The 72,089-nt window shown below is 41.1% G+C and overlaps 3 protein-coding genes across 3 annotated transcripts in view; all 3 read left to right on the plus strand.

Moving 5' to 3' along the window:
• Positions 1-5,797: 5,797 nt before the first annotated feature.
• LOC306903119 (leukemia inhibitory factor receptor-like) lies at positions 5,798-28,244 on the plus strand (the record flags this gene model as incomplete). Its single annotated transcript, XM_079472067.1, has 19 exons — positions 5,798-6,217; positions 6,585-6,786; positions 18,711-18,850; positions 18,937-19,075; positions 20,333-20,596; positions 20,916-21,045; positions 21,354-21,514; positions 22,427-22,560; positions 22,773-22,923; positions 23,354-23,430; positions 23,506-23,710; positions 23,804-23,980; positions 24,458-24,505; positions 24,818-24,976; positions 25,118-25,270; positions 26,366-26,447; positions 26,575-26,647; positions 26,741-27,037; positions 28,215-28,244. 19 exons carry the CDS (start codon positions 5,798-5,800, stop codon positions 28,242-28,244), a joined length of 3,042 nt encoding a protein of 1,013 aa, XP_079328193.1.
• Positions 28,245-29,497: 1,253 nt separating this feature from the next.
• LOC306903129 (2-hydroxyacyl-CoA lyase 2-like) lies at positions 29,498-37,727 on the plus strand (the record flags this gene model as incomplete). The annotated part of the gene is made up of 15 exons (XM_079472078.1): positions 29,498-29,536; positions 30,567-30,768; positions 30,855-30,982; positions 32,874-33,012; positions 33,178-33,289; positions 33,401-33,500; positions 33,718-33,815; positions 34,759-34,895; positions 35,016-35,150; positions 35,898-36,012; positions 36,137-36,306; positions 36,403-36,473; positions 36,619-36,690; positions 36,989-37,094; positions 37,549-37,727. 15 exons carry the CDS (start codon positions 29,498-29,500, stop codon positions 37,725-37,727), a joined length of 1,803 nt encoding a protein of 600 aa, XP_079328204.1.
• Positions 37,728-68,329: 30,602 nt separating this feature from the next.
• The window catches only part of LOC306903137 (2-hydroxyacyl-CoA lyase 2-like), a gene marked incomplete at both ends in the record, with an annotated part of 14,183 nt that continues 10,423 nt past the window's right edge, over positions 68,330-72,089 (plus strand). Inside the window, 8 exons of the mRNA XM_079472089.1 lie at positions 68,330-68,453; positions 68,547-68,723; positions 69,201-69,248; positions 69,561-69,719; positions 69,861-70,013; positions 71,109-71,190; positions 71,318-71,390; positions 71,484-71,780. Coding sequence (XP_079328215.1) covers positions 68,330-68,453; positions 68,547-68,723; positions 69,201-69,248; positions 69,561-69,719; positions 69,861-70,013; positions 71,109-71,190; positions 71,318-71,390; positions 71,484-71,780 — 1,113 coding nt within the window. The remainder of the gene's footprint in view (positions 68,454-68,546; positions 68,724-69,200; positions 69,249-69,560; positions 69,720-69,860; positions 70,014-71,108; positions 71,191-71,317; positions 71,391-71,483; positions 71,781-72,089) is intronic.

The raw sequence follows: 72,089 nt of genomic DNA on the forward strand, positions 1-72,089 counted from the left end.
TTTCATAATGAGAAAACTCCGTTTTTAAATTAGTTATAAATCATGTTTTTCATTATTGTTGTGTTTTTATTGTGTTTTATTGTGTAGTTGGCTGAATTTATTTAGTTATTATGGCTTAACAAACCAACTGCAGTTTGATTGATATTCATTGGAATGCACAATAATAAAAAAAATTTTTACATTTGTGAATGAAAGTTATGAATGAAACTCTTCATATATTAAACATATTTAGTTACATTTTTGTATTTTTAATTTTATGCATACGGTTCTCTCATATATGTTTCCTGTAAATCTGCTTCGCAACAATATAATAAACAAATATATCAAATTGAAAATGTCTTTAAACACAGTTTGGATGTATGTTATCACTCCCGGACACAGATGGCTGACAAACACATATATTTGTTTTAATTTAACTCATTGGATTGAACTTGTACAGTGTGATTTCTTTACAACAGTTATTCACTAAATGGCTAAATTAAGCCCCTATGTTACAGAACAAATAACTATAGATCACATTTATGGGCTTTAAAATAAAAGTTCTCCATCAACACCATGGAAATAACAAAAATGACCCATCAGGCAATGCAAAGCGGTTCTCAAGTTTAAAGTGTTTCAAAAGCCATGTTGTATCTCAACAAATCCCTTTCTCAATGTTCAGGATCAAGCTATTGTACCATCGAACATGTGACGTAGTTACAAAAAAGTGAAACCGTGTATTCTGTAAAAAAGGAGAGTGTGATGGCTAAGGCCACACGTGTTTAGGTCAATTGACCAACGGTTCCTTTATATATTATTTCTTTAGGAGAAATTGGGTTTTTGTCTTTAATATTTGGTTTCCGTGTGTTTATACAATTTTATTTTTTTTCTGTTAATATACACCCATAAGTATTGTGAAGGTTGCATGTTGTCTGTATGCGCGCATTGAACACCTGCTAGTGGGACAACATTTCAGTACTAGAGTGCACGCTAGTGTTTGAATAAATGACTACACAGATACGGCGTTAATATTCTTTATTTATATATTTATTTAATAGTTTAAACAATTATGTATCTTACCCGTGGTCCCGCCTGGTTCTGTGGCTGCAGCATGGAACAAAGGTTGTCTATTAAAGGGCGCGGCATTTCCTGATCACCATTATATCCTGGGTCAGGCATTATGGGAAATGTAGTTGGTACTACCCTATGGGGGGATTGTTCATTTAAACTTCTCTGTTAGAGGTCATTCTTGTGTTTATTGTAACTATTTGCTTTGTTGCATGTGATTCCATGTATGTGGGGTTTGGTTTGTGTATATTATATATTTGTATTGAGTTTATTTACTGAACTGAGAACCTGTAATTAGTAAATGGTTTAGCCCATGTGTTCAAATAGGGTTGAATTTCCTGTGGGGAGTTAGTTCTGGTGAGGGCTCCTGTGAGAAACATCTGAGCCCAGAGCCCATGCAGATGGTTCTACTGTTATAGTTTGTCTTTCCAATTTAATTTTGTTCTGTTTTTGTATACACCTGTGAATAGTGTGTTAGTTGGCGGTGAATAAAAGCCAATGTTTGAACTTTATATGAATGCCTCCTGAAATTTTGTGGCAGAACCCTCACAAGAGAGAAAAAACAGATAGCTCACTTTTTTAGGACTTACACTCATTTTATGGAAGCAGGTCTGCATGAAAACATAGACATAAAAATGATGACACTTATTCATTCTGACAATTTAATGCTGTTCCAAAATCCGCTGCTTTTCCTTTACTTGATCCATGAAATCTTCATGGACTTCACGATTCATGGAATCAAATGTTGCTTCAAAACATACAAAAGAAAACGTTACACAACATACACAATGCGAATGATCCTTAATGAATTCCAATGACAGTCCTGTTTCACGTTAATAGTTCCAGATGTTGAATGTTAAACTGTATATTACACTGCCAATATTTCTTTACCTTCCTGTACTTCATTCATCCACTCGTGTGCCATCATCTCCTGCAGATCTATTCTGCGCATTGGATTTTTCTCCAGGCACTTGGTGAGGAAATGACGGCACTCTGTGAAAGAATTAACAAAAGATCATTAGTTATGAGTCTCATGTTCTCTTCATGTGGCACATTAATGTTGTCATGTATGTTTCTCACCTCTGGATAAACTGGAGTCCAGGTCTAGTGTCTTGGTCTTTTTCCCCTTCTTGGTTTTATAGGGCTCGTGCCCATGCATCATTTCATAGGCCAGTTTGCCAAGACTCCAAACTGATAATGTTTCTGCATCGAGTCTCTTGCCCTCCATGTGGCCGAGCTCGATGTCTCGACCTGTTAACATAGTTAAGAGATTTTCACAGTTTAGCCCGACAGCCAACAGTGAGATATCAGTCTCTTGTTGGATTAGAGAATATCTATTGGATATGTCATGGCACCCAACCCACAGTCAATTCCAACAGTGTTATTGTTGCAGCACTAAGCTTGGATGTGATGTACATAATGTTCAAAACTTTGTGAACGGATCACAGCACACAAGTGCTCACACTTACCCTTGAATCCGCTGATTTCTTCGAGGGAGGGGAGGAATTCCTTACGGCCAAAGAGGTTTAATTTGAGCAGCTTTGTCCTCTTGTCTATATAGAAAGTCCTGGGCCCGACTTGCTGGTGAAAAACGCCGTGGTCCAGGGTGTGTTTTACACCTTCAACTGCCTGCTTTAATAAGACGCGTGCTTCCGCTTCAGGCAGAAATCCCCCGCTGTTCTTTATGTGTTTCTCCAAGCTTGTGGATGGATTTTCATACACCAGGATGATTTTCCCTTTCTCCTCGAACCAGCGATGCAACGGTTGAACGTGCGGGCTTCTCTCTCGTCCTGACACCATCACATTAATAACCACTTCTTCATCTAATAACCTGTAGAAGCCAGGCTAGAGAAAATGTTAAACAAACAAATGGTTAGCTGTCTAAGGACAATCTTTCATTTCTATGTAGTGTTTGTATTAAGATACAGTGGGGTCCAAAAGTCTGACAAAACGAATACAAATATTTTTAATTTACGAGATATTTTGATCTGAATGTGTTACTAATAAACACTCGTACTTTATAATTAAGACAAGCATTACTATGCATTTTCACAAACAAAAAGCTTCACTTTCATGTTCAGGTTTTCCTTCGATTTTCAGTGTGACATTTGGACCGCACTGTAAATTACATTATTTTGAATCTTGTACAATCTTTTCAACTTACACATCTAACGTTGTAATCGTCACTGGGGGATAAAACATTGACGAAGACCTGCAAAGAGAAAAGGTATCAAGCATTTGTAAAATGATCAAATTTGCGCTCACACCGCACACATGACATCTATATAAACATTCATAGCAGTGCTCTGCATTAGCACCTTCAACAAAGGTAAGAAATTCTTAATAAAACTGCAAAAATATGTTTTAAGTCGTATTTCAATATTAATCAAAACTCTAATGTTTTATTCGGTGTACACGGCTAGGAAAATGACACTTACTTCTTGGCCATCAGACCTCCGATGAGTCACATGAGCTCCATTTTTCACCTTCCCACGTGTAACATACATGGAATCGAATGGAGCTGAAAAACACAAAATAAAAAGGTTAATATACACAATGCTAGTTGTCCAAAATGAATCCCATACATATGATGACAATGTATCATTAAAAGTGGACTCACCTTTAGTTGGCCCAGTCAAATCGAACTCGGGCATGACAGGCAGTGGGTCATACACCCGAGGCTCCTCTCCAAAGCCCACAGCTTCTTTAAAGGCAAACCACTTATTTCTGAAGCAGAAAAATAGTTCTCTGGTCGATGGATACTCATCTGAAAGAGAGAGAAAAACACCTTATGACTAAACATCAAAATAAAGGATGACAATCATTTACAGCTTTAGTTTACAACGTTGAATTCAACAAACAAGCTTAATGTTGACAAGTAAACAGTTGATTATAATGCATTGAGTCATTATTTGATTACAGATGAGCTTGACTCAAATGAACATATATATTTGGAAAAAACATGTTCAAAACTCTTGTTTTAAGAGCATAAACAACACATGGAAAAACTTAATGCGGCTGATTCACACATGAAGGGATTCAAAGCAAATAAAGCTTCTGCATGTTTGTGTTTTTGCTTTACAAACAATAAACAAGTTAAAACGGACTTAAGAGCTGTAACACAGGCCACGCCCATTACATTTGTTTGGGATAGAACTGTGGCGATGGCGATAACTGCATTTCTTAACAAAATATCTCAACACGACAGATTTAAGCAGTTTTGCTTTCACACGTTAAAATGTCAGTTTTACTCTCAATGTAACCGACATAAAGTTAGCATACAACGCTAATGTGAAATGCGCGGCAGTTAACGTTACACTTGATATTTTTATAAAATTGGCGAACTCCTCGATTACACGAGCCAAACAGTCTTCAAATGTTTGCAAAAGTTTCATGTAAGTTCAATAAATAGTACTGAACCGTTTAAAACGCGGTGCATCACAATGTTCGCCATTTGTCACCAGTAGAGATCTCGTCTCGAGCGCTGCTAAGAACTGAAGAGTCGAAGCTCAACGCGTCTATATAAAACGGTCAGTTCTGGTCCTTGATTCTGATTGGTTGAGCGGAGATCAAAGCCGTTATAAAATACCCCGATATATAACGGCTGACCGCATTACCTAGAATTACTGCGCCACTCTTGTTACGTACAGCGAAATAATTGTCAAAACGTCCGATTTTGTTAAGAGATTGACATGACAGACAAATTAGACCAATAACAAAGACAACACGCTGAAATTAATGAAAGAGAAATTGAAGACATCAAAAAGTCTAGAAATGAGGTGAATACTCATAAACAGACTATGTGCTCCGGGACCCGTTTCAATAAGGAGGTTCAAGCAACACTGAGTTAAAATATGAACTCTGAGTTGATTTACTCAGATAATCGCTACTCTGAGTTTTCTGTTTCAGAACAGCTGGTTTCAATCAGTTCAATCCACTCTGAGTAAATTTACTCTGGGTTACGCGTGTTCACCGCGGCTTTAAAAAGCCATCATTAATTGAGCGAAGATAACACGATTCACCATGGCAACGCCACGTGACAAAAAGCGCTCAGTTTATTTCTCGCCAATAGAATAGGAGGCACTGTATATATATATTCTACATATATACCTACGATTTTTGTCGTGTAGGTGCAATCCTTCTGCAATAAAAAGAACATGGCAGCAGCTGAAAATGAAATATAAAAACATCATTCAGTCCGGTGAGTTTAAATGCTCTTGCTAGTAGGATGCCTGACTGGGAAATGTTTGATATATTTAATAAACTGGCCTTGAAAGTTATGAGGACATGAGAACCGAGCACTGTGGCTGTAGAGGACAGAAAACTGGCATCTCTGTTGGTCGGGGAGTGAGGCTTACACACTGCACAGCTCTTCACTAGCTGGCCTCCGTTACACATAGCTGGAGCAGAGGCAAGCATGGCCAGTTTTAGAGTCTAGTGACAGACGCAATAGGGACTGCGGTCTTTAGGCTCCTTGTTAGAGCGCTCGTCTCTCATTCTGACCGACGGCAGTTCGAAGTCCGCGCAGAACGGGGCGAGTGGGACCTTTTAAATGTGCACCCAATCACAATGAGAAATCCTAAAGGGTATTTGCATTATTATCTAATTCCAGAGGTGGCAGCAAGACCACATTTATTTGATCAGCCTAATTCAGATAGACGTTCACCATTCACCTGCAATCCTATGAAACTCCTCTTTGATGGCTCTCAAAGGAAACTTAACACAAATGTATAAAAAGTGCTTGAGAGCGATGCACACGTTTCTTACTGTGAGTAAGCAGTCGACGGATTGTGAGAACCTTCGTGGAATAACTACAGACATTAGCAAACGACTGAGTTTGATTGAGCTACCCAGTGCCAGCAAGGGGAATGCAGCCACAACCATGGACAGTGAGGAGGCCCAGCTCCATGGACCAAGTCATAGGGAGCCTGCACCCGGACCCTCTGTGTTGCCCGTCTTATCTGAGGAGATGGCTGGAGAGGGGATTGAGGTGGCGATGTCCCCAGCATGGAGCCGTGTATTAAAGTATGGTAAGCGCAAGCAATGTCACAGGAAACGATCTGCTGCTGCAGTACACAATAAGATTATAAATCCTGCTAGAGAGAAGAAGACCTATGGAATAGTTGGAACAGGTGCAGTGGAGAATATACATGCAGTGACAACTAAGCGGGTGAGTGTGTTTGTGACAAAGCTTGCTCCTGACTTAGACTCTGAGACTCTGGCTAGTTATTTAAAAGAACAACTCTCCAGAGATGTGACTTGTCAGAAGATTGGAACTGAGTATACTCGCTACAGCTCTTTTAAAGTTATAGCTGAATGCAAGGAAATAGCAGAGATGTATGCGCCGCAGCTGTGGCCAGAAGGGACTTATGTAAGACGCTTCTATGAGCATCGCAAGCCTAGGGCTGCGGTAGGGGCAGGTGTTAAAGCATCACTTGACATAGAAATGAGTGCGCCTGAGACAAGGGCGTCCCATGCATGTTAGACAATGATAAACTGCTATGAGAGTTGTGTCTTATAACTCCTGTGGTCTTCAGCTTGGACAGGATTCTGGAGCAAGAGCCCAACGCACTGTTATTGACAAGCTTTTTGAGAATGCTGATGTGGTGTGTTTGCGGGAGACTGTTTTAGCTATTCAAGATCTGGATAAACTAAATGTTGTGCATAATGATTTCCATGGGGCAGGGGAATCTACGACAGATTTAAACACCAGAATTCTGCGTGGCAGGATCCCTGGAGGTGTGGCCATATTCTGGCACAAGAAACTGGACCCGTTGGTCACTGTGATCAGGTTGGATGTTGACTGGCTCATAGGAATTAAGGTGGTTTATAATAAGAATGTTTTTATAATATTAAATGTATACACTCCATATGAATGTCACAATAATGAAAATGAGTACTTGAATAAGCTTGCCTGTATAGGGTCTTATATTAGGGAAAGTGAATATACATCAATTTTTGTCTTGGGAGACCTGAATGCAGATATATCAGATACCACTTCACTTTTTGGTCAACACTTGATACAATTCTGCAAAGATCACAAGGTTATCTTGTCCACAAAAATATTATTGCCAGCTGATAGCTACACACATGTGAGTGAAGCTTGGCATACTACATCCTGGTTGGACCATTGTATATCAACAGCTGATGCGCATGATTGTATAGAGGAGGCTGAGATCCTATATGGTTTGGACATAGCTGACCATATTCCTGTCTCTATGTTCATAAATGTTAAGGGTTTACCTGAGCTTGTTTGTAGTGGCAGTCATAAACAAGGTGAAATACTGGACTGGACCAGGCTCACAGAAGACGACTTGCAATATTACAAGTTACTGACTGATGTGCACTTGAGAAATATTGAGTTACCCGTTGATGCAATTATGTGTGTGGATAGCAGCTGTAAGAATGCAAGTCACAATAATGACCTATGTGCAATGTATGATAAAATTGTGAACTGTTTAGTTAATGGAAGTAAACCACTAAGTAGTGAGAAGGTTAAACAACATATTGTAAGACCAGGGTGGAATGACTATATCCATGATGCTCATATGGAGGCAAGAGATGCATTTAAAAGATGGGTCTTAGCTGGCAAACCTAGGCATGGCCCAATATGTGAGCATAAGGTACGGTCTAATGCTAGGTTTAAATATGATGTGCGTTTTATAAAAAGAAATGAGCTGGCTATGAGGGCTAACTCTGTGGCGAGAAAGTTACAAACTGATAATGTTTACGAGTTCTGGAAGGAGGTGAAAGTGGTTAACAATAGCAAAATGCCACTGCCCTCTAGTATTGATGGCATTACTGAACCGGAAAACATTGCAGAGCTATGGAGGAGACACTCATTCATTCATTCATTTTCTACCGCTTTATCCGGGGCCGGGTCGCGGGGGCAGCAGTCTAAGCAGAGATGCCCAGACATCCCTCACCCTAGACACTTCCTCCAGCTCTTCCGGGGGGACACCGAGGCGTTCCCAGGCCAGCCGGGAGACATAGTCCCACCAGCGTGTCCTAGGTCTTCCCCGGGGTCTCCTCCCGGTCGGACGGGCCCAGAGCACCTTCCGGGGAAGGCGTCCAGTAGGCATCCGTAACAGATGCCCAAGCCACCTCAGCTGACCCCTCTCGATGTGGAGGAGCAGCGGCTCTACTCCGAGCTCCTCCCGGGTGACCGAGCTTCTCACCCTATCTCTAAGGGATCGCCCAGCCACCCTGCGGAGGAAGCTCATTTCAGCCGCCTGTATCCGGGATCTTGTCCTTTCGGTCATGACCCAAAGCTCATGACCATAGGTGAGAGTAGGAACGTAGATTGACAGGTAAATTGAGAGCTTCGCCTTTCGGCTCAGCTCTTTCTTCACCACGACGGACCGGTACATCGACCGCATTACTGCAGAAGCTGCACCGATCCGTCTGTCAATCTCCCGTTCCATCCTTCCCTCACTCGTGAACAAGACCCCGAGATACTTAAACTCCTCCACTTGAGGAAGGAACTCTCCACCAACCTGAAGTGGGCAAGCCACCCTTTTCCGACTGAGGACCATGGCCTCGGATTTGGAGGTACTGATTTTCATTCCAGCCGCTTCACACTCTGCTGTAAACCGTCCCAGTGCATGCTGTAGGTCCTGGTTTGAAGGGGCCAACACGACAACATCATCCGCAAATAGCAGAGACGAGATCGTGTGGTCCCCAAACCTGACACCCTCCGGCCCCCGGCTGCGCCTAGAAATTCTGTCCATAAAAATTACGAACAGAACCGGTGACAAAGGGCAGCCCTGCCGGAGTCCGACATGCACTGGGAACAAGTCCGACTCACTGCCGGCAATGCGAACCAAGCTCCTGCTTCGGCCGTACAGGGACCTGACAGCCCTTAGTAAAGGACCACAGACCCCATACTCCCGAAGCACCCTCCACAGGATGCCACGAGGGACACAGTCGAATGCCTTCTCCAAATCCACAAAACACATGTGGATTGGTTGTGCAAACTCCCATGAACCCTCCAGCACCCTGTAGAGGGTGTAGAGCTGGTCCAGCGTTCCACGGCCTGGACGAAAACCACACTGTTCCTCCTGAATCCGAGGTTCTACTATCGGCCGTATTCTCCTCTCCAGTACCCTGGCATAGACTTTCCCGGGAAGGCTGAGAAGTGTGATCCCCCTGTAGTTGGAACACACCCTCCGGTCCCCCTTCTTAAAAAGAGGGACCACCACCCCGGTCTGCCATCCCAAAGGCACTGTCCCCGACCGCCACGCGATGCTGCAGAGGCGTGTCAGCCAAGACAGCCCCACAACATCCAGAGACTTGAGGTACTCAGGGCGAATCTCATCCACCCCCGGTGCCTTGCCACTGAGGAGTTTCTTGACTACCTCAGTGACTTCGGCTTGGGTGATGGACGAGTCCTCCTCTGAGCCCTCAACCTCTGCTTCCTCAATGGAGGACGTGACGGTGGGATTGAGGAGATCCTCGAAGTACTCCTTCCACCGTCCGACGACATCCCCAGTTGAGGTCAACAGCCTCCCACCTCCACTGTAAACAGCGTTGGTAGGGCACTGTTTCCCTCTCCTGAGGCGCCGGACGGTTTGCCAGAATCTCTTCGAGGCCAGTCGATAGTCCTTCTCCATGGCCTCACCAAACTCCTCCCAGGCCCGAGTTTTTGCCTCCACAACCACCCGGGCAGCAGTCCGCTTGGCCTGCCGGTACCTGTCAGCTGCCTCAGGAGTCCCACAAGCCAACCAGGCCCGATAAGACTCCTTCTTCAGCTTGACGGTCTCCCTTACTTCCGGTGTCCACCACCGGGTTCGGGGATTCCCGCCTCGACAGGCACCGGAGACCTTACGGCCACAGCTCCGAGTGGCCGCTTCGACAATGGAGGCGGAGAACATGGTCCACTCGGACTCAATGTCTCCAGCCTCCCTCGGGATCTGGTTGAAGCTCTGTCGGAGGTGGGAGTTAAAGATCTCTCTGACAGGAGACTCGGCCAGGCGTTCCCAGCAGACCCTTACAGTACGTTTGGGTCTGCCGAGTCTGTCCAGCTTCCTCTCCTGCCATCGGATCCAACTCACCACCAGGTGGTGATCAGTTGACAGCTCCGCCCCTCTCTTAACCCGAGTGTCCAAAACATATGGTCGCAGGTCAGATGAAACGACCACAAAGTCGATCATTGACCTGCGGCCTAGGGTGTCCTGGTGCCACGTGCACTGATGGACACCCTTATGCTTGAACATGGTGTTCGTTATAGACAAACTGTGGCTAGCACAGAAGTCCAATAACTGAACACCGCTCGGGTTCAGATCAGGGGGGCCGTTCCTCCCAATCACGCCCCTCCAGGTGTCACTGTCGTTGCCGACATGGGCGTTGAAGTCCCCCAGTAGGACGACGGAGTCCCCAGTCGGAGTACTTTCCAGCACCCCTCCCAGAGACTCCAAGAAGGTCGGGTACTCTGCACTGCCGTTCGGCCCGTAGGCACAAACAACAGTGAGAGACCTAACCCCGACCCGTAGGCGCAGGGAAACGACCCTCTCGTTCACCGGGGTAAACTCCAACACATGGCGGGAGAGCTGGGGGGCTATAAGCAGACCCACACCAGCCCGCCGCCTCTCCCCATGGGCAACTCCAGAGTGATGAAGTGTCCATCCTCTCTCGAGGAGTGTGGTTCCAGAGCCCAAGCCATGCGTAGAGGTGATCCCGACTATCTCTAGTCGGAACCTATCAACCTCACGCACCATCTCAGGCTCCTTCCCCGCCAGCGAGGTGACGTTCCACGTCCCTAGAGCTAGCTTCCGTGTCCAGGGATCGGGCTGTCGAGGCACTCTCCTCCGACTGCCGCCCGATCCACTACGCACCGACCCCCTATGGTCCCTCCCGCACGTGGTGAGCCCACGGGAAGGCGGCCCCACGTCGCTCCTTCGGGCTGAGCCCGGCCGGACCCCGTGGGGAAAGGCCCGGCCACCAGACGCTCGCATACGAGCACCGACCCCGGGCCTGGCTCCAGGGTGGTGCCCCGGTTGCGCCATACCGGGCGACGTCACGGTCCTTGTAATTTTAAACATCATAAAGGGTTTTTGAACCACTCTTAGTCTGACCCGTCGCCTAGGACCTGTTTGCCTTGGGAGACCCTACCAGGGGCATATAGCCCCCGACAACATAGCCCCTAGGGTCACTCGGGTACGCAAACCCCTCCACCACGTTAAGGTGGCGGTTCAAGGAAGAGGAGACACTATGAGAACATTTTTAATTGTGTGAATAGTGATGTGTTTGACATGGGAGAGATACCTTACATTGATGATGTAGTCATCAGGGCGGAGGAAGTATGTCATGCTATTGACAAACTTCTGTTATACTTGCTCTATGCTTTTCTGGGTTAATGAAGCATAGAATACTTCCTGGATCCATGTTATCTGTCTTGCTAGTGCCTGTAGTTAAAAATAAGACTGGTAAATTAACTAGTATAGATAACTATAGACCTATTGCACTTGCAAGTGTACTATCCAAGGTACTAGAAGGGATTCTTATGGATAGGGTTGCAGAATACATAGTGTCAACAGATAATCAGTTTGGTTTTAAGAGCAAGCATGGAACCGATCTGTGTATTTATGCACTGAAAGAAATTGTCCATAGGTATAGATCACGCAATAGCACAGTCTTCATGTGTTTCCTGGATCCGTCAAAGGCTTTTGATCGTATCAATCATGGGAAACTGTTCGGTAAACTATATGAGCGTGGTGTCCCCTATTACTTAATCAGGATACTGCAGTACTGGTACTCCAACCAAACTATGCAAGTCAGGTGGGGGATGAGTTTGTCAAGCCCGTTCTATGTTTCCAATGGAGTGCGGCAGGGCGGAATTCTATCCCCGCTGCTATTCAACTTGTACATGGATGATTTATCTATGGAGCTTAAGGCCTGTAGAACTGGCTGCTTGGTGGGGGATAGTCTCACTAATCATATGCTTTATGCTGATGATTTGGTGGTACTGTCTCCCTCCAGTGCGGGCCTGCAACAACTTCTTAGAATATGCTCTCAATATGGACTAATGTTTGATATAAAATTTAACTCTATGAAGAGTGTAGTGCTGATCGTCAGAACAAAGGAGGATATGAAGTGTGTCTATCCCTCTTTCTCATTGGCAGATGAACCATTAGAGGTTGTAAAGAAAGTTAAATATCTGGGACATGTGATGAGAGATGACCTCTGTGATGATGATGATGTGCAGCGTCAGTGTGGAAAACTGTATGGACAGGCAAATATGCTGGCACGCAAATTCCACATGTGCACTCCTGATGTTAAAATCGCACTCTTTAAAGCCTATTGCACTCCATTTTATACTGCCCACCTGTGGTGTAATTTTAGTGAGTCGAAGATGAAGAAACTTAACGTGGCTTATAATGATGCACTGAGAATTGTGCTGACAGTCCCTAGGTGGAATAGTGCCAGCGAAATGTTTGTGTCTAACAATGTGCCCACTTTCAATGCGGTTTTAAGAAATCTTATGTATAGATTCATGTGCAGACTGACAGGGTCTAAGAATACGATCATTGTATCCTTAGTGGATGTCTCTAAGAGTGATACAAGGTATACATATTGCTTTTGGAATTATTGGACCCGAAGCCTGTATATGTTTTTATAAATGATACCCCATCGGTCTCACTCCCATGTGTTGTTGTATTGTTTTGTAGTGTATATATATATATATATATATATATATATATCCGTACTGTGTTGTCTCTATGGACCTTAGTGTCTTGAATAAAGTTGATTGATTGCTGCTCTGCATACAGTTGCCTTGCTAACGTGTTCTGCATCCCCCGCGTTGTATAGAAAGCTTCCTTTAGCAAAGAAACGTAAGGCCATACAGATAATCTGCTCAGATGTGAGTGAGGTTAGTGATGTAAGGATGAAGCAGAGTGTGGATATATTTAATGGACTGTAAAGAAAAACTGTATCGCTCAAACCAAGAATCCTCCGGATATGATAAAACATCCAAACGGGGCTTCACCATATATTCTCTCCCGACGTAAATTTAACTCTCTCTGAATGAACGGACATGCCATTTTAATGTCTGTGTTACGAACTTGTGCGCGATTATGGCGTTCCATTAGGTCCAAAATTATGACTAACCAGTCTCACTGAACGTGACGTCTGCGTCTGCCGAACATGACGTCTGCGTCTGTTGCTTGACTCGTTGGTCTGCCGAACGTGACGTTTGCGTCTCATTGAACGCTCTCTTAAAATGTGTTGTTAGATACAAATACATTTCTCTGTTCACCGTTCAGTTTTAGGGCGGACATAATGACTCTATATGAATATATTTATTTCATATATTGCAACCTCTTCACCATGGTCATGACTAGATTAATAGCTGTCAAAGGTTATCAGGGACAAGATTGTAGACTGACACAAAGCTGCTTTGGCTACAGACAGAAGCTTAATGAGAAGGAGACAACTGTTTGTGTGATTATTTGGAAATAGAAGAAATAAAAAATAACTATCAATTGCCCTTGGTCTGAAGAATCCTGCAATGTTTCCCCAATGGGGTTAAAGATGATCATGAGACAGGTTAAAGATCATTCCAGAACTAAACGGAAGAAACTTGTTCATGTCTGACACATCTGAAGTTTGCCTTTAACATCAAAATGATCCAGAAAGGGTTTAGGAGAAAGTGCTGTGGTCAAATGGGGCCAAAATTAACTCTCTGATTTTGGAGGGAGAGAAATGCTGACTATGACCTCAAGAACACGGTCTCTTCAGTCAAGAACATTATGTTTTGGGGCTTTTTCTCTGATTTGGGAACAGTAGGACTTCACCAGATTGAGGAGGTGAGGGATGGTTCCATTAACTGTTAAATCTTGTACGAGAAACTCCTCCCCTCAACTAGAACACTCAAGACGGCCTTCAACATGACAGAGACCTAAAACATATGGCTGAGACCACCAAGGAGTGGCTCAAAGAGAAGCACAATAAAATACAAATCAATTTCTAAACCAGTTCTACATTCTTCCACCCATGCACCTTTCATGCAGTTTAATTAGTACTAAACAAATAAGTACTAATTCAAGTAATTAGCTAAAATAATAATATGATATTTGGCTGAGATACAACTATCAAAATCAGAGGGTGCCAAAAAACTACTTATTTATGTAATAATAAATTCAGTACTGTGACAAATGTTAGGTTGAAAATACGTAATGATTATAGTTTCTAAGTGTGGTTTAAAATGAGAGCTTTGAATTGTTCAATGACTTGCACCACCAGTTTAGTCATTTTATCAGATGGCAGAAGCAGCCTTTGCATTTGTTTTGCATTCAATTATGGTTGAAAACAATGTAGAACACAGTAGATTTGAAGATGTTCTGGACTTTAAAATCCCTGAATAAGAATATTGTGTTATATTTATTTCTGTTTTAGCAGATTTGGAGGAAATCTGCTGCTTCAGTTTTTTATTTACCCTGCCAGAATTTTCTTGGCATCACAAATAAGTAAAAAATAAAACACAAATACAATAATATGACATTGTCCAGTAAATTAGTAAAACCTTGCAAATACACACACCCACACCCACATTATTATTATTATTGTTTAACATTAAAAATATATGGCTTGGCAAACCATTTAAGGTTGCATTTATGCCACCTACTGGAAATAAAGTGAAACACAGATCAAATAAATCCAAGCGTTTATTTATTTATAAAGCACAAAAAGCACTAATAAACTGTACACAGCAGTGGTCACCACATTTTAACGTGGTGTGTATGCTATAGTGAATTATATCGGAAACGCGGCAGCAATAATCGATCCCAATATATAATGATACAACATGGTTTTGGACTTAAATGTATTTCACGAACACTTAACACAAAGCATTACAAACTGCATAAACGAAGATTGACAGCTGGTCCTTACCAGTGTGTAACACAATTACAGTTTTTCTCGATTGTTTACACACAAATATTGGTACTTGAGACACAATGACCACAACATGTAACTCATTCACCAACCCCCTGAACCAATTCTGCTAAACTACAAGCACAGTTCCTGCTTTACACTCACATTGCAGATCTAAAACACACTGTTTTCAAAACACTACACGTAATTCTCTGCATTTGGCACAATTTTCGGGCAGAAAAATCTCTTGTTTTCACAAGGAACACACTGCCATTCAAATATCCACACTGACTCATCACATGTGTAAACACCTGTCACAAACACCTATACCCCTTCTCCAAGCTATGGAAGACACATGTGGAGATAAAGCAGCTGATGCTTTTCATGGCTGGACTGAAAAACATTTTCTTGTGATGTGGATGAGGTGCTGTGGTCAGACCCAAACCGAAGAGAAGATGCAGCATAGTTTTTTTACTGTAACTGTATACAGTCAATTCTTCTGTTGTTTTGTATGTACACCACTGTATGTGCAACTTTGCGTTGGTTGGGATGTACACTGTACATTGTTTTTGTTGGAAAAATTAAATATATTTGATATCGTGTATTTGTGTATATACAAAAAATATTTGACAACACACTTATATATGTACTGTCTGTATAAGTGTAACACTGAACCAAATAAAGATCAAAGTCATTATGATGAATGGAGAAGTGTTTTCCATTCATCATAGTGTTTTACATAGATCACATCAGTGTTCAACTGGTTCTTATAAATGTCTATTCATATGATGGTTTGTGTGTGTCATTTGAAAACAAAATACCATTTTGAGAAGAAAGAACATTGTTTTGAATGTGAAGTTTCATTTTGCAGGAGAATTGAGGGGTTTTGCCCATTGTGTTTGTTTTTTTGGATTTGTGTGTAGAGTTCTGAGAGTATGAGGCATGCTTTCAGAAAATGTGTGCAAACAATTGAGAAAAACTGTAACAGAATGTCAAGTAAACAACAGATTATCGTTAGTTTCTAGGACAGACGCAGACGTCATGTTCATTGAGAGGAATGAGTGAAGTGAAAGTTAACAAAGTAGTATGGCGTTCCATTCGCGCTGGTTAGTCTCCACGTAAGACTATTTATTGCATTGAATTCAAGATGCAGACGAGACGTTGACGTGACGTAGACACATGGTTAGGAGACATGTAATGTGTTCTGACACAAAGAACAAGAGAACCAAAGTCTAACACACACAATCATATAGATACACATGACAAACCTTACCTTAAAATAATATATCTTAAAATATACCAGAGCCATTGATTTATTACAAGATGCACACATGAAATGTTTTTGTAAAACAGTCTAGATTGAACGAAGGCTATTCCCAATATGAGATAAATTTTGGGGGGAACTGTGTCCAGTGTTTTGTCCATTAGGGGCTTCTAAAAAAAAAGATAAAACGGTCAGTTCTGGTCCTTTATTCTGATTGGCTGAGCAGAGTGTTATGAGCTGTTATAAAATATCCAGATTAATAAGTGCTGGCTGCATTACATAGCCTAAATATCACTTATTTACTTTATTTCATGAAACCTTGCTAAGCATATGGAATAACCGCTTCTTTGCAATAAGCCCTAAGAAGCAGTGGGTTACAAGTGTATTTATAACAGCTAAGAGTGTTTTAGGCCCTCCCAACGCCCCAATGCTATTATAAAATACACTGTAACCCACTGCTTCTTAAGGCTTATTGCTTTAGTATCTCTTCTATCCAGAGCAACAGGTCTGTTGTGTTTGGTGCTCTTATGAAGTTTGATGGCAGGAGCATCTCATGCCAAGAGCTTCCAGTCCTCATCCGTCATCTCCCAGAGCTTCTCATTCAGAACGATCAATACGTCAATGTTGTTCTTCCTCTCTCTTTATCTAAATCACCGTAAAAATGACAACATCAACTTCAGGCTCTTCGTCTTCATTATTACTGAACTTAATTGAATTCCTCCAGCCGTCCATCACTAAGAAGTTCAAAGAGCGGAATAAAAGAAAACAGGTGGAAGATGTGAGGCTTTAGTTAACTGGAGAGAATCGCTGGTTTGGTACTAAATAAGTTTAATGATAAATATGATCATCATTAACAGGTATTGTGTTATTCATAGCAACCCCTACAATAACCGCCTGCACCTGCAGAGTGTTGCTAAGGCGTTGCTAAGGTGTTCTGGGAGGATGTTATCTGACCCGGGTCATACTAAAGTCTCTGCAATCGGCTAAGTATCTGTAATGTCTCTTATAATGGCCACTTTCAGTTTAACCAGACACTAAACACACTTTCAGCTCGCTGTAGCTACTGGGCATGCGCAAAGGCTCGTAAAGCCCACCTTGCTCCATTCACACCACTTTGGTTATTCTGACCTATTTATCGCGTGATCATCGGCCGGTACAAAGCAAAGACCGCATCGATGATCTGTCCAAACAACCGAAGGCTTCACAAACCTCTCTCCTCCTCAACAAGCCTCGTGATTCGGTTCATTTGCTGACATCTAGTGAGTTTTCACGGAATCACACGAGTGTTTTGGTTCCACTGATCGTCCTTGTTCCCCTCGAAGTCATTATTTACTCACCGTCATGTCGTCCAAACCCCAAAGTCTGCGCTTTTACAACGTCTTAAAGATCAACATCCATTTGTCATTGAAGAATCGTAAAAGTAGTTCACGTCATGTTACTTTTGACGTTAAGCGATGAAGCTCAAATTGGTCGCGCATGCGCATATTCAAACATGGCGCCGAAAATCACGTGACCGACGCCATTGACGTTTCTTCCGACATCAAAATAAAGGTTAAAGAAAATAAAGCGTTTAAAGTTAAGTTAAAAAATTCAATACAGACAAACAAAAATAATAATAACAATTTATAATGTTTGTATCACCAGTATCGAGTACATAACAGAAGAATGGGATGAGCATGTTTATGAGCCTTTGCTATTTCGGCGAATTTACCTAATAAGTATTTGCATGTTTTATGTATTTAGTTTTATAAACTATGTTTTTTATTCAAACATATTTAATGACACATTAAAATTTTAAACGTATAATTAAAAAATTAGATACATTATGAATGATCAAATAATTTATTTAATAATTAAGGTAAAATGTAAACCTTTAACTTTGTTCATTCGTGAGATCTGTGGGTTGTTTGTTGGTATTTTCATGAGTTTAATGGATGATGTATTAATATTCTTCAAACGCATTTCCATTAATGACCGGTGGATGGAGCTCTTCGTTTATATAAAGGATCCATATAATAGCGTTGAGTTTAAAAGCATATCAATGATCGACACCAGAATATAATAACATTCAACACCAAACAATAAACATCATTGAAACACTTTCTGACTCATACAAAGTGATATCAATGTGATTCCACAGGCATTATGGCTTTAATGTAAAGAGCAGACAGCAGGAGGCGGAGAAAGTGACACATGGAACAGAAGAGCAGAGATGAATCCAACATGAGGTCTTGTACATCCACCGAGATGATTTACTCTTGGACAAACATACTTATGTTCATCATCATCTTTCAACATGTTAAGAGATGTGATTCTTCAGGTCAGATGAATTTATTGCTGTTTTATATCATTTGTTTTTCTTATGTCCATTCTGCTTAAAAAATAATCATTTTAGTTCTGTTGTCAAGTTGCTTTTCTTCAAACAGTGTTTGTATTAATGTTTACATTCACACTAAATATGTAAAGCACCCAGGACTAGCGATGTAAAGCATTATTTATGTTACATATTTCGATGATGTTCTTGTAGATGACATCACTGTGCCGAACATCATCAAACTTCGGGCTTTGGACATGTGGAGACTGGAGATGAAGACGAGTGAAGAATATAGAAATCAGACGTATGAAATACAAGTTGGTCGCACAAAAAACATGGAAACTATCGACAGAGTGAGTTTAACCGTCCCACTGCCTCCTGACACAGAGTTTTGTGTTTTTATTCGTATGGACAGTAATGATTTTCTGTGCATTGACAGATGTCATTGAATGCTGTTGCTGACACAGTGATCTGGACGTCACAGATGCCGCTGAACTGCACAGATCATTCTGTGAGAATAAGACGCATCTCTGATAACTCAACACTTGGATCCTGGAGCGCATGGAAAACTCACTATGGTGGGGAATTTAAAATCAGTTTTCTGTGCTGATAATAATGTGCGTCACATCCCAGCTGAAAAAAAGGTTCACAGTGAGAGCTGTATTGGTTTTAAAGGAAGCTTTAATGGTATCTGGGGGTCTCTACTGGTAGTGTGTTGTGTTCTATTGGTGGGATTTTATTGGGTGGATGAGAACCTATTGAGCACCATTGAATCCTACAGGAATAAAACACATATTACATTAAGAAATGTTGTTCTGGTTTTAATGGTAAACAACTGATGGTTCATAATGGTGTTTGAAATGGAATCCGTGTTAACTACATTTGATATGTTTTTGTATATATTGTATATAAATAATATATTTTTAGTATTATTAATACGCTTAAAAAAAGGTTGGGTTGTTTCAAACCGAGTTTGGGTCAAATACAGACATTTTCAATGTTCATTTTCTAATCTCTCTCACGTACCTTCTCTGGATCGGATCTGCCCGCTGCTACAAGATCTGTAGATTCTCTTCCACCAACACCTGACCGATCAGTTCTGACTTCAATCTCTTTTTTACTCTTTAAAACAAAAACAATAATACTTCTGTCTTTTCTCTGTATACTGTGGTAGGCGAGACCAGCTTTTATATTGCACTTGTGCTTTTTGTTTTCCTTATTTTGTTCCAATTGCTTCCGTTGTTTACCCGTCTGTAAGTCGCTTTGGATAAAAGCGTCGGCTAAATGTAAATGTCCATAAACCATATTTTACCCAAAGGGTTCAAACAAACCAGACTTTTTTAGCACTAAACCATATTTGACTTCTGATGTAACGTTGTAGGATATGAACTTCTTCTTTTTGTCATTAACATGGTTCATGTCTGTTGTGAGCCTCTCAACTGTCAGGGATGAATAAGCTTTTTTTGTCGACCCGCCTCACACAAAACTAAGCTTGTTGTCTTTTTAGATTGTTAGAATCACACAATGATCCCGTGAGCTATCAGATACACCTTGAGCTCCTAACAGGCCTATTGAGAGTCAGTTTAGTAAAACTTCAATAGTACTATTGAGCTCAGTTTGAGACATTATTGAGATCTCTTCTGATGGAGACATTTGTGAGATTTTCTCAGGAGAAACATATGAGATGCAGATGAGTTTTAAGCAACATTTTCCATTTGCTTTCCATTAAATCCCATTCACGTCTATGAGAAAGAATTGAGATATTAAAAAGATGTGATGAGTTCATGTCTGTGGTTTATCCTACAGTAGTTCTTTTCTATTGGCTTGTGTTGTAGGGGATGAGAACTTGTCTCGAGATGTCAAGATGTATCCAAAGCACCAGGTGCTGAAAGAAGGATCCACTTTGCTGTTCTGCTGTGTTTATTCAGAAGATGCTCACATCACGGATATCTTGTTCAACAAAACCCAATACAAAGTCATCAACATAAGCTCACGGGTCAAAGCCATTCGAGTGGAAAACATCAACGCCACAAACCTGTACGGTGTCAGTTTTAACTGCAGTAAAGAGAGTTCTGGGGTCGCTTTGAACTTTGTCACCTGTAAGTCCCTTTTTAAATAAATCGTATAAAAATGATATTATTCCTCGTAAACGCCTAAATATATGTAGACACTTTAACATCTAACCATTACCTTTACAGTAAGAAAGGTTTTGTCTTCATTTAGAAAAGTTTGTCTCTTGTTTTATTACTCTCATGAAATGTATTAACGTGTGCAGGTCCTTTTTTTAATAACTGGTTTAATATTTTCTTATCTAATGCAACAGCATTCATGCGTTTTGAAGTGTCACTGAATGTGCAGTAACTTTTGTGCTCACTGCATTTACGAAGCACTTCACTTGATTTTTATTTCCTTCTTTAGTCCCTCCTGAGAAACCTCATCGTATTCGATGTGAGACCACAGACATGAGAAACATCACCTGCACATGGAAAGTACGCAGAGCTTCAAACCTCGGCGGAAGCCACAAAAGGAAGTACAGATTACTTATCAGGTGACTCAGATTTCATCACGGTTCACAAAAACACATTCTAGCAAAGACGAAACGCACCCTGATCCAGTTATCTGTTGTTTTTCATCATGATAGATATGAATCATTTAAAAGAGCGTGCAAGGCTGTAAAATGAATCATTTCGAGTTAGTCTTTTACGTGTATGCACTTGGCAAACGCTTTTACCTAAAGTGACGACTGAGTAAGTTATATATTCATCAGTACGTGTGTGAATCAACCCCACAACCTTAATGCTGCTCGAGCTTCAGTCCAATAATGGTTATTTTCTATGACTTTGTTTTTGTGAACAGGGTCTCTGAGGTTGTCACGTGTAGTCTGGAGAACAGTCATCTTCTGGTCTCCTGCAGTTTTCCAGTCATCCAACAGCAGGTCACTTACAGCATCACTTTATGTGTCACAAACAGTTTGGGGCGAGAGAGTGAACACTACATATTCAACATCACAGACACAGGTGAATATGATTTTAACTTCATCCAAACTGTTCATGATCCGGCACTGATATTCTTATAAATTCATGAAATGTGGATATTGTGAAACACATCTGACCGGGGACGTTTTTGTATTTCCTTCAGTTTCTATGAGACTGTTTTTAGTAGAAAGCCGATCATTTGTTAAACCCACATCTGTCAGCTACCCGCCTACACTTCTGTAACATGTGTATGTAGGATAATATACGGACACTTTATACACTTTATACAAAGTCAACTGACCCATAACAGGGGACGGTTGCAACATTCATTAATATGTAATAAAACTATTGTATTACATCATTTTGATATTTCTTTATATTATTTGTGAACAAACAGGGTCTTTAAAAAGTGAAACTGGCAAAATATTTTAAATAAAAGAACAAGATACTGAAATACTTGTGAACTCTGTTGTTTGTTCATGTGTGAAAAGTTCAATTGACTCTATAAAGTAAAGAGTAACAAACCATGAGCATCATACACCAGCTCATTCCTGACCGGAGGAATAAACCGTGCAGCAACCGTCCCTTGTCTTTTACATCACATTTACATTTATGCATTTGGCAGACGCTTTTATCCAAAGCCACTTACATTGCACGATACTATACATGTGTTTCTGAGGACGTGCAATCCCTGGGATGAACCCATGACCTTTAGCACCATGCTCCTCTGACCACTGAGATACAGGAAAGTCTCCCCTACATACACAATATAATACTAGTCACAGTCACAGTGTATGTAAAATGTAAAAGAATGATGTTTGCACAGCTTTTCTCAGTTGAATGAATCTCCAGGAACATATTTAGCTTGAGAGTTTGAAAGAACGCAGGTTTCTTATCATAACGGAAGGATCAAAGGTATCAAAAATATAATTTATAAATATAAACGTGTTCCAGTTTTTCCATTCCCTGAGCGTTCTGAAGTGACGGCCGGTGTGTTGGATGCTGTGATGGACTTACAGTTGAACGGAAGCTTTAAAGGTCTCTCCATTACTTGTCAGATTGAAGTGGAGCCAGGAGGGATGACACAGGTAAAACATCTCATCGTGTGTTGACCGTCATATCATTCTCATCAAAATTACGACAGGAAGCAGTTTCCTGTTCGGCTGAGCGTGTGAAACCTCTTGTGAAAACCAAACCTCAGAGCAAAAATGAACCTTTTTCCCCCCGTTTGTTTTGTACGTCTCTAGTAACGTCCAGTGTCAGCGGTCCAATGATGGTTTTTTTTGTTCTGTACCAACAGGAGTTACAGATGAAAGGTTCAGATTCGCTTCAGCATTTCACAATCGAGATACAGAAACTGCGGCCCTGCGTGAGATACAACGCTAGGGGTCGCTGCGCCACACAGGACAATGACTGGGGCCGATGGACACCTTCCAGAGCCTTTCTTACAGGTAGAAGTCATGAAGCACTGTTACTGAGGTCTGTAAAAATACACTGCGGTCACAATTCAATACAATATATAATCCTAGAGTCACAATATGATAGAAACACACCACTTATAAGAATTGTAAGATGCCCTGTAGAGACAAATATGAATGGAATTGACATTCAAACGACCAAAACATTATAAACACTTTTGAAAAAGCAGAAATAAAAACATTATTAACACTGAGTCTCTATCATTTATAATATTGACTCGGCATTACTTTTATTACTGTTCATAAACGGATAAAAACCACTGATGTGTTAACTTACACCGAACGACCCAAACAATATCCCAGAATGTGAAACCTTGACCTGACCTCCGACATGTTGACCTCATCGCTTCAAGAACCAGCGCTGTATGTTTTACACAAGCATGTAAATCTAGTTTCTGGACAGGGCCTTTGGTGACGGTGGACGTGTGGAGGAAAATCAGAAACGGTCCGGTTCGCACCGTCACACTTCTCTGGCGCACTGTATGTTTCTGTTTCTTCCCCTTTTGAACCCAACATACACTGACAGTATCACGCACTCAACTTCATGTTTCTCAGGTCCAAAGCCATCCAGATGTGTCTATTGAGGCCTATGAGGTTTGTGAAAACCACACAGATCCACAGAGCGATAAGTGCATCAATGTCACACAGACACGTGTGGATTTACCCGTTGATGTCCACGTGTGTGACCTCACGGTGAGGGCGGTCTCTCAGACGGGTTTATCTGTACCATCACAGATAACTATTCCTTCATCGTATACAGGTAAACATACGTTTCTTTCTTTACGTTATCATACAGCGTTTCAGGTACAATCTGTAGTTCATTTTGTGCATCCCAAACATGCTGTTCCTGCAGAGGCTGTGATGAATGAGAAGAGGATTGTGGGTAACGCAGAGGGATTTCAGCTCTACTGGACGAGGAGCTCGGCCTCCACCTGTGACTACACCGTAGAGTGGTGCATGCTGGGAGTCGCTTGCTCCTTACAGTGGAGAAAAGTCCCGGTTAACCAGACTTACTTATCACTCGAAGCAGGTTAGATGTGTTTTCATGTGATGTCTCATAGTACACATCCGTACGAACACCATCACGACACAAGTCACAACACAATCTCAACATTCTGTCAACGTCTACAGACATTTTTGTACCGTAAAATGACCGTAAATCTTTTGATTCTTCAAACTGTCTCCACCAAACTTGACACCATCCATCTGCCCTTTCTAACTTTTGTTTTCTACCTGAGGCTTGTTTTTAGACTTCAATATACATTTGAAATCCTTTAAGATTTTTGTCTTTCCTCTGCCGCCATCAAATCTAAATTCTCCTTATTTAAACTTCACGCAAGAAAGACAAAATAAAAGTTTGGCATCACAACTACAAGTCATTGAAATCACATGTTAAATGTTTATTAATTCCATTATTGTTCAAGATGACTGTACAATAAGATTGTTTTTCTAGGGTCTTTCAAACCCGGTGTTTGATACGCTTTTACTGTCTACTGGTGTAACGCAGAAGGACACAGACCTCACGAGAAACTCATCGGATACTTGGAAGAACAAAGTAAGAAACACACACATCCTCCTTTTCCTGTTCAGCACATTGTGTTAAGAAATGTCACTGAAACATTGCTCAACATGTGCGACCTCAGAGAAGCTTTTTATTTGGTGGCCAGAGAAAGTTCAGAGGTGTAAAATGAATGAAATCTGGATTTGGGTAAATCTGATGAGAAATGTTTGAGTTCATATTGAGATATTCAATAATAATGACTTTGGGTTACAGACTTGACAAATCCTTGTTGACATCTCTTCTCAAACTCTAATGACAGAAATAAACGAGAGATTAATCTGTGATTTGTCTTTCTTACGGGTGAAGAGCCCACGCAGGGCCCCACACTGGACCCTCATCCAAGCGTAACGTGGTCTTCTGTGACTCTAAGATGGAGTTTCAATGAGGACGACCCGACTCACACCGCATTCATCACAGGATATGAGATTACAGTACATGATGAGTTAGATGGTGATATTTCCCGGAGTAAGTGTTCAAAATGACTCAACCAGTTTCTGTTATGTTCTTAGCTTTATAAACTGATCTATTATATATAGAAACTTTATAGGTAAGATTGATGCAACTGTGCTGTCAAAGTTGTTATATTACTGTTTTGTGTTATCGCAGGTTCTCACAGACAGATGATAAATAAACCCCACAGTAAATCTTTTACATTCAGTGATCTTAAGGAAGACCGGTCGTACACGTTTCATCTGTCTGCGTGTTCATCGGCGGGCTGTGGACCAGAGACCTCCACCACCATCACAACCAGAACAAACTGTGAGCTTAACCCCTGTAGAAAAATCACATTCAATCTGATGAACTGGTTTCGGATGAACACTTAAAGATTCTGTCTGGGTTTAAAATGTTTATAATGGTGACAGACTATATTGAGTTTTAAACTACACCGTTCATCTCAAGTCTCGTGTGACACGAGACAAACTACATTAACAATTATCACCTGCATCATTCCGCAGATATAAAGCCCAAAATCATATTAACATTGCAATTCCACCAAAATAACTGCTTATTTGATTTCTTTTCCGACCATTTTATTTTTTGGAGAATTATTATGAAATATTATGAAATAAACAATAAAAACCAAACTGAGCAAACCATGCATTGCGCCAAAAAAGTTTTCAAAGAGCGAGTTGATCTGTTTGGTGAGAGCACAGAACATGTTATGGAGATTTATAAAGGGAGGTGTCATCACCATATAAGCTTTATTGGAGCCGTTTCCTAATGCAAATGAACGTGAACGAGCACGGTGCTTTAAGTCCCCGTGAACCAGAAGTTGAGATCCTTTTACTTCCGTATGTTGACATTTTTGTCACAAGAAACAAGAAAAATAGTGTCTGCGTCTTTTATCTTTCTCTGCGATTTCATTGGATGTTTAAAAACCGCCTTTGCATTTGGAAATGGCAGCAGATTGACAGTGAAAGGGGAGGAGTTAACGGATGCTCCACCCAAGCAGTCTAACATACGTCATTTAAGATGAATAGTCACTACAGGACGGAAGTGCATTTTGATATTGAACGATGATGATGAAAGATGATGAATTTTAAAAGAGAATGACCCACATTGATAAACCTTTTACTATAAAAGCTGCAATATTTTGTGGAAAATTGAAATTGTCATTTTTTATTTCACTGGGACTTTAAGAACATGTGGGATTTATCATCAATGATTCATTACGGGTGTGCGTAAGAACCACGCAAGCAAATTTGATAAATACAGTTTTTTTTGTACGTAGGCACATTGTAATTTTCATTCGTAGGACAAAATATAAAATATTTTCTACTCACTGTTGATAAATGAGACTCCTGGTTTAGTGTAAATATGTCTATATTTGTGTGATAATTCTTCTGTCAACAGATTATCTGCTGTCAGCTAAGATTTTAGTTTCGCTCCTGGTGTTGGTCGGCTGTTGCATTTGTCTGTGTTATTGCCAGAAAAAGTGAGTCTTCTAATATATTTAAAGAACATCATTTGAATATCATCACATGTCCTGCGATTGAATGCAGCACTTACTATTGTTTTCTTCTCTTCATCATGTTGACGTTTCAATGTTTCATCTTTTCCAGACTGAGAGAAATTCATGAAGAATTCAGATTTCTGCACATAAAAGCGCTGGACCTGGATGAAGATCTTTATGACGTAATTCATTACTATAAACATATTTTAATGTAACTCATGCTTGTTATTTCTAAGCTTCAATGTCGCTGTTGCCATGTTGTTGTTTTTTTCAAGGCGAGTGAAAAGATCCGTACATTCAGTATAGAGGAGTGTCATTGGTGTGATGTTGAGGTTTTAGACGCCCATCACAGCACCATGATACAGAACACACGGCTGACCGACACTGAGGATCTGAATCATCTGTTCATTTCTCATAAAGTCACAGTAACGTCCTCCCACCAGCTCACTACAGGAACATGGGACAGTCAGAACACAGATCTCACAAACTTCACTTATGTGTCTTCTGAACAGCAGGATTTATCTGATAAGATGTTTGAGACGGATGAAAAAGTGCAGGAGGCCAAGAACTCTGTGTTTATAAGTGATTACGTCACATCTGAAGCATTCTGAAACATTTATAATGTGATCACTTCAACCAGAGCTGTACAAACCTTTCATAAAGTTCAATCTGAGGCAATGAAATAATCGCATTATAACATTTGCTTTAGAAGAAGAATTTATTGTTTGTTTACTTAAAGTATTTTTATGACATTATAGGTGGTAGTTTTGAACAAATATATCAATATACTAAACTACATAAACAGATTGAATAAACAGCACTAGTTTAACATGTAAAGCAGTCCAGCACATGTGTAATGCCATCAGATGTTCAGTTTGATCCTCGTGATATCTGCCACTGCGCTGCATGTTTCTGTGAGGTGCCTCATATACTCCATTCATTCTGCAAAGCTTTATGAAATCTTCAATCTAACAATAACGTTATCTTTGTTTTTCTAAACGTGTTTTTAAACATTCTCAATGTGCATAAAGAGTATACTCATATATTTCTATCAGTTCATTTATTTATAGAGCACACGACTGACCAAAGTCAGTCTAGACCTCAGACTAAAAAACAGCAATAAAAGCAAATACAATAAAAAAACTGAAAATCAACATCCTTAATGGTGGGCCAGATCGAATAAATACGTTTTTAGACGTGATATGAAAATGAAAAAAGAGGGGGTCACTCTGACCTCTAGTGTTCCAAAGCATAGGGCCAGCTACAGAAGATGCTCGGTCTCCTCTGCATTTAAGTCTGGACTGGGGGACCGTAAGGAGATTCAAGTTCCTGAGGCATGTAGGAATGCAGCGGCTCTGACAAATAACTGGGGGCTTATAGACATATAAAGGGATTTAAAAAACTCTTCGGTGTTGGATGGGCAGCCAGTGAAGGGCCTTCATAATAGGGGTGATGTGGTCATAAGACTTTTTTTGGACGGGTAGTGTATATTGATCATTCATATATTTGGAAATATCGTCAAGACTCTATTTACATGTTTATACATCTCTGACATAGTTTCAGTATCTGTAAAAATTCAGTGCATGTTTGAGTTGCTAAGTGTTTACAGTGATAAACACCTCGTACGTGCGCAGTCAATATACAGTATTGTAGATGACACATTGGTTGAACATTTGTACCACTTTAGGGAATATTTCACTACAGCGAGCACATATGTTGTGTTTGTTTTTGTTTTTCTGAAACGTTCAGATTCAGACACGTTACCGCAGCCCATCATGAGCTACACCACTAGATAGCGCTGGAAACCATCACACGGACGATATAAGAGTCATGACGGACCATAGTAGTGAATCACATAACAATAAAAATACAGAACACAAGCACAAATGCATCTCCAACCAAGTGGCAACGGATACAGAGATTGTGAAACATCTGTGATAAATGTAGTTTTACTACAGCAGCGGAAGCTCAGAACCTTAATGCTCTGTTGTCTCCGTATGTCTCTGTTGAGGTTGTTCAGAGGTACGTGACGTTCATAAGGGACATTTTCATTCTGTGGTGCAGAAATGTGTGTAGTGCGCGATGATGCATTGAAACCTTTTGGTCTGTTTTTATGAAAGAGAATGACTAAATGTTTTAAAACCTTACGGAAATGAACCATGTTTTTTGGTGCATTGTGTACTATTGGAAAAATCATGGTTAAAAGCATGTGATGGGGACCTTTATTTTACTTTCTCTGAAGATTATTAATGATGATAAAAACTAAGGTTACGTAAAGACACCATGAAACCGGTGTATGTGTGTGAGGTCAAAGGTCATGTTGTAGAACATGTGAAGAGAGGTTCAGTCTTACAGAACCTCAGTCAACTCTTAAAACACAACAGAACTAAAGACAAACACCAAACACATGTGATCCGTTCACACTTGAGCGCTGAAATTCACACGCATGTCACGTGGCCAGCTAAAGCATAACACTATGTGTATTTTCCATCAAGGTTTAAGGTTAAAAGTTATTATGAATATTTTAGAGAAAAACTATGATTTGGTTTGTGACTGGTCATCAAACTGCATGATAATATATAAGAAAATGCTTTACAGCATATTACTGCACAACTGAACCACTATAATATTGAGATTGACAGCTGAATTCTGATTTCACATCTTTTATTTTTCACCATTTTTCAACAGGGGAGTAAACATTGTGTATTTATCATTCAACAGCTTTTTTATTCAGATTTTTTTAAATGTTTTTTTTAATCTTAACAAAATGGATTACACAACAACACAAACAGGAGACTCCACCCACCAACTATTAACAATAACCATCTTATATCCCAAATAATATTACCTTACATACATTTTTATGATAATCATATTTGAGTCAACTCTCTAATAACCGGGACTCTTTCTAAACTATATATTTATTATAAAATGACTTTTCTCACATCATCTTTGGAAGCATCTTGGTTTTAAAGAAGTTTTCCAGGACCTGCAGGTTTGACATCCATGCGTCATCTCGGGCTACGGGTATAATGACGTGGTCTTTTGTGGTCCACACAACGAAGAAGCAGGTTTGTCTTTCAGTGAGGTGTAGCTGCCCCTGTACTTGGTGCCAGTAGTGATGGTCTAGGAACTGAATGTACTTCCATGGTGTGAGGTTCCTCTTCTGGCTCAGGTGAGTGACAGGTCTGAGTAGAAACATACATACATTAGGTTCATATAATAATAACTATTGAATCTTTGTGCAGTCAGAGACTGAGCACAACTGAGATTATTAAATAAATCATTTTCATTTTATTCAACATCACATCATCTCCTGCCTGCTGTTCTTCCCTTCATCTCTGTATCTACCTGGTGGTTCGTTCACAGTATTCATATTTTCTGATTTAGTCATTTCCTGACGAAGAGAGAACTAGCCAAACTGGAGTTTGGATTTATAAGATCTGCAAGCATATAGTCGGATCTATCATGAGAGAAGCAAAGACATTCCCGGTAAACCTGAGTCTGTACCTCAGCCATTCACGCTCTCGTGTCAGCCGGTTATACATTTAGTTTCTAACATAGATGGTGATAGACAGGCAAAAGTTAGGGAGAAGAGGGAAATCTCTATTCACAGCAGCACTTGGCATTTGGTTTTCTAATGTTAGGGTATATGTCCAATGTCACGTGACTAAACCGGTAAACTGGTCTCGTTGCATCTAGCTTTCCTGTATCTCAGTGGTAAGAGGAAGATATTGTGTTAACATCGCAAGGTTGTGGGTTGGATCCCAGGGGATGGCAGACAGGTGTGCACGCGCAGCTCACTGCATCACAAGCCTTGCTGTCTTTGATCTCATGCGCCTATTTGACACTTAAGCATTCTTGTTGTATTGCCAAAAATGCAAGTTTTTACTGCAACATTGCATGTAAACACGTTCGTGCAGAACACCTGTTTTGGCAGATATCCATAAATCAGGACAGGGAAACACCACTCCCACAATCCGACAATGTGTCTATTATTCTATTCTCTTGAGGCGTATTCTCCTCCCCTCGCAGTGACAAAGATTGTTGCATTATACACCAGGGAATGTTATTCTAACTGTCAACGTCTGTGACACCCAGACAGAAAGTAAGAGTCCCCGGCATGGAGGAGAGAACGTGGCGGAGGTCCTGCGGGCTCACGGGGTCAAATTCGTCTTTACGTTGGTGGGAGGACACATCTCGCCCATCCTGGTGGCCTGTGAGAAACTGGGCATCCGCATCGTCGACACGCGGCACGAGGCCACAGCTGTGTTTGCAGCCGATGCCGTGGCGAGACTTTCCGGTAAGAACAAATCTAAGAAAGCAAGAGGGTCCTTCGTGTTGCATGAGGATGTTAGATGGTGATAATCTAGTGTTTTGCCCCTGTAGGCACAGTGGGTGTGGCTGCAGTCACGGCCGGACCTGGACTGACCAACACTGTCACTGTGGTGAAGAACGCTCAGATGGCCGAATCTCCTCTGCTTCTTATCGGTGGTGCAGCTGCTACTCTACTGCAGGTCAGAAAGTTACTTCAAGGTGCACTTTACATACTCTCTGCTCAGCCTGGCGTGCTGGAACACCTCTGCCTTATCTGTTCCTCATATCGCTATTGGTGTGAGATTATATCAGGTAACTGTCCGTCACAGAGGTAACCCCCTGACCGCAACAGTGAGGCTCTGAAAGTAGAAATCATTTTATGAATTTAATTCTAAAACTTGAATATAACATTTCATGCGCAAGTTGTGAGTTTAATATTGAGTCTGTCAACAACTGTGTGTATAAGAATGCTTAACATGCTTTCTCTGCACTCATGAGATTGTGGTAGTGATGAAATTACAGGGTTTTATCTCCATGTATCTCTGACACAGTAAACTGGATGTGTATTCATCACCTCACCTCAAGGCTTATCTTAACTCTCCTGGTTCCTCCCGCCCAGTACAAGTGTACACACAGAGAGCAAATAAGTCAGCAATTACTTTTATATTATTATTGAACCGCTCTACCCGGGATCTTACGAAGCATGTTGAAGAGAAGAAACGCACTAGAAAGAAAATAACAAAGCAAATGATCTCATTTCAGTATGAACAGAAGAACAGGTGTACAGGGATGAAGCTTAAGGAACGGAGCTAAAGAAGAAACTTCAATGTTTGCTTCATTTTTTCTTAAGAATAAAATGACATGCTTTGTTTCTACTTGCCCGGTCAAGAGCTTACAGTATACTTATCTATCAAACCTTTCAGTGTAACAAGCACATCGCATTCTCATGTATATATTAACACGATGTGTTGAGTGACATTAATGATCAATTATTGTGGAGGGATTCTTTCGCTCATAATTTAATATAGAGGAGTCTCTGACACCATTGTTTGCGCATAATATTTCCTTCTGGAAGACGTATGATGCCAAACAATAAGCTATTAAAAGTAAACTGTTAGCTAGCATTATGATGTTGTGAACACTTATTCTTGTATTATAAAGTCGTTACTTTATATTTGTCGGAATACTTGTGACATTCAATGTTTCGACTTGCTCTGAACAAGAATGTCATTATATCATCATCATTATATTCAAATGAAATTCCGCACTGCTAAAATAATTTTTATTTTTGACGAAAAAGGGTTTAAGCATAAAATAAATAAGTCTATTTATCACGAAAATCTATTTATCACATATAAAAAGAGAATAGTTACTTTCACACTAAATGCTAATGATTTGTAAAAAAAAAAAATTCGGCCAATGGTCAATAATCTTTTTTACATATTTAAAGCACAATAAAATGTAAATGCTCCCCTAATTATTTTATATATTTTAATTAAGTAAAATTCTGAATTTGTACATATTGTGTTACGCTGAATGACAATGTAACAGTATTTCAACCAAATTGTGACTTTATTGTCCAAGAAACTTTACGTTGTAAGTAAAAAGACATTTTACTTATATTTAATGTGCTTTCTATGGACACAAAATCACTTTATCAATTTATGTCGACCCATGTATAAAACATCTGTGAAGCTATTCTAACTTCTGATGATCTTTATGGCAAGAACATAAAACTCCTTTTTTTAAATAAAATTAGGATGTGGATATAAATATGTGAGTATTGTCCTCCTAAGAATGTGTTGTCAATCTGATCCCATAAATTCTCATTGGTGCTGAAAAGTTGCAGACATAGTATATCTTACTGTAAAATACATTTGATATGAACATTCTGTTGAGTCGTGTGTGTAACGTAGAAGAGATCCTAGCTTAAGACATTCATTGTTTATGTTAATACAGCGAACAGTAATATTTTAAGTGTGTGTCATATATGTGATGGTTTTGTGATCTGTTATAAATATGAAAATCTACAATTTGTACAAGAATAACCCACCACTCTTCCTCTTGACATTCGATTTTTGTGTTTTTTAGGGTAGAGGAGCCCTGAAGGATATTGACCAGATGTCTCTCTTTAAACCCCTCTGTAAGTTCTGTGCTTCAGTGAGAACAGTGAGAGAAATCGTTCCTACTGTGAGAAAAGCATTGGCCGTGGCACAGTCTGGCACACCAGGTTATGCTGCGAATGACCATTTTTTCATTTAATCATTTATCATTTTTGTGAGTGATTGAAACATGTCACTTTTAAGTTAAGATATAGTGAATCACACTTTTTAGAGAGTACATGACCTGACTCTGTGTGCATAAGTACAGTTTGATGTGTATAACAATTTCACAGGCCCAGTGTTTATCGAGCTTCCCATAGACACGCTGTACCCTTTCCATGTGGTGGAAAAAGAGTTTGCCCCTAAAAACACTCCCAAAGGTCTTATGGGCAAAATCACTGCATGGTAAAACATTTCTCACTTTTTATTTCCTCCAATTTTCTTACGCTTTATTTCATTATTAAAGGAAAGGCAATCACTTTTACGTTGAAAGTGTTTTTGTTTGTTATCCGCCAGGTATCTTAAAAATCACTTATCTAACTTATTTGCTGGAGCTTGGGAAAACCGTGATCCCTCCCCACTTCCCGTTCACATCCCGCAGGCCACAGAGGATGAGGTGAGACCTGTCAATCATTTAATGGCCATTTGAGATGTATTATTAATTGCTTTTATGGTTGCGTCACATTAGATCTCATTTGATTCTCATCATCTTTAACATGAACCATAACAGGGCAGAATGAAACGATCTAGAAAGCTGTGACTTTTACTTCAGACATGGCAGATTAGATCTTATTTACATGACTCGGTATTCAAGTTGTTTCATTCATTTCCAGATTCAAAGATGTGTGGAACTGGTGAGCCGAGCCAAGAAACCCGTCATACTGTTGGGCAGCCAAGCAACCTTGCCGCCTACACCTGCAGATGATGTCAGGTCATTTAGCCATTCTGTCTTTACCCAGTTTGTGTCATACTCGTTCATGGAGTAGTTCATCAATCCCCTTCTGGATATTAAACCTATTGTCTTTGTGGTGCCAGTCTAGATATTTAAAGACACCCCTCCTTCATTAAACAGTAAACATTAAACATTTAATATTGACATATACTGGTTGACACCTTTACATTTTTTTAAATCATATCGTGAAAAAACCCGTTCTGCTACTTTAGACCTGCTTACTATTTATTTTTCTTTGCAATAAAGGGCATTAGAAGTATAAAATAACACTCAAAAAAAATTTTCTCAAAAAATTATATTCTCATGTGGTTCAAAACTTCTGGTTCATTTTTATGTGGAAAAGAAAATATGTTGAGAAATCATTTTGGGGCCAAGTCAATGGGGCGGTGTTGTTTGGCTACCAACAAATATCTTCTTTTGTATTCTGCAGAACAAATATTTATTTTTCTTACAGAAAAAGAGTTTAAATCTTGGTGTGAACTATCCCTTTAGGTCCGTAGTTCTCGAACGTTTTCCTTGTTGTACAGTGCATTTTCGACCCTCCCCAAAATAAAGTCGCATAATCCTAAACTAGAATTTTAAGAAACCAAAAACATATTCAGTTATACAATGCTGAAACATAAATAATTTTGGTTATTTTTCTAGTGTTTGATTGCGTGAAAAGTATGATACAAATTCCGTGTCCCCCTGGATCAATCTTGGGGCCCCCAGTTCGAGAACCACTGCTTTAGGTCCAAAGGGTTTTTATGCTCCATATGCAACCAACACAGTTACTGTATGTATTGAATAAATTGATCATATAGAATAATGCTTTAGTTGTGTAAGCATGAGCCAAAAACGGCAACAATTATTGATTTATAGCACCCGGACATGTAACTCATGGTTGAAGTTTGAACTCTCTTTTTGGATGTGTGTCTTACAGAAAGGCCCTAGAGTCTTTAGGCATTCCTTGCTTCCTGGGTGGGATGTCTCGGGGCATGCTGGGAAAGAACAGTCCACTGCACATCAGACAGAACAGGAGAGATGCCTTGAAAGATGCTGATCTTGTGCTGCTGGCAGGTGAGTAACAGCGCCATCTAGTGTCTTTTTATTTTCTATGGTTTTATACTGTTCGGAATGCTTAGAAAACTAAGCTATTCTTTTTCTAGATGTCAATACATGATTTGTTTTGGTTTGTAGGCACAGTGTGTGACTTCAGATTGGGTTATGGAAGGGTGCTGAACCGACGGAGTAAAATCATTGCAGTTAACAGAGACAGAAGTCAGCTATTGAAGAACTCGGACATGTTCTGGAAACCAACAGTGGCCATTCAAGGTGAAGAAGTGCAGTTTAATTTCTTTCCTGAATACATAATGTATAATACATTAATGAAAATAAAATTCTCTGTACTATAGTATTAACTATAGTATCTAACTAGTTTTAATTCATTAACTGTAATAGGCCTATACTTAATTGAACACCCTATACCGGAGTATCTTGACATTTTACTACAGTTTACTATAGTAAATATTATAGTATACTCTACTACAGTATTTTATCATTTGGGCACATCATTTACATTACACACTTACAATCTTGTGATCAATGTTTTGTAAAGAGACTGTACTTTATTGTGTATATTATATGTATATAAAATATGTATATCTTTTGGGACCTTTTGAAGTTTAAAAAGCTCTGCACTAAATAAACTAGAATCAAAATCCATCTGTAGTGGACATGAAATGGTAAATGCGTCACATGATTTGGGAGGGGTCGTGAGATATGTAGGAAGTGGTTATCGGGCACCTGCTCACCTGTTGTGGGTCAGGAGGGGGTGAATGGGGAGTAAGTGTACTCTTTGTTGACCAGCAATTTATTTTTGCAACATGTTTGTGGAGTAATAATTGGAGTATTGGAAAGCTTTCTGTTTTTTGTATGTATGATGTCCTTTTTGATGCGTCACAAATATTACAGCTACATCATATTTGTATAATTTAAGTTATAACCTGTGTATACATACAGTACATATACACTACTAAAAAAGGGGTTCTACACTGACAATTTATTTTCCAAATGTTTCAGGCGATGCTGGCTCTTTCCTCCTGCGTCTCTCTAAAGCCCTCAAGGGACACAGATGCCCAGAGGAATGGCCTCAAAGTCTGAAAGAAGGAGATTACGTCAAAGAGAAAACTAACAGGTGAACTTTCCCCACCTTTTCTATTCTTGCTTGCATGTCAGCTTTGTCTCAGGAGACTGAATGTGTAAACCTATGACCTATAACTCCCTTTAGTTTCATCTCGCTGCCTATTTGTTTATCTCAGAGCCAAAGCAGATGAGAAGACAGAGATGCATCTGAATCCTCTGAATGTTCTGCACCGGGTGGATGAGCTTTTGAATGAGGACAGCATCATAGTGGCCGCCGGGGGAGATTTTGTCGGCAGTGCTGCTTATATCATGAGGCCGCGGGGCCCGCTGCGCTGGCTAGGCCCAGTTTAGCAGGACTATCGATATTTTTTGACCTGTTTGTGAACATCTAAAGCACCGTTTTGAAGGAATTGATGATTCTGTTTTCTGCTATTCACTCCAGGAGCTTTTGGGACTCTGGGTGTTGGAGGAGGTTTTGCTCTGGGGGCCAAGCTCTGTCGACCTGACTCTGAGGTAAGACTGTAAAGAAGTTAAATTGTATTGAATGCTTTGATATTGATCTCTGTTTGACCAGAGGACCTAGCTGACCTGACTGTAGTGACATTTGCCCCAGTTATTGAAACAGCTTTTCCCACGTGGTGCGACGTGTGTGTTACAGGTTTGGATCATTTACGGTGATGGTTCCCTTGGATACAGTGTAGCTGAATTTGATACCTTTACACGCCACAAGGTGGGGAAAACACGGCCAAACCTCACATATAAATCCCTTTTATGTACTGGGGACAAAGTAGTTTACATATCTGTTTAAAAGACAGGACAGGGCGTAATAGGGTTTTGGATTACATTTGATTTATTTACAAATGAATTAAAAAATCATAACATTTTTAACCCTTTCCATATGCGATCAACAGCAGATGAAGCATGTTATGTGATTGTCCCCATAGACTTATATTGTAAGTGCATAATGCATAAATGCAGTATATAAGCCAGAACGATTGTAAATGAGCTGTTTTTTCACGTCATGTCAGACACCGGTGATCGCTCTGGTCGGAAATGATGCCTGCTGGAGTCAGATCTCCAGAGAACAAGTGCCTTTGCTCGGGAGCAATGTAGCCTGTGGTCTCGCCTTCACAGGTGAGATGGTTTACTCTAATAATATTTTCAAAATGTTGTCATAAATGTAGGATTTAGCACGAGTTTGAAGTTTACAGTACACCTCCCGAGTCTTCAAAAAAATATGTGGATCAAGATGTTTTTCAGAAAAAGGATATTGTTGCATGTATGTTCTTTGACCTGTGATGTCATATTACTAACCAGGGAAATTATTTACTTGAATGTTGTTGTACCGTACAGTTCAACTACGTGTAAAATCGCTTTAAAAGAGAAGTCTGGGTCACAGTTATTTACCATTTTTGTTATTTAGTAATTTATTGTTGAGTCTTCCGTAGCACCTGTGACATTATAGGATTGCATAGTGTCCAGCAGTTGTACACTCAAGGAATACAGCAGCACTGACATTTGACTTTCTTCTATACTGTATTTGGATACAAAAGTATGAATTCGTTTTTTTCTTGTTTTCTGCTTGCAGATTATCACATCGTAGCTGATGGCTATGGGGGCAAGGGTTACCTGGTTGGGCGACAGGATGAGTCACAACTTGATGACATCATTAAAAAGGCACAGAAGGAAAGTAGAGAGCGAAAAGCCATTCTGTTAAACGTTCTGATTGGGAAAACCAACTTCAGGGAGGGCTCTATCTCCGTCTAAACAGCGACACTGTGCACGATCCTGCCTAGAAACCCAAAGTTCTCTTTTATGTTTTACATTTCAATTTTATGTTTTAATTTTAAAGCCTAATTAATTTATATGCGGTGCACATTTCAGTACATTTACAGACTGACTTGTTAAAACAAAAAGAAGTTAAGTTATTGGAATGGAAGCAGAGTATCAAATGTGTGCAACAACATACCAGATTGCAGCGGTGTTGTAACTAGGACAGTTTTTAAAGTTAAATTGGGTGAAACTCAGAAAAAGGACATGTTGTGGTCATCTTTCTCTCCACCAGAAATAAGACAATATTTCGCTCAAAGAGAGCTGATGTTTAATACATTTTTACATTGTGACATTATTTTATAAGTAAGCACATACATTTACCCAATGTCTCAGTGTTGTATTGGGGAAATAAGGCTTATTTTTTTCTTGTAATACTTAATTTGACAAGTACCATGTTGTAGAATTTGTTGTACTGGCTTTAATTTATGCTTATTTTATTTATATTACGTACTGTATTACAGTATGAGAATCACCATTTAGAATAATGAGAATCATTGAAACCTCCTATACAGGACCCATAACAATGAATTTTTTTTATTAATGTACTTAAAGTAGGTCACAATGTCACAATCGCAAAAATTATTTATTTAAGAAAAATATAAGTTGTATACGGTGGCCTGGACATGTTTTTTTTCTTGAAGTTCACCCATTTCCTTAAGGAGCAGCAGTGCCTTAGTGTGTCGCTTTGGAAGATCAGAAATGTTGTGGTCCTTTCAATATTTATTTCATTTTTTCCAAGCACATTAATATATGACAATGAAGGACTGATCTGTGTGTTAGTGTGGCTGCTTGTGTGATATATGCATGGTGTGCCTGAAGCTGAAGACCATGACTTTGCAGTTACAGTTATTGTGCATGCTTACTGTATGACGGAATCAGTGGATCATCAAATTGAAGTTTAGAAACATGTTAGTTTTAATCTAAGTATTACCGTAAAATATATTTATAAGAACCTCTGGAAATAAGTAGTCTGTATTTTTTCAATCTGAGACCTTTCTATATCACAGTTCTTTTCCTCAGGTTTGTGATTCACAGAATCATTAAGGTATTGTTATATAATTCATCAAGATGTTTTGATTGCAATAAAATCACGAAAGACTCATAAACATCATTGAGAACAGCATCTTATTTCACGCCTTCTGATATTCAGAAGCTTCTGGGGCTTGTGAGTGGGCTCCCAGTGGAGAAGATGATTCTGGTAAAGGTTGCTGGACAACCTGGTCTCCTTGGTCCGGCCTCAAGCTGAGTCTCTGGAGCATTTGAAGAAGCCGCTTTAGGACCAAAGGCCTTAACCAGTATCGCTTTAAAGCTGATTTAGGTCATAACCACCAAATGTGGATTTATAATCCCGCTTACTTTCTCCTTCCTCCATAGCATTACACTACTGCAAAGGTATTTTCATCTTCAAATAATGTCAAATTAAAAGATAAGATGGCCAAAACTGTGACTTGAGCACTAAAGGGCAAACCACTAAATGTTTCCATATGTTAACACTAGTATTGACAAGAACCAACGAAGCCCAAAAAATCAGAGACAAGTGTGTGAACGTTTCTTAGTTTTAATTAATAAGCACTCCATCTTCTTCACACTTGATCTTCATTTTCATCCTCCGCAGCACCTTCTGTAAAGCACACAAACAAAACACTTTAGCAGAGAGTTAATGCACACATAATACACCAACATAAGCTGAACTTCTGAGCTTTGTTTTGAGCATTGCTAAATGGACTGTAACGTCACTCGCATTGTTTTTTCAGCATAAAGACTTTTTTTAAAGCCACTACACCCAGTCTGACTGCTTTGAAAAGGCTTCGTACGCTCGATATCTGAAAGGTGCTGATGAGCCGCTTCCCGCAGATCAGCGATCACATCAGGAAAGCTCCTCTCAAGTTCCTGCAGCTTGTCCACAGACAAGGAAAAAAGTGTGCAGGAACTTAAGGCACGAAGTTGAGCAGGCTGCTGTCCTCCCAAGAGCAAACTGATCTCTGCAAAGACATAACAGAGAAATCCAAATAGAAAAAACATTCAATATATAAGCAAGAAACTTAACTACAAGCCAAATACGTCATAACACTTTTATAGAGTACGGCATTTCTCCATCAAATGATGAAAACAAGTAGATCTACAGTAAGTCAACATAAAAAGTAGACTGGCGGTACAGTATATACTGTATGTATATTTTCTTTTAAATATACCAATGGCACACTTAAAGGTTTTTCGGTCGTTTTCCAAGTTGTCCGAATTATGTCTGAATTCTTTCACACATTCTACCAGCTTCCTGTCAAAAGTAGGAAGTTCTTGGTAAAAATGATATGATGTGTGTCTCTGTAAAGTTCAAACTGAATTAAAGCAAGTTTCTCATACACCACCTCCAAAGTACTCTCCAGACAAGAGCTCCTGCTGGAAAGACTTGATCTCCTCGTGTACCCGTCCACGCTCGATGAAGAACATCCTGTCAGCAGGACCGTTCCGTTGGATGATGATGTCGCCTGTCTGGAAGATTTCGCACTCCAGCTTCATCAGAACGGCCTCGATCAGCGTGATATCGCCACTAGCAAACAGCCATCCCTTCATCAAGTTTGGGCACATGACTTTCATAACATCCTACAGTACGAAACATGAATGTCTTTTAGCTTTGAGCTCATGAATATGCTAATTTGCTCCTACACATGAACAAAATAAACGTTTAGAAGGTATACACATTTACACTCTTTTGATCGGTCAGTGACAACATTTGACAAAATGGTATAACTGCACACATCAGTTCATATTTTAAAAAATCTAACTTTCTCAATTTGACAAACCTTTTTTAGCGATTCTTGCAGGAGGCCAAGACAGCTCCTTTTCTGTTGCCATCTGTAGCCTGCAATGGCACGCTTGCGCAATGCCTTGGGCAGATGTTCGAAGTTTTTCAGCTACAGATGTAACATATCAAATATGCCATTATATTATCTGACGTACCTTCAGTTCATTTAATAAAAATGAGCAAATGTTACAAAAGAGCACCTCTTTTACGTTCGCATTGCTAGCTGCAAATGTTGCTATCTGCCATGCAACAAGTGCAATAAACATCGATTGGCCAATCACAGTACTTATGATGGCGGCCCATTGTTCTTCAATACCTACAAATCAGAGAAACACATCCATGCAAACGCCATTATTGCATCTTTTTACATCCTTTTTGAGTGCTGCTTGCTTTTACTAGGTTGTGGTAAGTTTTATTGTTAAGGATTTGGTCAAAGCCCTGAGTTCGTCTAAATGCAAGTGTAGCCCTAAGAACGTAAAAATGGACAAATAACATTGCACCCCCTTTAAATCTCAAATGTGATCATTCTTGTTAGGTAGTTACTTGCATTTCTTGATTACACTTTGTTCAATTTGGCAAACCTTAGAGTCGTCAGCAGAGGGCACCCGAGAGTTACACCGCGCATCAGTCGCTGATAGTAGAGTGAACGTAGTATTCAGCACGAGATGTATTGCGGTGAACGTGCGGAGAAATTGCTCTTTATTTCACCTGTATTTTCTATCTGTTTTCTACAGAAATAAACGTGTTGCCCAAGGAAATGACATCGCTTCATTCTTAAAAGTGTAACATATTTTGGCGAGCCAGCCAGGAGGAGGCGACAGAGTGACCAGCACTACTAACCCCCTCCTTCCCAAAGAGTCGAACCTTTAACAAGATGGACTCCAGTCAGAACGTACGTGATGAAGTGAGTGCAGCTCTGTGGCAGCTAGGGGAAAAGTCTCTCGTGGATGTCTGCCGGTATCTGAAATGTGATAGCCTGGATAGTGAAGAGTCCCGCAGCAGGACACGGAGGGCGCTCATCAGGATGGCCGAGTGTCAATTGGATGCGCTTGAGGAGAAACTTGATGGCGATGAAGGTGAACGGTACTGTGCTGATTTATTAACATTCATTGAAAGACAAAGTGAAGTAAGTGGTAAACCAGATGAAGTGTACCCATCAGAGAAGCAAGCTCCAAAAGAAGGACAAAAAATGTATGTCTCACCACACAACTCTCTTTTAAAGACGGGGTCACCATTCGAGAGCCGGCTAGAGCCAATTGGCCCATTGCCTGAGGTAACGTTGCGAAGGGAGTTTAAAATCTGTGGGCAAATTGGAGAGAGTGGTCAGAGGGATAAATTGTCGTATCTCAGTCTAGTCCGCCAGATTGAGCTGGGAACACAGAAGGGGCACACACAGACTGAAGTGGTTGAGGCTGTAATCAGGGCTGTTAGTCCAGGACTGCCGTTGAGAGACATGTTAGAAATCAAGCGGGGGTTAACACTCAGTGCACTCCTCACCATCTTGAAGGGCCACTATCGAGTAGACAGTTCAACAGAGCTTTACCACCAGCTTCTTAACATCTCCCAAGAGCCTAAAGAGACTGCCCTGAACTTTGTATTCCGTGCGATCGAGCTGAAAGAGAAACTGTTATGGAAAGCTGCGAACGAAGACACAGATGAGGAGTACAGCGGAGCCGTCATTCAGCGCAAGTTCCTCCGCTCCATCGAAACTGGACTGTTGAGTGATTCTGTGAAGTTCCAAATTCTACCCCATCTCAGCGATGTGAGCATAACAGATGAGGAACTGATACAGAAAGTTGATGAGGCGGCAAAAGTCGAAAGTGAGAGACAAGAGAAACGGAAAAGATCCACTGCTGGTAAATCCCCCAAAGTACAGGAGCTTCAAGCAGACTCTCATCTAAAATCCACACCTGGCCAGAACCCCTCTAAACACATGGAGTCCGACTCAACAACGTCAATTAAAACCGTAAGGCGGAATGAGACTAAGTCTGACAGCATAAATGCGCAGCAGATGATGGAAGAGCTCCGCAACGAGATGCGGCAGATGTTTCGGACTGTAATGGAGGCGAGTCCCCGCCCTCATGGACTGAAGCAGGGAGTGAGAGGCTGTAAAAAGTGTAAGGATGAAGGAACGGGTGAGAACTGTTCGCACTGTTTTAAATGTGGGCAGGAGGGCCACTTCTCTCGCGGGTGCAGAACCACGTCGGGAAACGGGCAGGGACTACTGAGGTGGGGCCAGCTGTAGTCCAATGCCGATTGCCCCAAAACGAGCGACCATCACCCAGCCCAGTCATGCAACCAACAACAGCCTTTGAAAAGAGAGCACCTGGCACCCCATCAGCTGTAAGTTCAATTAACTACATACCACCTCGACACCAGCCACAGTTGATAAGCCTTGTGGGTAGCCGGTGTATTGTGAATTGCTTTATGGACAATTGCCTAGTTAGAGCCCTGTGGGACACGGGAGCACAATCCAGCATTGTGAATGACCTCTGGCGACTGAACCACCTCCCCCACACTGTTGTCAAACCCATTTCAGAGTTATTGGGGGAAGAGACACTGACAGTTGTTGCTGCTAATGACACACCCATTCCATATATCGGCTGGATTGAAGTCAGTTTCAGGCTAGACAGTGACCACACCAAAACAAACGATTTACAAGTGCCAGTACTAGTGTCAAGCGACCCAGCAGTTGCCAGTGACCCCATCATCGGTTACAACGTCATTGAGGCCATCATCAACAGAAAAGGGGAAAACACGGACGGTGAAAGGAAGCAGTTGACACACAAAGTGAGTAAAGCTTTTGCGATAACAGTAAAAACGGCTCATCGTTTGGTGAAGTTGATGCAGAACGGTGATTCAGAGACTGGTGTAGTTCGTACTGGCGGGAAAAGAGTACCCGTTCCAGCGAAACAAGTCACCGCCGTCTATATAAGAGCGCATGTGAGTTCACGAGCCCAAGGCCAACACATGTTCTTTTCACCCGACATGCTTAATCCTTCACCAGAAGGCGTGATATACAATGATGTACTGGTGCAGATCCCAGAAAAGAGAGTGCCATACATACCCATCTCCGTGACCAACACTACTGATCACACAATCTTTCTGGACCGTCACAGAGTGGTTGGACACCTGGAACCCATCAAGACCGTTTACTCAGCACCTGTACTAACAGAGGAGAACGAGACGACAGCCATAATGATGGACAACACAGGGACAAAACCTAGCAAAGCAAGTAGCATACAGCCAGATAACAAGCAAGCAGGAAAACCGAAGTCATGGGACCCCCCTGTAGAGCTTTGTCATCTCCCAGAGGGACAGCAGGAGGCGGTGAGGAGAGTGTTGAGGGAGGAATGTGAGGCCTTTTCCTTTGACGGTGATGATGTGGGCAGTATACCATCTCTCAAGATGCATATAACCCTCCAAGATACCAGCCCAGTCCAAAAAACCTACATGTCTGTCCCAAAGCCTCTTCACAATGAAGTCAAGCAGTACTTACAGGATCTACTGAGAAGAGGGTGGATCACACATTCTCGATCTCCTTACTCGTCGCCGGTGGTGTGTGTCCGCAAGAAGGACGGCAGTCTTCGTCTCTGTGTTGACTTCAGAGAACTCAACCGTAAGTCAGTCCCGGACCGCCACCCAATACCGAGGATTCAGGATATGTTGGATGCTTTGGGTGGGAGCTCGTGGTTCTCGGTCTTAGACCAGGGTAAAGCGTACCACCAGGGTTATCTGGATGAGAAAAGCCGCCCTCTCACAGCTTTCATCACACCCTGGGGGCTTTATGAATGGGTGCGCATACCCTTTGGCCTGAGTTCGGCACCGGCAGAGTTTCAGAGGAGTATGGAGCACTGTTTGGCGGACCTGAGAGACACAATTTGCCTTCCGTACCTTGATGACAACCTGGTACACAGTAGAAGCTTCGAGGAGCACTTGGAGCACATCCGTCTAGTTCTCCAGCGTTACAAGGAACATGGTGTGAAGCTGACCCCAAAGAAATGTGAGCTGTTTAAATCAAGTGTGAGGTTTCTCGGCAAGTTGGTGACAGGAGAGGGATATACAATGGACCCCGCAGAGATGGCTCCAGTGCACGCATTAAAAGAGAAGATCCCTGCAACTGTGGGTGATGTACGCCAGATTCTTGGATTCCTCTCCTACTACAGACCCTTCATCCCCAATTTCTCCTGCGTGGCCCACCCACTGTATAACCTACTCACAATCCCAAACCCAAAAAGTTGCACTTTAGAGCAGAGCATAAAGGGGTACAGCAAAACCGAAAGAAAAAAGGGTCACTTACCATCACAGACGTCTATACAGTGGACCAACTCCCACCAGGAAGTATTGAATCAGCTGGTAGACGCACTCACAAAGCCCCCTGTCCTCGGATATCCAGACTTCACCCAACCATTTGTACTACATTGTGATGCATCCCAAGTTGGTCTGGGTGCGGTGTTGTACCAGAGACAGCAGGGGAAAATGAGAGTGATCGCCTATGGCTCCCGCACCCTGAGCCCAGCGGAGAAAAGGTACCATCTGCACTCTGGAAAACTGGAGTTTTTGGCGTTGAAGTGGGCCATATGTGAGCGGTTCCGGGATTATCTTTACCATGCCCCGTCATTTGTGGTATATACTGATAACAACCCACTAACATATGTACTCACCACCGCAAAACTAAATGCTACAGGACACAGATGGGTGGCAGAGTTGGCCGATTATAACTTCACGATCAGATACCGCCCAGGCAAAAACAACTCTGATGCAGATGGTTTGTCACGGATGCCATTGGAAATTGAGGACTACATGTGTAGCTGCACAGCTGAGGCCAGTCAAGAGGTCATAAGTGCATCGATGGAGAGAGTTGCGGTGGAAAGGATAAACCCTTGCCGGGGTGTTGGGTTGATCCAGATTAGTGCTTTGAGCCTGGTGAAAGACAGTGAAACCAGCACACCTCTCACCCCAGATCAGATCCGCAAAGCTCAGGAGGAGGATGAAGTCCTGTCAAGAGTCCTCTGGTACAAGTTACAAAACAGGAGGCCAAGTAGAACTGAAGTGAAAGCAGAGAGCCCTGCAGTGGCCATACTGCTGAAACAGTGGCTCAAGGTTCAAGTTGGTCCAGATGGTGTCCTGCACCGCAAAACATCTCATCGAGAACAACTGCTGCTCCCCAAAGCTTACCATCCGCTGGTCTTTAAAGAACTGCACCAGGACATGGGTCACCTGGGGGTCGAGAGGACACTCGACCTGATTCGAGAACGGTTCTACTGGCCCCAGATGAGCAGGGATGTTGAACATTTTGTCAGTAAGGTGTGCGAATGTCTCAAGAAGAAGAAGCCGAGTAAGCAGAGCCGTGCACCTATGGTGTCCATCCAGACCACTTATCCCTTCCAGCTTGTCTCCATAGACTTCCTGCATTTGGAGAAATGCAAGCATGGCTTCGAGTACATATTAGTGGTCATGGACCACTTTACCAGGTTTGCGCAGGCCTATGCGACAAGGAATAAATCATCCAAAACGGTAGCTGACAAGATTTTCAACGACTTTGCACTTAAGTTCGGGTTCCCAAGCAGACTACATCACGACATGGGCAAAGAGTTTGAAAACAAACTGATGGCTAACTTGAAGAAACTCTCTGGCATCCAGGGCTCGCACACTACACCATACCACCCCCAGGGTAACGGGCAGGTGGAAAGGTTTAACCGTACCCTGTTATCCATGCTGCGTACCTTGGAGGACGAGGAGAAGGAGGATTGGAAGGAGTCCCTCGCTAAAGTTGTCCACGCGTACAACTGCACAAAGAATGAGGCAACGGGTTACGCGCCTTATTACCTTACCTTTGGACGTTCTCCTCGCCTGCCCATAGATCTGTTTTTCAAACTTGAAAAAGATGAGGCCCATGACACCTATGATGACTATGTGAGTCATTGGAAGAAAAGAATGCAAGAGGCATACGAGATTGCGGCTAAAGCAGCTGTCAAAGGTGCAAGTCGTGGAAAAGCCCTCTACGACAAGAAAGTACAGGGAAGAGACCTTCACCCAGGTGATAGAGTTCTACTCAGAAACCTAACTCCCAGAGGGGGGCCTGGAAAGATTCAGTCCTATTGGGAAAGTCAAGTGTACAAGGTGAAAGAGAGGAAAGGTGATGGTAGTCCTGTTTATGAGATCGTGCCAGAGAATGGCAAAGGAAGGGACAGAGTGGTTCATAGAAACCTGCTGCTGCCCTGTGATTTCCTACCCGTTGATCAGACACCGACAGGGCTGCGTCAGCCATGCAAAGACTGCCTGAGCTCCCCAAAGGAAAGAACCAAGTCACGACGACAGCACCGGCAGCAGCCAGAGCCAAGTGAAACCTCTGAGGATGAATGCAGGGGTACCTACCAGTGGAATCTGAGACCCGGTAGGGGGAGACAACAGAGACATCCTTCACTGAATCCCCTGGCAGAGCCCTTCCACCCTCAGCAGAGCGAAGAGGATGTGCCACTACATAGCGAAGAGGATGTGCCACTACATAGCGAAGAGGATGTGCCACTACATAGCGAAGAGGATGTGCCACTACATAGCGAAGAGGATGTGCCACTACATAGCGAAGAGGATGTGCCACTACATAGCGAAGAGGATGTGCCACTACATAGCGAAAAGGATGTGCCACTACAATCTCAGAGACCTGATTTGAGTTCTGACAGGCCTGAGAATAGTGAATCAGAGGCCAACCCGCTGGTTCTGATGCAAGGAGAAAGACAGCGTCCACAGAGACTGAGACAGCAGCCTGTTGTACTGAGTTATGATACATTGGGTCAACCGTCCTTGGTAAAGAGAGACTGTAAGGTAACAGAGAGTCAGGTAACACAGACTAGGGGTTATTGGAGGCCTTGGATGGCTGAGGTGTTCTAAAGAACCGGTTGATTTGTTCCCGGAAATGTCAAGAGACATTTAATTTTGTGGGGGAGAGTGTAGCCCTAAGAACGTAAAAATGGACAAATAACATTGCACCCCCTTTAAATCTCAAATGTGATCATTCTTGTTAGGTAGTTACTTGCATTTCTTGATTACACTTTGTTCAATTTGGCAAACCTTAGAGTCGTCAGCAGAGGGCACCCGAGAGTTACACCGCGCATCAGTCGCTGATAGTAGAGTGAACGTAGTATTCAGCACGAGATGTATTGCGGTGAACGTGCGGAGAAATTGCTCTTTATTTCACCTGTATTTTCTATCTGTTTTCTACAGGTAAGCTGACAATAATCTTTATATTATTGATGCCTAATAATGTTATATTTTTATGGAGCTGTATTTCGTGTCTGGTACGTTGAGAAAAGTTTAATGTTAGCTGTAATTAAGAGTGTCGTGCGTGAAATGGCGGACGAGAGTGTTCATAACTCACGAGAAGAACTAGTAACTTTTAACGTGAGCAAAACGGAGGAATAAAAGCCTAAAATGATACATACTCGAGAGGAGTGTGAGAAGAGGGATAATCAACCAAATAGATGTGGACGAACATTGATTAAGTCGTGTGTAGGCGCAAGTCTGGGCAGTTTGAGTTCAGCAGGCGCACGTGTCTATTTTTAGTCCACAAATAACCTGTGAACCCTCATTTAGCGTAACTTTGTCAGCCATTACATGTAAAAGCGCATTCAATACGGTTAACAAGAACTCCAGTCAGATACAGTGGTAAAATGCTTTTATTTAATCATTTTGTACGTTAATAGTGAGAACACGGTAAACGTTAATCTGTTAAAATCTAGTTCATTAGCATATTCCTTGGAAGATAAAAAAACGGAATTGAAGACAATTAAAACAGTGATTGGAAGGAGTATTAAGAGATATGTACAGTTATTATCAATACTAGTTATGTGCATTTAGACTAAAATATTGTAAATGTCTGTATTTTACTCATTCTAAGTGCTATTGACAGGGTTATATTTGAGTTTAAACCTATAACTCGCTCGTATGCATGCTAAGAGAGTCTGTGGTACGTTAATTGCATTATTTGTCACGTTATCATGTGAGAGAGGGCACAGTACATGTTCAGACCTATGTTGTGTTGTTTATATAATTAGAGCATGTATTTCTTGAGAGTAACGTGTCTAGTGTTATGTACCCTGTTTTTACACCATGCATCAGTCGCTGATAGTAGAGTGAACGTAGTATTCAGCACCAGATGTATTGCGGTGAACGTGCGGAGAAATTGCTCTTTATTTCACCTGTATTTTCTATCTGTTTTCTACAGAAATAAACGTGTTGCCCAAGGAAATGACATCGCTTCATTCTTAAAAGTGTAACACAAGCATCGCTGAATTTAAGTATTTCGAATGCATGTTGGAAGTGTGACGTACGTGTCGGAGGGTCAGAAGCTCCATACAGTGTCCCGGTCATTTGGCAGAATGCACGAAAGAAAGAAGATGAGTACTTCTCTCCAATTGAGGCATTCTACGTAATGTGTCAAAAAAAAGAATAAAACAGGCATTCAATTCACGTGACTTCTCACCATATTAAAAACCATGTACCACGTACCAGGAGGTGTTCTTGTGTGACCCAGCTATCAGGTGGAAATTCACCCAGCGCGGAGAGGTAAAACTGCATGCAGGCGTTCCAGTGCATAATAAGAAACAGCGCCACTGCACCAAACAAGGTTCTAAAGAGTCTTCTCACTGCTACAAGCTGGATGTGTAAAACCACACAAGCACGTACGAAAACACCATGCAACCATTACAATCACTCTCCATACAACAACAAAAATGTCTACTTTTGTATGCAAGAAACTGGCTATTCCTTACTTCTTCAAGTTTCAAGAAACACCTGGTGAGTTTCGGGACACGGAGCAGACGTATCATGCTCAGAATCCTCACAAACATGAGGATCCTCATGATCTTTGAGGCCGTCAGCGAGCTCGTGTCAACGTGATAGTTTTCCTGAAACAAATCAAATATGGTTTTATAGTAAGACGTCGAATAGTTGATATCATCAATGTGACTGATATTAATAAGGCCGAATAAGCAAACTCACCAAAATTATGATGAAGACATCAGCCGGAAACGCAGCCAGCAGGTCTGGAACAAACCACGATCTTAGATAGTTTTTCTTTATCAGCTGAGGATCAAGAACGGGCACCTAGACGGAACAAAAAAGTGCGGACTGAAAATCTGTTTTGAATATAAAAACATAGACAGGTGCAGCTAAGTAAGATAATCATATTTACGTTGTTGTCATCAGTTAAACTGGACTATTTCTAAAAATGTGTGATTGGCATTATTAAGGCGTTCATCAGTAATCTGGCTAATGCAAAGGTTTAGTTTTCATTTCGTTTCTTGTTTTTCACCCAGAACGCTGTTACGGCTGGTTTCCTACCCGAGTATGTTCATTGAAGAATCCCGTTCGAAAGTTTATCAAGATGTCAAAACAACACACTACGTCTGAGATGACATTAACAGACATCCAAATCTTGTTTGACCTTTCGTGGATATCCTCAAAGGCCATGTCCAAAGGGATGTCAAACAAGTTGAAACATGTAAGGATCACCATGAACAGCTGCCATACATTTCTGCGAAAAAAAAGGCTTTGAAACACAAAATCTATTGTATGTTGCTTGGTTAGCTAATTCACTCAAAGTCCCACCGCATTAAATAATGTGTCGTTGTGTCACTCATCTTTTAGCACTGAAATAGCATCTGTAAAAGGTTTTTTCCTGTGATTATGATTTATTCATGCCTTAAAAAGGCTGAAATGTAACATTTGTACTGTATACATAGATGCTTCATTTGACGTGTGAGCAGCGTGTGCTGGTGTTGCAGAAGCAGAGCTGAAACATCAGTGATGGTTATATACTGTATGTAGTATATGCACCATCCACATCTATGCCTCACATGAAGTTGTAAACAGAGGCAGTTTCAAACAGCATTTTTTAAACCGTCTTTGGTAAATATATGGAGAAAATACTCTACAATGGATTCAAGTATTGAAATTGCACACGGTTTATCTTAAAGCGTATATAAAAACACGATTATCGATTAATCGATTGTTCAAAAGAGGGAGTTTAACTCAAATTAAATTCCTTTATGATTTTGTTTTCACATTTTCCTTCATATGCAAAGATATTTCTAGTAACAAAAAGTCCAGGGCCCTTTTCCAGTGGAAGGAATGAATGCCTTTCATGATTTAACCTCCTCAAATAAGCATTAATACAAATGATTTGTACCCCGACCCCAAAAAACACAAGATTTTGGTTAAATGTGGTGGTGCATTATTAATAAAATGAGATTTTTCAGGTTACCTGAGCCGACTCAGCGGATGTATTATACAAGTCTCTTTGTCAGACGGTTCTCTGTATTTCAATGGCATCCTTCCTGTAAGCAAGTTTCTGCGAAAGGTGAAAGACGATCTCTTCTGATGCTCGTCGTGAAGCGAAGTGTACAGTTGACCGTTGCTTCCGTTGTTTTTTAAATTGCATCGAGTGAATTTGAATGATGCAGATCATCGTCATATTCATGCCGCTCCACCAGCAGCGGCTCGCCCATAGAGGGCGCTGGGGCGCCGACCTCCCTGCCAGTTTTTTATTTGTATTTGTATTTAAAAAAAAACATTTTTAATAATCTCTCATTTTGAAAAATAATCTGTGTTAATTACATGATATTAATGGTTTTAATCTAGAATGTGTTTAGAACTCTCCAGAATGATATTTGGATGTTGGTGTAGTAGTAGTAGCCAATAGGCTGTCTTCCCTGGGCTCCAGTTCGCTCAGCCCTACAGTGCTGGAATTTAAGCCAATGGTTCCCCGGTTGCTACGCAAAAAAGTTTATATTTCGCCAATCATCGTCGTGTAATTTTAAGGTTTAGGGGCTCTGAAAATATCGCCCGTAGTACCAAGATTAGAGCAGTGCACCACTTTTTACCTTTTACCTCAGAGCGGAGTGCGAAATTCAGTAAAATCTCTACACCTGTATCCATTCGAAAGAAGAACATTAGCGGAAAAACTAATTGTAAAAGAACTCGGACCAGACAAGCCAGAAGTGAATATAACGCAAAAGGCGCGAGAAAAGGAGAAAACCTACAAGAGAACCTTTTCCCGAGGTTGGTTCGATCGAAAGGTTTGGCTTACTAGCTGTGGTTACGCCAATGCAATCTTTTGCTTCCCTTGCTTACTGTTTAAAACAAGTGCTTGTGATAGCTCGTGGACACAGACAGGGGTGACAGACCTGAAACATATGTCAGAACGCATTAAGAAACATGAACGGGCAAGAGTGCATATGGACAACTCTGTGAAGCTAGCCATGCTAGGCCGAATTAGTATAGCCACACAGCTAGATGAGGGACACCGCATTGCCATAAGAAGGCACAACGAGGAGGTGGACAGGAATCGGCATATTTTGTCAAAGATCATTGATGCCGTGAAATGTTGTGGTGCCTTCGAACTTGCTTTGCGTGGTCACGATGAGAGTGACGCATCAGAAAACCCTGGCATTTTCCTGGGTCTAATTGATCTTATGGCCTCAATCGACCGTGAGTTGGAGGTGCACCTGGAGAACGCCACTGTTTTTAAAGGCACTTCGAAGACCGTGCAAAATGAACTGTTAGACTGCGCATGTTGTCAGTTCTCAGAGACCGCATTCTGGAAGAGGTGAAACAGTCGGACTATATTGCCATTCAGGCAGACGAGACAACCGACATCTGCACTCATTGTCAGCTTGTGCTTGTGCTACGGTACATAGATGGCCACAACAACATTCAACAACGTTTTTTTGAGTTTATCGCGCTTCCAAATGCGACCGCTGATACGATTGCCACTGCATTATTGGAAAGGCTGAGCACCATCCTTCCTGCGGGACAAGAGAGAAAATTAATTGCCCAGGCCTATGATGGTGCCGCAGTGATGAGGGGTGCTACAGGTGGAGTGCAGCGTATAGTGCAAGACGTCTACGGGAGTGCATACTACGTTCACTGTTATGCGCATCAGTTGAACCTCATTATGCAGCAGGCAACATCACAAAGATCGGGCAGTTTTTTTCAGACATTGGGGGGTTTTCTACATTTTTTTCCAAGTCATTCAAACGAACGGCAGTGCTGGATGAAGTGGTGGCACACAGACTTCCAGGTGCTTCAACAACGCGATGGAACTTCCACAGTCGTGCTGTTAACACAGTTTACGAGCACAAAGATGAACTGGTTAAGTGCTTCCAAACCATTCGAGACAGAGGAGACTTTGATGCCATATCGAAGAGAGAGGCCGGGGGTTGTATGAGAATGTTGGAAGATGAGGTTTTCTGTTTCATCCTGGCGTTATTCCACAAAATCATGCCACATGTAGACATGCTGTTTAACCATCTGCAGAAGAGGAACATAGACTCTGTCTTCATCGCAGGGATCACCCAGAGGTTCACTCACAGCATACAGGTGATCAGGTAGGCTACGATTTTGCATATTGGCTAAAAACATGCTTATGCACCCTAAAGAATAAAAACATAAATCCACATGGCTTAGCACAACAGAACCTATCATAAATATTACAATTTCGCCACCATGTTAGACTAGTGAATTTATTTGTGATGAATCTAGATAACATTGACTAGGCCCAACACAACAATAGCACATATTTTAATACAGTTTTATTAAAATTATGTTTATATCTCCAGCAAGTTGGTTTCTGATACAGTAATTTCAGGGTGGACAGTGACTTGTGAAACTTATTTTGGATCAGGGACTCCGTTCCTTCTCTAGTTGAGGATGAGGAGTATAGGGGACCCGTACAGGAACCACCCCCGAAGAGAAGGAGGGCAATGGGAGAAGAAACGCAACAGCATCTGGCAATAGAGGTAAGCAGTAATAGAAATTCTGTTTCTGTATTCTATAGCCTATATGTATTTGTGTTTGTTTGCACATTTTTGTATTCTGAATTGTCATTATTAGACATATTTATCTACTTTTTTTTCACATTTGTGATTTTATTAATTAGTGCTATATGGTGTGTATGTGTGAGTAAGCGAGAGAGAGAGTGATAGAGACCGCCAATAGAGCGAGCGAGTGAGTGAGTGAGAGCTAGTGTCTGTATTGTAATTAATAAAACTTACTTGCTCATAACAAAATTGTAACTGCTATGAATATGCTGATTTTATTGTATTGTTGAACTGAGAAATGTGAAAACTTAATGTTTTCTGTGCTTACTCTTCTACAATTATGTATAATTTCATAGGTGTGTGATACCATTATGAGCCATGCCAAGGAGAGGTTTTCTTTCACCAATCATCTCATCAGTGCCACTCTGTTGCAAGGAGACTTGTTCCCACAACACAGCAGAAAGTTCCCAGATTCAGCACTAGGAACCACGGTGGAAGCCTATCCCATGTTGGACAAAGCCAGACTTAAAACAGAACTGTCCCTTATCTATGAAAATGAGGACTTCCAGGGTTGCAGTGGTGCACTGGCTCTCTTTCAGGTTGTAATGGAAAATAACCTTCAAGACACATTCACTGAAACTGTAAGTCTTCTCAAGATCCTCATCACCACACCAATGACAACAGCAGAATCAGAGAGGTGCTTCTCTACTTTAAAGAGGATCAAAACGTTCCTTAGGAACACTATGGCACAAGATCGCCTCGACGCTCTGGCTATGCTCTCTATAGAGAAGAAACTCACACGGGACATTCCAGATTTCAACACAAGGGTCATTGAGAGATTTGCCACTCAGAAAGATAGACGAGCAAAGTTCCTGTACAAATAAGAGTTCTCCATCCCCTTCACTCACTCACCCCCCCCCCGCATTCACTCCATCTACCTCTCTCTCTCACACACACACACACACACACACCCCCCGCATTCACTCCATCTACCTCTCTCATACACAAATCTGTCACAGACACCATATCTTAGTCTCTCTCTACTCTTTACTCTCTCTCTCTACTCTTTACTCTCTCTCTCTCTCACTCTCTCTCTCTCTCTCTCTCTCTCTCTACTCTTTACTCTCTCTCTCTCTCTCTCTCTCTCTCTCTCTCACTCACACTCACACACACACACACACACACACACTCTCTCACACACTCACACACACACACACACTCACACACACACACTCACCCTCCATCTATCTCTCCAACTCACTCACTTTGAAAGACACACACACACACACACGCTGTCATTCTCTTACTCACTCAGTCTCTCACTCACCACACCACATTTCACACACATTTGCCATTAAAATATTGATCTTAATAGTAATGTAACTATGCTTGCTTTGTTTTTTTTTGTTCACTTTTTCCTATCTGGACACTGAGCGATGTAACTTGTTCATTATCATTACCTGTGAGACTTGATTTCTACATGGCAGTTCAATTAATATTGTCTTTTTAGACCATTGGTATTGACTGGTTTGAGTTCTTTTATTGGTATAGGCAAGGGACATGGACTAAAATGCACCAGAATGCAGGAAATCACATCTTTGAAATTAAAAAATTTCTGGGGGAGGATCCCCCCAGATGCCCACACACACACACAAACAGCCCCACCTAAAATATTTTTCACCAGCCGCCACTGGTTGAATGTTAAACTGTATATTACACTGCCAATATTTCTTTACCTTCCTGTACTTCATTCATCCACTCGTGTGCCATCATCTCCTGCAGATCCATTCTGCACACTGGATTTTTCTTCAGGCACTTGGTGAGGAAATCACGGCACTCTGTGAAAGAATTTACAAAAGATCATTAGTTATGCGTCTCATGTTCTCTTCATGTGGCACATTAATGTTGTCATGTATGTTTCTCACCTCTGGATAAACTGGAGTCCAGGTCTAGTGTCTTGGTCTTTTTCCCCTTCTTGGTTTTATAGGGCTCGTGCCCATGCATCATTTCATAGGCCAGTTTGCCAAGACACCAAACTGTTAATGTTTCTGCATCGAGTCTCTCGGCCTCCATGTGGCCGAGCTCGATGTCTCGACCTGTTAACATAGTTAAGAGATTTTCACAGTTTAGCCCGACAGCCAACAGTGAGATATCAGTCTCTTGTTGGATTAGAGAATATCTATTGGATATGTCATGGCACCCAACCCACAGTCAATTCCAACAGTGTTATTGTTGCAGCACTAAGCTTGGATGTGATGTACATGATGTTCAAAACGTTGTTTCACACTTACCCTTGAATGCGCAGATTTCTTCGAGGGAGGGGAGGAATTCCTTACGACCAAAGAGGTTTAATTTGAGCAGCTTTGTCCTCTTGTCTATATAGAATTTTCTGGACCAGATCTGCTGGTGAAAAACGCTGTGGTCCAGGGTGTGTTTTACACCTTCAGCTGCCTGCTTTAATAAGAGACGTGCTTCCGCTTCATGCAGAAATCCCCCGCTGTTCTTTAGGTGTTTCTTCAAGCTCGTGGATGGATTTTCATACACCAGGATGATTTTCCTTTTCTCCTCGAACCAGCGATGCAACGGTTGAACGTGCTGTCACACACCATTTGTCACCAGTAGAGATCTCGTCTCGAGCGCTGCTAAGAACTGAAGAGTCGAAGCTCAGCGCGTCTATATAAATGCCTCTGATGACGTCATAACGAAATGTAACAAGCGCGAGTCACGAGCTCTTAAAGAAACAGGGGTTGTTTTTTTCATAGACGCTGTAAAACTAAGTGTTTATTTTTATGGTTTTCGAGTTATGATGTTTTAGTTCACGTTTGCTATTATGATGTGGAATTACTTTACCCGCACGAAGGCTTATGAAGCGACAAACGGGTGACAGCTGGTAACGTTGGTCGGCTAATAATATACTAGTTTATGGTAAATCCTTAGAGAGCAAAAATGTGTTTTATGTGCAATATATGTATCTACGATGAGTTTGGTTTCATAATGAGAAAACTCATTGTTTTTCATTATTGTTGTGTTTTTATTGTTTTATTGTGTAGTTGGCTGAATCTCTTTATTTATTATGGCTTAACAAACCAACTGCAGTTTGATTGATATTCATTGGAATGCACAATAATAAAAAAATACATGTTTGAAATTTGTGAATGAAAGTTATGAATGAAACTCTTAATATATTAAACATATTTAGTTACATTTTTGTATTTTTAATTTTATGCATACGGTTCTCTCATATATGTTTCCTGTAAATCTGCTTCGCAACAATATAATAAATAAATATAACAAATTGAAAATGTCTTTAAACACAGTTTGGATGTATGTTATCACTCCCGGACACAGATGGCTGTTAAACACATATTTGTTTTAATTTAACTCATTGGATTGAACTTGTACAGTGTGATTTCTTTACAACAGTTATTCACTAAATGGCTAAATTTAGCCCCTTTGTTACAGAACAAATAACTATAGATCACATTTATGGGCTTTTAATAAAAGTTCTCCATCAACACCATGGAAATAACAAAAATGACCCATCAGGCAATGCAAAGCGGTTCTCAAGTTTAAAGTGTTTCAAAAGCCATGTTGTATCTCAACAAATCCCTTTCTCATTGTTCAGGATCAAGCTATTGTACCATCGAACATGTGACGTAGTTACAAAAAAGTGAAACCGTGTATTCTGTAAAAAAGGAAAATGATGGCACTTATTCATTCTGACCATTTAATGCTGTTCCAAAAACCACAAGTCCAAGAATCCAATAAAACATCATTACACAGATATCTGTGGATTACATCAGACAGAAAAGCAGTGTTCTCATTGTTGCCGTGTTGTGAATTATCCGTGTCGTGCCATATCGTGGCAGAAAAAGTTGTTGTTTCCGGTGCACAGAAGAGACCAGACATAGCGTGTGAGTTTAGAAACATTACAAACGTCTCGCTAGTTTTTGAGGTTATTTCACAGAAGAGTGCAAAAGAGACACAAGTGCGTGTTCTGTACCAGCTTTACCTACAAACACTCATGACATGACAATCAAAAGACACAGAATCTGATTCATCACTGATTTTCACAATCTATACTCAATATCACTGTTCTGTCATCAAATCACAAAGAAATAACTCCGATGGAAGCTGAGATGTGCATGAACTGAGAGCAACTCCTAGATTCAGATTGGCCCACATTAGACCCTTTTCTTCTAAGTCATCTTGTCTCCTGATGAAAGTGTTATCTCTGTCCGTCTCTTATCTCATTCAACACTAGACAAACTCATTCCTGTCTCAAACTCTCACAGCAGATATTATAAAGCCTCGGGCGAGAAGTCCTGAGGTTCACCATGTTCAACGGCGAACAGACTTGGCATGTCACTCCTGAAAAGGTAAAGCAAAAGTTTAAACCAGTAGATGTTTCCTATCAAATGAGAAATATCTACTGCGGAGGAGAACCCATCCCACACAGGACATCTGAACAAGATAAAGGCTAAAAGATTACTTTTGATTATTGAAGTCAAAGGCTATGGACCAGAATTCCTACCTGTAGTCATATCGGCACGCTAAAAGACCTGCACCCTGCCATTACCATCACTATAATCATTTATACTGTTCACTTCACCGTGCTTCAAATAACACTGTACATGAAGTACATCAGCAACTTTGAAACTGTTACTTGAGTCCTTTTCCCATAAAGGCATATTCACTTTCCTCGTGTTGGATACGTCATACTACGCTGACTTACAATCTGACAGTCTCACAGCAATAAATCCTGAAATGCTCTCTGATGGTCATGATAATAGTGTTGTTTACAGTCAAAGAAACGCATTTAATTTACAATCGTGCATCATCCACAATACTTCTGATCAAAGGTCATTCCACTTAAAGAGATGAAGTTGCTTTTAATAGAACAAGTTTTTCTTTACCGTTTTGAAATATACTTTATTATTAAAAACGCAAAGCCCCCTCCAACCAAAAAACAGCTTCTTCATTCCTATAGAGCATTTCACAAGACGTAAACAACACTAGTACCAAAGCACTTCCTGTTTCCGTTGTTTAGATGTTTTATTTCACATACAGATCATTAAGTCGTATACTGTATACAATTTGATTCAGCTTTCTGTAAAACAAAAACATATTTACATAATTTCTTTTGGGGTGTTTTTCCTCAGGTTTCATGACATTGAGTCTATTTTCAGAATTGTCCTGTGTCGTGTGTGTGTGTGTGTGTGTGTGTGTGTGTGTGTGAGTGTTGACTTGGTTATAGATGGTGATAGATGTGAACACATGGTTAGGAAACATGTAATGTGTTCTGACACAAAGAACAAGAGAACCAAAGTCTAACACACACAATCATATAGATACACATGACAAACCTTACCTTAAAATAATATATCTTAAAATATACCAGAGCCATTGATTTGTTACAAGATGCACACTTGAAAAGTTTTTGTAAAACAGTCTACATTGAACGAAGGCTATTCCCAATATGAGATAAATTTTGGGGGGAACTGTGTCCAGTGTTTTGTCCATTAGGGGCTTCTAAAACAAAATGATAAAACGGTCAGTTCTGGTCCTTTATTCTGATTGGCTGAGCAGAGTGTTATGAGCTGTTATAAAATATCCAGATTAATAAATGCTGGCTGCATTACATAGCCTAAATATCACTTATTTACTTTATTTCATGAAACCTTGCTAAGCATATGGAATAACCGCTTCTTTGCAATAAGCCCTAAGAAGCAGTGGGCTACAAGTGTATTTATAACAGCTAAGAGTGTTTTAGGCCCTGTTAAAAAAACAGGTGGAAGATGTGAGGCTTTAGTTAACTGGAGAGAATCGCTGGTTTGGTACTAAAAAAGTTTATTAATAAATATGATCATCATTTATTGTGTTATTAATAGAAACCCCTACAATAACCGCCCGCACCTGCAGAGTGTTGCTAAGGCGTTGCTAAGGTGTTCTGGGAGGATGTTATCTGACCCGGGTCATACTAAAGTCTCTGCAATCGGCTAAGTATCTGTAATGTCTCTTATAATGGCCACTTTCAGTTTAACCAGACACTAAACACACTTTCAGCTCGCTGTAGCTACTGGGCATGCGCAAAGGCTCGTAAAGCCCACCTTGCTCCATTCACACCACTTTGGTTATTCTGACCTATTTATCACGTGATCATCGGCCGGTACAAAGCAAAGACCGCGTCGATGATCTGTCCAAACAACCGAAGGCTTCACAAACCTCTCTCCTCCTCAACAAGCCTCGTGATTCGGTTCATTTGCTGACATCTAGTGAGTTTTCACGGAATCACACGAGTGTTTTGGTTCCACTGATCGTCCTTGTTCCCCTCGAAGTCATTATTTACTCACCGTCATGTCGTCCAAACCCCAAAGTCTGCGCTTTTACAACGTCTTAAAGATCAACATTGTTCATTCGTGAGATCTGTGGGTTGTTTGTTGGTATTTTCATGAGTTTAATGGATGATGTATTAATATTCTTCAAACGCATTTCCATTAATGACCGGTGGATGGAGCTCTTCGTTTATATAAAGGATCCATATAATAGCGTTGAGTTTAAAAGCATATCAATGATCGACACCAGAATATAATAACATTCAACACCAAACAATAAACATCATTGAAACACTTTTCTGACTCATACAAAGTGATATCAATGTGATTCCACAGGCATTATGGCTTTAATGTAAAGAGCAGACAGCAGGAGGCGGAGAAAGTGACACATGGAACAGAAGAGCAGAGATGAATCCAACATGAGGTCTTGTACATCCACCGAGATGATTTACTCTTGGACAAACATACTTATGTTCATCATCATCTTTCAACATGTTAAGAGATGTGATTCTTCAGGTCAGATGAATTTATTGCTGTTTTATATCATTTGTTTTTCTTATGTCCATTCTGCTTAAAAAATACTCATTTTAGTTCTTTTGTCAAGTTGCTTTTCTTCAAACATTGTTTGTATTAATGTTTACATTCACACTAAATATGTAAAGCACCCAGGACTAGCGATGTAAAGCATTATTTATGTTACATATTTCGATGATATTCTTGTAGATGACATCACTGTGCCGAACATCATCAAACTTCGGGCTTTGGACATGTGGAGACTGGAGATGAAGACGAGTGAAGAACATAGAAATCAGACGTATGAAATACAAGTTGGTCGCACAAAAAACATGGAAACTATCGACAGAGTGAGTTTAACCGTCCCACTGCCTCCTGACACAGAGTTTTGTGTTTTTATTCGTATGGACAGTAATGATTTTCTGTGCATTGACACATGTCATTGAATGCTGTTGCTGACACAGTGATCTGGACGTCACAGATACCGCTGAACTGCACAGATCATTCTGTGAGAATAAGACGCATCTCTGATAACTCAACACTTGGATCCTGGAGCGCATGGAAAACTCACTATGGTGGGGAATTTAAAATCAGTTTTCTGTGCTGATAATAATGTGCGTCACATCCCAGCTGAAAAAAAGGTTCACAGTGAGAGCTGTATTGGTTTTAAAGGAAGCTTTAATGGTATCTGGGGGTCTCTACTGGTAGTGTGTTGTGTTCTATTGGTGGGATTTTATTGGGTGGATGAGAACCTATTGAGCACCATTGAATCCTACAGGAATAAAACACATATTACATTAAGAAATGTTGTTCTGGTTTTAATGGTAAACAACTGATGGTTCATAATGGTGTTTGAAATGGAATCCGTGTTAACTACATTTGATATGTTTTTGTATATATTGTATATAAATAATATATTTTTAGTATTATTAATACGCTTAAAAAAAGGTTGGGTTGTTTCAAACCGAGTTTGGGTCAAATACAGACATTTTCAATGTTCATTTTCTAATCTCTCTCACGTACCTTCTCTGGATCGGATCTGCCCGCTGCTACAAGATCTGTAGATTCTCTTCCACCAACACCTGACCGATCAGTTCTGACTTCAATCTCTTTTTTACTCTTTAAAACAAAAACAATAATACTTCTGTCTTTTCTCTGTATACTGTGGTAGGCGAGACCAGCTTTTATATTGCACTTGTGCTTTTTGTTTTCCTTATTTTGTTCCAATTGCTTCCGTTGTTTACCCGTCTGTAAGTCGCTTTGGATAAAAGCGTCGGCTAAATGTAAATGTCCATAAACCATATTTTACCCAAAGGGTTCAAACAAACCAGACTTTTTTAGCACTAAACCATATTTGACTTCTGATGTAACGTTGTAGGATATGAACTTCTTCTTTTTGTCATTTACATGGTTCATGTCTGTTGTGAGCCTCTCAACTGTCAGGGATGAATAAGCTTTTTTTGTCGACCCGCCTCACACAAAACTAAGCTGGTTGTCTTTTTAGATTGTTAGAATCACACAATGATCCCGTGAGCTATCAGATACACCTTGAGCTCCTAACAGGCCTATTGAGAGTCAGTTTAGTAAAACTTCAATAGTAAATAGTTACTATTGAGCTCAGTTTGAGACATTATTGAGATCTCTTCTGATGGAGACATTTGTGAGATTTTCTCAGGAGAAATAAATGAGACACAGATGAGTTTTAAGCAACATTTTCCATTTGCTTTCCATTAAATCCCATTCACGTCTATGAGAAAGAATTGAGATATTAAAAAGATGTGATGAGTTCATGTCTGTGGTTTATTCTACAGTAGTTCTTTTCTATTGGCTTGTGTTGTAGGGGATGAGAACTTGTCTCGAGATGTCAAGATGTATCCAAAGCACCAGGTGCTGAAAGAAGGATCCACTTTGCTGTTCTGCTGTGTTTATTCAGAAGATGCTCACATCACGGATATCTTGTTCAACAAAACCCAATACAAAGTCATCAACATAAGCTCACGGGTCAAAGCCATTCGAGTGGAAAACATCAACGCCACAAACCTGTACGGCGCAGTTTTAACTGCAGTAAAGAGAGTTCTGGGGTCGCTTTGAACTTTGTCACCTGTAAGTCCCTTTTTAAATAAATCGTATAAAAATGATATTATTCCTCGTAAACGCCTAAATATATGTAGACACTTTAACATCTAACCATTACCTTTACAGTAAGAAAGGTTTTGTCTTCATTTAGAAAAGTTTGTCTCTTGTTTTATTACTCTCATGAAATGTATTAACGTGTGCAGGTCCTTTTTTTAATAACTGGTTTAATATTTTCTTATCTAATGCAACAGCATTCATGCGTTTTGAAGTGTCACTGAATGTGCAGTAACTTTTGTGCTCACTGCATTTACGAAGCACTTCACTTGATTTTTATTTCCTTCTTTAGTCCCTCCTGAGAAACCTCATCGTATTCGATGTGAGACCACAGACATGAGAAACATCACCTGCACATGGAAAGTACGCAGAGCTCCAAACCTCGGCGGAAGCCGCAAAAGGAAGTACAGATTACTTATCAGGTGACTCAGATTTCATCACGGTTCACAAAAACACATTCTAGCAAAGACGAAACGCACCCTGATCCAGTTATCTGTTGTTTTTCATCATGATAGATATGAATCATTTAAAGAGCGTGCAAGGCTGTAAAATGAATCATTTCGAGTTAGTCTTTTACGTGTATGCACTTGGCAAACGCTTTTACCTAAAGTGACGACTGAGTAAGTTATATATTCATCAGTACGTGTGTGAATCAACCCCACAACCTTAATGCTGCTTGAGCTTCAGTCCAACGCAATAATGGTTATTTTCTATGACTTTGTTTTTGTGAACAGGGTCTCTGAGGTTGTCACGTGTAGTCTGGAGAACAGTCATCTTCTGGTCTCCTGCAGTTTTCCAGTCATCCAACAGCAGGTCACTTACAGCATCACTTTATGTGTCACAAACAGTTTGGGGCGAGAGAGTGAACACTACATATTCAACATCACAGACACAGGTGAATATGATTTTAACTTCATCCAAACTGTTCATGATCCGGCACTGATATTGTTATAAATTCATGAAATGTGGATATTGTGAAACACATCTGACCGGGGACGTGTTTGTATTTCCTTCAGTTTCTATGAGACTGTTTTTAGTAGAAAGCCGATCATTTGTTAAACCCACATCTGTCAGCTACCCGCCTACACTTCTGTAACATGTGTATGTAGGATAATATACGGACACTTTATACACTTTATACAAAGTCAACTGACCCATAACAGGGGACGGTTGCAACATTCATTAATATGTAATAAAACTATTGTATTACATCATTTTGATATTTCTTTATATTATTTGTGAACAAACAGGGTCTTTAAAAAGTGAAACTGGCAAAATATTTTAAATAAAAGAACAAGATACTGAAATACTTGTGAACTCTGTTGTTTGTTCATGTGTGAAAAGTTCAATTGACTCTATAAAGTAAAGAGTAACAAACCATGAGCATCATACACCAGCTCATTCCTGACCGGAGGAATAAACCGTGCAGCAACCGTCCCTTGTCTTTTACATCACATTTACATTTATGCATTTGGCAGACGCTTTTATCCAAAGCCACTTACATTGCACGATACTATACATGTGTTTCTGAGGACGTGCAATCCCTGGGATGAACCCATGACCTTTAGCACCATGCTCCTCTGACCACTGAGATACAGGAAAGTCTCCCCTACATACACAATATAATACTAGTCACAGTCACAGTGTATGTAAAATGTAAAAGAATGATGTTTGCACAGCTTTTCTCAGTTGAATGAATCTCCAGGAACATATTTAGCTTGAGAGTTTGAAAGAACGCAGGTTTCTTATCATAACGGAAGGATCAAAGGTATCAAAAATATAATTTATAAATATAAACGTGTTCCAGTTTTTCCATTCCCTGAGCGTTCTGAAGTGACGGCCGGTGTGTTGGATGCTGTGATGGACTTACAGTTGAACGGAAGCTTTAAAGGTCTCTCCATTACTTGTCAGATTGAAGTGGAGCCAGGAGGGATGACACAGGTAAAACATCTCATCGTGTGTTGACCGTCATATCATTCTCATCAAAATTACGACAGGAAGCAGTTTCCTGTTCGGCTGAGCGTGTGAAACCTCTTGTGAAAACCAAACCTCAGAGCAAAAATGAACCTTTTTCCCCCCGTTTGTTTTGTACGTCTCTAGTAACGTCCAGTGTCAGCGGTCCAATGATGGTTTTTTTTGTTCTGTACCAACAGGAGTTACAGATGAAAGGTTCAGATTCGCTTCAGCATTTCACAATCGAGATACAGAAACTGCGGCCCTGCGTGAGATACAACGCTAGGGGTCGCTGCGCCACACAGGACAATGACTGGGGCCGATGGACACCTTCCAGAGCCTTTCTTACAGGTAGAAGTCATGAAGCACTGTTACTGAGGTCTGTAAAAATACACTGCGGTCACAATTCAATACAATATATAATCCTAGAGTCACAATATGATAGAAACACACCACTTATAAGAATTGTAAGATGCCCTGTAGAGACAAATATGAATGGAATTGACATTCAAACGACCAAAACATTATAAACACTTTTGAAAAAGCAGAAATAAAAACATTATTAACACTGAGTCTCTATCATTTATAATATTGACTCGGCATTACTTTTATTACTGTTCATAAACGGATAAAAACCACTGATGTGTTAACTTACACCGAACGACCCAAACAATATCCCAGAATGTGAAACCTTGACCTGACCTCCGACATGTTGACCTCATCGCTTCAAGAACCAGCGCTGTATGTTTTACACAAGCATGTAAATCTAGTTTCTGGACAGGGCCTTTGGTGACGGTGGACGTGTGGAGGAAAATCAGAAACGGTCCTGTTCGCACCGTCACACTTCTCTGGCGCACTGTATGTTTCTGTTTCTTCCCCTTTTGAACCCAACATACACTGACAGTATCACGCACTCAACTTCATGTTTCTCAGGTCCAAAGCCATCCAGATGTGTCTATTGAGGCCTATGAGGTTTGTGAAAACCACACAGATCCACAGAGCGATAAGTGCATCAATGTCACACATGTCATGGTTCTCATGGGGTGAGACACGGAGAGAGGACCCAGGTGCAGACAGCGGTTAAGGGGTTAACATATATTTAATAAATAATAAAACAAAGACCCACGTGGGGGTAACAGAACAAAACATGACATGACTACAATAACAAGACAGGACTGAAACTACCTACACTTAAACAAGACTAAAATAAACTATGAACATGAACATCAAAACTAGACTAGACTAGACTAACAAGACACAGGAACTCACCACACAAACCACAATGAACCAGCACAAGACAGAAGACACAAGGGCATTAAATAAGGGAGCAAATCAAGAGGGAAACAGGTGAAAGGCATTAATCAATAAAGAGGGTAACGAGAGGATGGGAACAAAGACGAGACCGGAGAGAGATTATGGAAGGCCATAAGAACAATAATTATCTCTCTCCACATTTAACATGAGGTTCTGTCATGATCCTGCCACTACACTAAGAAAACATGACATGATGGAGCAGAATCATGACAGAAGCCTCTCCTTAAGGAGCAGCAACCTGATGCTCCTCAAGGCACAAACAAGACAAGACAGACTGTGACAGTGGCAAAATGATAATACAATAAATCAGAACGGGCAAGCACAAGAGTCCAAGGGAAGGGGCACACAAGAGTCCAAAGGGAAGTCCAAACATGGGCAGACACGGACTGGGTAGCTCCGGCAGACACGAAAACACTAGCCGGAAGACATGAACAGGATGGCCGGCAGATACGAACACGATAGCCGGCAGACATGAACAGGAGAGCTGGCAGACATGAACAGGATGCACTGGGCTGGAATGGCCGCATACACCGGGCTGGAATGGCCGCATGCACCGACCTGGATGCCGGTTGCACCGACCTGGAATGCCCAGCTGCACCGACCTGGAATGCCCGGCTGGGGATCATTGGTGGCCACAGGATTCCAGCGGCTTCGACCCTGGAGGGAAGACCGGCAGTCTCAACCCTGTAAGGCAGTCCGGCAGTCTCGGCCCTGAGCAGGAATCCGGCAGTCTCAACCCTGGTAGGGAGTCCGGCAGCCCCGACTCAGGAGGGAGTCCGGCGTTCTCGACCCTGGAAGGGAGTCCGGCAACCTCTAACCCTGGAGGGGAATCCGGCAGCCTCAACTGCTGCCACAACGATCCCTCTGTCTGCTGGGTCCGATTATGGCTGGTTCATTCTGTCATGGTTCTCATGGGGTGAGACACGGAGAGAGGACCCAGGTGCAGACAGCGGTTAAGGGGTTAACATATATTTAATAAATAATAAAACAAAGACCCACGTGGGGGTAACATAACAAGGGAATATAATGACAAGACAGAACAGGACTAAAACTAACTGCACATAAACAAGACTGGAATAAACTGTTGACATAAACTACAAATAACTAAACTAACACAACAGGAACTCACCACACAAACCACAATGAACCAGCACAAGACAGAAGACACAAGGGCATTAAATAAGGGAGCAAATCAAGAGGGAAACAGGTGTAGGCATTAATCAATAACGAGGTAACAAGAGGATGGGAACAATGACGAGACCGGAGAGAGTATGGAAGGCCATAAGAACAATAATTGTCTCTCTCCACATTTAACATGAGGTTCTGTCATGATCCTGCCACTAAACCAAGAGAAACATGACATGATGCAGCAGAATCATGACATAAGCCTCTCCTAAAGGAGCAGCAACCTGATGCTCCTCAAGGCACAAACAAGACAAGACAGACTGTGACAATGGCAACATAATACAACATGACAATGCAATAAATCAAAATGGGCAAGCACAAGAGTCCAAGGGAAGGGGCACACAAGAGTCCAAAGGGAAGTCCAAACAAGGGCTGACACGGACACGATAGCCGGCATGACAGGTACCAGACACAAACAGGATAGCCGGCAAACACGAACAGGACAGCAGGCAGACACGGAACAGGCATGCACCGGGCTGGAATGGCCGCATGCACCGGGCTGGAATGGCCGCATGCACCGGGCTGGAATGGCCGCATGCACCGGGCTGAAATGCCCGGCTCTGCCGGGCGGGAATGCACGGCTCCACCGGACGGGAATGCCCGGCTGCACCGACCTGGAATGCCCGGCTGCACCGACCTGGAATGCCCGGCTGCACCGACCTGGAATGCCCGGCTGCACCGACCTGGAATGCCCGGCTGCACCGACCTGGAATGCCTGGCTGGGGATCAGTTGCAGGCAACAGGATTCCGGCAGCTTCGAACCTGGAGGGAAGACCGGCGGTCTCAACCCTGGAAGGCAGTCCGGCGGTCTCGGCCCCGAGCGGAAATCCGGCAGTCTCAACCCTGGTAGGGAGTCCGGCGGCCCCGACTCAGGAGGGAGTCCGGCGTTCTCGACCCTGGAAGGGAGTCCGGCAACCTCTAACCCTGGAGGGGAATCCGGCAGCCTCAACTGCTGCCACAACGATCCCTCTGTCTGCTGGGTCCGATTATGGCTGGTTCATTCTGTCATGGTTCTCGGGTGGTGAGACACGGAGAGAGGACCCAGGTGCAGACAGCGGTTAAGGGGTTAACATATATTTAATAAATAATAAAACAAAGACCCACGTGGGGGTAACATAACAAGGGAATATAATGACAAGACAGAACAGGACTAAAACTAACTGCACATAAACAAGACTGGAATAAACTGTTGACATAAACTACAAATAACTAAACTAACACAACAGGAACTCACCACACAAACCACAATGAACCAGCACAAGACAGAAGACACAAGGGCATTAAATAAGGGAGCAAATCAAGAGGGAAACAGGTGTAGGCATTAATCAATAACGAGGTAACAAGAGGATGGGAACAATGACGAGACCGGAGAGAGTATGGAAGGCCATAAGAACAATAATTGTCTCTCTCCACATTTAACATGAGGTTCTGTCATGATCCTGCCACTAAACCAAGAGAAACATGACATGATGCAGCAGAATCATGACAACACAGACACGTGTGGATTTACCCGTTGATGTCCACGTGTGTGACCTCACGGTGAGGGCGGTCTCTCAGACGGGTTTATCTGTACCATCACAGATAACTATTCCTTCATCGTATACAGGTAAACATACGTTTCTTTCTTTACGTTATCATACAGCGTTTCAGGTACAATCTGTAGTTCATTTTGTGCATCCCAAACATGCTGTTCCTGCAGAGGCTGTGATGAATGAGAAGAGGATTGTGGGTAACGCAGAGGGATTTCAGCTCTACTGGACGAGGAGCTCGGCCTCCACCTGTGACTACACCGTAGAGTGGTGCATGCTGGGAGTCGCTTGCTCCTTACAGTGGAGAAAAGTCCCGGTTAACCAGACTTACTTATCACTCGAAGCAGGTTAGATGTGTTTTCATGTGATGTCTCATAGTACACATCCGTACGAACACCATCACGACACAAGTCACAACACAATCTCAACATTCTGTCAACGTCTACAGACATTTTTGTACCGTAAAATGACCGTAAATCTTTTGATTCTTCAAACTGTCTCCACCAAACTTGACACCATCCATCTGCCCTTTCTAACTTTTGTTTTCTACCTGAGGCTTGTTTTTAGACTTCAATATACATTTGAAATCCTTTAAGATTTTTGTCTTTCCTCTGCCGCCATCAAATCTAAATTCTCCTTATTTAAACTTCACGCAAGAAAGACAAAATAAAAGTTTGGCATCACAACTACAAGTCATTGAAATCACATGTTAAATGTTTATTAATTCCATTATTGTTCAAGATGACTGTACAATAAGATTGTTTTTCTAGGGTCTTTCAAACCCGGTGTTTGATACGCTTTTACTGTCTACTGGTGTAACGCAGAAGGACACAGACCTCACGAGAAACTCATCGGATACTTGGAAGAACAAAGTAAGAAACACACACATCCTCCTTTTCCTGTTCAGCACATTGTGTTAAGAAATGTCACTGAAACATTGCTCAACATGTGCGACCTCAGAGAAGCTTTTTATTTGGTGGCCAGAGAAAGTTCAGAGGTGTAAAATGAATGAAATCTGGATTTGGGTAAATCTGATGAGAAATGTTTGAGTTCATATTGAGATATTCAATAATAATGACTTTGGGTTACAGACTTGACAAATCCTTGTTGACATCTCTTCTCAAACTCTAATGACAGAAATAAACGAGAGATTAATCTGTGATTTGTCTTTCTGACGGGTGAAGAGCCCACGCAGGGCCCCACACTGGACCCTCATCCAAGCGTAACGTGGTCTTCTGTGACTCTAAGATGGAGTTTCAATGAGGACGACCCGACTCACACCGCATTCATCACAGGATATGAGATTACAGTACATGATGAGTTAGATGGTGATATTTCCCGGAGTAAGTGTTCAAAATGACTCAACCAGTTTCTGTTATGTTCTTAGCTTTATAAACTGATCTATTATATATAGAAACTTTATAGGTAAGATTGATGCAACTGTGCTGTCAAAGTTGTTATATTACTGTTTTATGTTATCGCAGGTTCTCACAGACAGATGATAAATAAACCCCACAGTAAATCTTTTACATTCAGTGATCTTAAGGAAGACCGGTCGTACACGTTTCATCTGTCTGCGTGTTCATCGGCGGGCTGTGGACCAGAGACCTCCACCACCATCACAACCAGAACAAACTGTGAGCTTAACCTCTGTAGAAAAATCACATTCAATCTGATGAACTGGTTTCGGATGAACACTTAAAGATTCTGTCTGGGTTTAAAATGTTTATAATGGTGACAGACTATATTGAGTTTTAAACTACACCGTTGATCTCAAGTCTCGTGTGACACGAGACAAACTACATTAACAATTATCACCTGCATCATTCCGCAGATATAAAGCCCAAAATCATATTAACATTGCAATTCCACCAAAATAACTGCTTATTTGATTTCTTTTCCGACCATTTTATTTTTTGGAGAATTATTATGAAATATTATGAAATAAACAATAAAAACCAAACTGAGCAAACCATGCATTGCGCCAAAAAAGTTTTCAAAGAGCGAGTTGATCTGTTTGGTGAGAGCACAGAACATGTTATGGAGATTTATAAAGGGAGGTGTCATCACCATATAAGCTTTATTGGAGCCGTTTCCTAATGCAAATGAACGTGAACGAGCACGGTGCTTAAAGTCCCCGTGAACCAGAAGTTGAGATCCTTTTACTTCCGTATGTTGACATTTTTGTCACAAGAAACAAGAAAAATAGTGTCTGCGTCTTTTATCTTTCTCTGCGATTTCATTGGATGTTTAAAAACCGCCTTTGCATTTGGAAATGGCAGCAGATTGACAGTGAAAGGGGAGGAGTTAACGGATGCTCCACCCAAGCAGTCTAACATACGTCATTTAAGATGAATAGTCACTACAGGACGGAAGTGCATTTTGATATTGAACGATGATGATGAAAGATGATGAATTTTAAAAGAGAATGACCCACATTGATAAACCTTTTACTATAAAAGCTGCAATATTTTGTGGAAAATTGAAATTGTCATTTTTTATTTCACTGGGACTTTAAGAACATGTGGGATTTATCATCAATGATTCATTACGGGTGTGCGTAAGAACCACGCAAGCAAATTTGATAAATACAGTTTTTTTTGTACGTAGGCACATTGTAATTTTCATTCGTAGGACAAAATATAAAACCTTTTCTACTCACTGTTGATAAATGAGACTCCTGGTTTAGTGTAAATATGTCTATATTTGTGTGATAATTCTTCTGTCAACAGATTATCTGCTGTCAGCTAAGATTTTAGTTTCGCTCCTGGTGTTGGTCGGCTGTTGCATTTGTCTGTGTTATTGCCAGAAAAAGTGAGTCTTCTAATATATTTAAAGAACATCATTTGAATATCATCACATGTCCTGCGATTGAATGCAGCACTTACTATTGTTTTCTTCTCTTCATCATGTTGACGTTTCAATGTTTCATCTTTTCCAGACTGAGAGAAATTCATGAAGAATTCAGATTTCTGCACATAAAAGCGCTGGACCTGGATGAAGATCTTTATGACGTAATTCATTACTATAAACATATTTTAATGTAACTCATGCTTGTTATTTCTAAGCTTCAATGTCGCTGTTGCCATGTTGTTGTTTTTTTCAAGGCGAGTGAAAAGATCCGTACATTCAGTATAGAGGAGTGTCATTGGTGTGATGTTGAGGTTTTAGACGCCCATCACAGCACCATGATACAGAACACACGGCTGACCGACACTGAGGATCTGAATCATCTGTTCATTTCTCATAAAGTCACAGTAACGTCCTCCCACCAGCTCACTACAGGAACATGGGACAGTCAGAACACAGATCTCACAAACTTCACTTATGTGTCTTCTGAACAGCAGGATTTATCTGATAAGATGTTTGAGACGGATGAAAAAGTGCAGGAGGCCAAGAACTCTGTGTTTATAAGTGATTACGTCACATCTCAAGCATTCTGAAACATTTATAATGTGATCACTTCAACCAGAGCTGTACAAACCTTTCATAAAGTTCAATCTGAGGCAATGAAATAATCGCATTATAACATTTGCTTTAGAAGAAGAATTTATTGTTTGTTTACTTAAAGTATTTTTATGACATTATAGGTGGTAGTTTTGAACAAATATATCAATATACTAAACTACATAAACAGATTGAATAAACAGCACTAGTTTAACATGTAAAGCAGTCCAGCACATGTGTAATGCCATCAGATGTTCAGTTTGATC

Source organism: Barbatula barbatula (genome assembly GCF_947034865.1).
Source record: "Barbatula barbatula genome assembly, chromosome: 2".
In the NCBI taxonomy this organism is placed as follows: Eukaryota; Metazoa; Chordata; class Actinopteri; order Cypriniformes; family Nemacheilidae; genus Barbatula; species Barbatula barbatula.